We start from the raw sequence: 72,089 nt of genomic DNA, 5'->3' as shown, positions 1-72,089 counted from the left end.
GTTTTTTTCCAAACTTGCTTGCTCTTCCTTCTCCGCCGTTCTGGTTGCCGGTTCTTTACTGTTCTCTCCGTAGGCCGCTTCTTTGTCCAGCTTCGCTAGTGCTTCCTCGGTGGACTTCAGTCTTTCTCCCATTGCCCTCGTTTTCTCTTGCTCTGTCGCCAACGCAGTCTCGAGCTCATCGATTCTCACCAGCTGTTCACTTTAGGCAACCATCATTTTCTCCATTTTTCCCTCGACCTCACATTGCCTACACTTCGCGTCAGCCTCTTCTCCATCCGCTTCTACGCTTGGGTCCACTTTCAAACCCACTTCACAACCTGAACACTTTACAGTCTTTTTAGCCATGTCTTTCTGACACCAATTGTCCCTTTACTCGACTATCACTAAACTCAAGCCCTGCACTACGAAAAAAACAAAGTCTAAACTCTACCACAAAAATTTGCGTGTTCAATGTACGCGCACCTCCCCCACGGGGTGGTAAAAGAAAAAAACACGCGTGGTCATGCAGCGCCCTCCCGTGGCTATCTCGGTAACTTCATTTTTCGGTCACTTAGGCGCAGACAATTTTTCGCTCACAACCAATGGGGCCGACGCCAGTGGCTGGTTTTCTGCTACAGAGCTCTCTAACGCCATATCGCGTTATTATTGGCACTTATTATACACCTGGCACCGATCCTCTTTTGACACACGTAAACTAAAGTCGCAATTACGAGGCTGCGCTGCAGGATGCCGAAACTCAATTTCTACTAACACGGGTCTGGTAGGGCTCTTTCGCCAATGTGCACTTTCTGCGGCAAGCCAGAAACTATGGATCATTACTTTTGGACATGTAGGCGATTCACTACAACTCGTAGATCCAAGTTAGAAAATCTTTTACGTGCTATTTAACTGAATTTTTTCATGCCCGGGGTTTTTTTCTTTGGTGCCTCTACTTCTGGGTCTGCCAGTGCGAAATTTTGCGATGCATGACGATAGTTATAGTGCGAGAACAAAACGATGACACAGAGACAAGAAGGACATGAAAGACACGGGTGATATCGTCATGCCATACCAACTAACCGAAGCTGCCACACTTTGCGACGCAGTGCGAACTTATCTTACTGCACAATATTAAGTTTGTAGAATCTTACTGTATAATAATAAGTACTGCTTCCCACTAATCACGGAAATACGAGCCCTGTCCTAAATTTGTTAAACATTTATCATTAGAGTACTTGTTTCTGTTTAACAGATATTACTTAACTCAGAACCTCTAACTTGTAGCTTTTTGTATTAAGTGACATATTAAAAAAGCCCCGGTAAAATCAACCAGCAATTGTAATTTACTTGCAGTGAAAATATGCATGATTGCATACTACAATAGGTGTTTTTAAAAAAATAAAACTGAGTCTGAGGTTAAGTTAGATGAATGCCATGAGAAGCTATCAAACAAGCGACGCTGACGGAGCCATTGTTCCGGCAAAGAGACACCACTTGTGATTGCAAAAAAAAATGTGTTTGTTCCTATTCTGTGCAACGTAGCATGAGAAAGAATGTGACAGATATGCGAGAAAAGAATAACAAAAAGTTTATTTTTTACACAACCGGTGAGCCAAAGTAGTAATTAATACACTGAATTCAGTGTCGAACTTCACAAGGCATGCAAACGTGATTCACGGTCCACAGAAACGATGGCAACAAGGACTGGTTACAGAAGCTCACAAAAGTTCAAAGTCCCTAGAGTTCTGAAATACTCATAACATTATATGACAGTTTTGCCTAACGGCTCCTCATCTTGCTTGTCATTGCTTGGTGTCGTTCGGGAGATTAGCAAGGACAGATGTTCCACGGTTGCTGTGGCAATACCTGGTGTGGCACCTGCCATGTGTGGCACCTGACCATTGGTAGCACACTGAGCATGGCGCAGCAGTGAATGTCCGTAGCTCATGACAACTGTGGCCCAAGCATGACCCATTTAGACAACTCCGCTAAGATCTATGCTCCAGAAAGTGCACTTTGACGGGACGTGCTCATCAGGCATCGCCCTTGGTTCCAGAACAGGCTTCTATAGATCTGATTTGTGTTTGCATGTGGTGGTCCAACAGCTGCATCAGGAATCATGGCAGAAGCTCTTCATCCCAAGTAGATCATTCGTTTTACTGCTCCCAGTATCACTGATCAAGCTTCTCTATGCGTTATTTAAAATGAACTTCTGTTTTCATTCCCTTTTTGAGTTAATTTTTTTGTCAATTTTGGTACCACTTGCTCCAGGCTGATGTTTGCTTTCGGTTTTATTGCTTGTCACTTTCAAGTCCTCTGAATCGAATGGTTATTATAGCAACCCTGTCATGTTCTTTCCTCACGCCAGTTTTCGACGTTTGTTGCTCCCAACTCTTCATCCTCTCTCTACTTTCATTACCAGAAGCTTGCTAATTTGTGATTTTATAGAAGATGGGAGAAAGTTAGCAATGAGAACACTAGAACTCGGCCGAAAGCTGCATTTGTTGTACAGACAAAGACCAGTCTTCTTGGCGGCACACTGTTTTCAGTGGCATTCTTTGTTTAACAATTTCTGTTACTGCGATATTCTAAAAAGTGAGATCTTATCCGGTCAATTGATGCCAGCTGTAATACATACTTGATATATAAAGTTCTGTTCTATATAGATGTGCATGTGCAATTACGGCCACCTATTATTAGAAGGTCTGTACATGTTGATATTTTCCGTGTATACTGCTTTGTTGCATAGTGATAAATGCAAACTTGTGGAAGGGTGAATGTGCGTTTGTTTTGTCATATAATGCAGTGTTTTATTCCTGCGTTCCTCAAGCTGACTGAATATCGCTGCACAGCTCTGTCAGCACTGGTGAGAATGAGACGACACAACACTGAGTGCAAACCGTAACTGCAAAAGCATGATCGCTGAGAAATGTGAGAAGTATCGGTATATAAATTTATTTTTCATGTCTTTTAAAGGGTGCCATTTTGTTGGTACGTCTTCCATGGAGTAGTTAGAAAAGACAGCACTTTTTCTTATTCAGCACAGTTAGCTACGATCGGCTGTTTAGTTCATTCAATGAGTGCAACCAAAAAACTAAGAAAAGAAATGGGGCCATTTTTTGTACGCCATGATAGTGCAGTAATATTTGAAATATGTTCACAAAGTTGGTTCCTTCATTGAGTTCCCAGACGGGGCACTTGTTTTGTGGTTTCTGCTTTATTCCTGCAGCTTGGCTGATCTCACGATTTTCGAACCCTGTGATTAAGCATTTGTGTAGCAAGCAGCATTATTCGAGTTCAATTCCTCCAACCCTAAAATTATTTCCTGTACTTATGGTGCGGGCGTATATTACATGCACACGTCAACACATAATCACACGATGCAACTGCTGTTATACTCTGCTCCTACCCACTGCCTTTTAGATATTATCCGATTAGGCTTCTGGAGCTTAGTGACTGCACGTATATAGCGAAATGCCACATTGAAAATTGTACTTAAGAAAAATAATGATTGATTGATTTGTGGGATTTAACGTCCCAAAACCACCATATGATTATGAGAGACGCCGTAGTGGAGGGCTCCGGAAATTTCGACCACCTGGGGTTCTTTAACGTGCGCCCAAATGTGAGCACACGGACCTACAACATTTCCGCCTCCATCGGAAATGCAGCCGCCGCAGCCGGGAATCGAACCCGCGACCTGCGGGTCAGCAGCCGAGTACCTTAGCCACTAGACCACCGCGGCGGGGCTACTTAAGAAAAATAGGAGCCGAGAGTGAAAGAAAGCATGAGAAAGACTAGCCATGTAGATGTTCGTGTCTTTTAACCTCTCTAGGGCCCTTTTGCTAATCATGATTTTTGCATCTTGTAAAACTGAATCAACACGAGATTCAAATCGCGCAAATGTATGTAGTCGACTTATCTACGCGAAAACCATAGCACACAAGCAAAAAAATCTTTCCTCATCGAGATTTCAAATTTCGCTTGGCCATTAGTTCTGTACTGTTCTCTTCACCAGCAGTCTATGGACTGCTCACTGTCCTCACAGTATAATTGAAAAAGTGTATCAATTCAAGGTTTGTCAAGTTGTGAACACTGTTACTCTTAAAATGAAGCAGTGGTATTTTATGCACTATTATTTGCACATTACCAGATAGAAATTACCGGTGAATATGTCACCACACAGAATGGCACGGTATCGAAAATGTGCATCGCCTTTTGCTATTGATTAAAACTCTAATTATTCCTGTGAATAAGTGGATAATCCATAGGACCGCACAGTTCACGGTAAAAAAGACTCACTGTTGTTTTTTCCTACATCAGGTCGGTGAAAAACCACACCAATTATTCGGAGTAAACCCTCGCGATTCCACACTACTCTACTATATCGAACCATATTGATTGGTTAACTTTATGGCACACTGAATGATATTAGAAACACTGCGAATGCTTCACAGCAATCGCATGCAGGGTTCAGATAAGTAAGCGCTAACAAAAAAAAAGAAGAAATAACAAAGACTACAACGAAGGAGAGGATAACGTGCTCGACTAACTACCGAAAAAAGTGTTTGCGAGGCATTGCTACGTACAAAAGAATGTAAGTATGTGGTTTCATGAGAGGCTGGTCAAAACACACATGCTATTTGTCAGTACTATTACTACAGCCATTTTTCAGGTCCCCACACTTTGATTGTTGATCCGGTCGAGCGAAAAATCACATGAATTCGGAGAGCCCAAGACAGCGAGTTCACTCACGTTGCTCCATTGAGGTTATTGAAAAGTTATTAGAATGAGAGGTGACGGGCGCACTTGAAAATAGGCTCCACCTCGCTGTTACGAAATTAGTGATTGTCAGTTTTTTCGAGTTCTGATTTTCCGTGTATACAACTAGATTGGTAGAGACATGCAAACTCTTCATGGAGATCATAAGATCATATTGTCGAAGAGTCCTAATAGAGAGGATCGTTAACGCGTATGTTTATAGAAAAACATGCACGGGGTAAGTCAAGGCTGCTTGGAAGGGTTTACACATACTTTTTTTCTTAGAGTAAGCAATGCTGGCACGAGAAAGTTTGAGTTTTCTGTCTCGCTGGAATAGTGGCTTCCGTGCTCCACTGCTGACCCAAACGTAGCAAGTTAGATTGCGGCCATGGCGGGCACAATTAGATGCAGCTGAAAGGGTTGATTAATTATTATGCTGGGTTTAACGCCGCAAAAACCACAATATGATTATAAGAGACGCCGTAGTGGAGCGCTCCAGGAAGTTTGACCACCTGGGCTTCCTTAATGTGCACTCAAATCTGAGTGCATGGGCCTACACATGGGCTACAACACGGGCCTACAACAGAGGCTCATGTAATGTGCAATGCCATTGCAATTTAGAGGCCCAGGTGGTAGAAATTTCTCGAATTCTCTACTACTGCGTCTCTCATAATCATATCAGGGTTTTCAGAAGTTGGACCCACCTATTATTATTATTACTATTATTATTATTATTGCTATTATTATTATTATTTATATTAGAGTTGAGTTACGCGAAAATGAAATGAGAGCGCAAGCTGCCTGAACATATACGATTGTCGTGTAGGATTCTTTGTGTTCTGTTCTTTTTTCCTGTGGAGAGGTCGAGATCCACATTTACTCGGCTTCTTCATATGAATGAGTTCTGTAGCGCAAAAAATAAAAAAGAATAATACTGAATGGTTTCCATAAATGAACAATTAGGAAAAAGCACAATAGCAATGTGAAACTAGTTGAAATACTATGCCAATATATAGTTTGTTTGCAGCATTTCACACTGTCATACAATGTTCACACGGACACATTTTTATTTCTACTTTCAGTATGTGTACGAAAACACCATTTCATATATGTCAGCCCCTCACTGTATATCACAAGCGCTTATCCAGCCTGGTTCGTACTAAGAAATCTGTCAGGAAGACGACCACCTTTTTCTAAGGACGTATCTGAGGCTATAGTCGGAGTAATTTCTTAGTGTGAGCGGTCATCTGTCCAAACTTGCTAGTTTGTTCCTTATATTTTTCTCTTTCATTTGCGTACTTTACGCACTTCAAAAGAATAAGGCAAATATTTTCTTTTGCATGACCACAATGACATACCGGGGAGTTTGATCGATGTATTAGACAGTTATAGTATACCGGGCTTACCGTGATACAGGGCATACCGTGATACCGGAATCGAAGTGCGCATGCGCAGATACGTACGTTACGCGTGCCGCTTACCGTACGCGCGATATTTTTCAGATTTAAGGTAGCGTAGGTGCACGTGTTGCACGTAAACATAGCGGTGCTCTCAGATTCCCGCTACTAAGTGATTTTGGCGTAGTTGGTGAAAGATTCACCTTGTTTGCAACAAATGACTCTTTGAAGTGGCTTGGCTTTTCTTTAGTTAGCTTCGACCACCAAGTATTACGGATAAGTTTGCTTAGTATATGAGATAGCTTCCCACTTTGGACGTGTCTAGGCCTAACTGGAGGATCGATGTAAACAAATCTGCAAGGTAAGACTTTCCCTTTTTGGAGCGCGGTTCATATTTATTTATAGCAATTTTTAAATAGAAAGAATATTGTTGCATACGTGAATAGAAGTGGACACTTTGTATTTTTCTCGTCTTTTTCGTTTCCGAGTGCATTCTTATTTCGCTAGGTGACGCCGGCACCGGCGTACGTTAGAAAAGCAGCTGCATATCGCTGCACTGGTAGTAGAGGAAGTTGAAGCAAACAAAAAGGAAAAACGTGCTGTGAACATGAGTGTGGCAAAACAGAAAAACCCGCGCGCGAAATTCACTGTGTATCCCGGCGGCTGCATTTCCGATGGAGGTGGAAATGTTGTAGGCCCGTGTGCTAAGATTTGGGTGCACGTTAAAGAACCCCAGGTGGTCGAAATTTCCGGAGCCCTCCACTACGGTGTCTCTCATAATCATATGGTGGTTTTGGGACGTTAAACCCCGCATATCTATCCAACTATCTATCTATCTATCTATCTATCTATCTATCTATCTATCTATCTATCTATCTATCTATCTATCTATCTATCTATCTATCTATCTATCTATCTATCTATCTATCTATCTATCTATCTATCTATCTATCTATCTATCTATCTATCTATCGAGATTCACTGTGTGTGACGACCTAAATATATTAAGAAAAGTCAGCCATTTGAGCCCGTTTCGCGATCCACTACAGTAGAGCGCAGTTGCTAACAATTTGCTCGCGTGCAAGGGAAAGCAGGTCACCGTACGCGCCGTCAAAGAGCGCTGCGAGAGACTCATGACACAGCACATCGGCGAGCGCCACTCAGTAGTACATATATATATATATATATATATATATATATATATATATATATATATATATATATATATATATATATATATATATTTGTGTGTGTGTGTGTAGTTTTGTCAGATCGGTAACCGAGGAGAACTATAGGACGAGAAGGCCCAACTGCTTGATGAGCTGGTTCAGCAGGCTAAGGATTTTCATTATAGAATAAGGCCAGTGCCGAGGCGATTCCGTGCAGATTCATCTGCACGATCACCGGCGATGCAGCGTGCTGCGGCTGAAGTACGCGACGCCACTCTTGCTTCCCAAGAGCTGTCACTGGCTTCACTGGCGGCAACACAAGACAGCCGTAAGTGTCTAGTTTTTCGCTCCAGCGATGCCTTAACCCAATTAACAGCGCTTTGTGTGCTGTTATCATAGGTTAAGCACCATTCGAAAAGAGTCGACGTGCCAGTGTCTCCTAACAGAAGTTACTTTTTGTGCTTACCTATATATTCAGCGCATACAGTAACCTTACCCCAAACAAGGTGCACCAAGAAGCAATTACGAACCCTGGCTCGCATATGTGTGCCTTTTGTATACTCCAGTCGGGGCAGTACGCCCCATCGACTTTGCAATGTATCACCAGTCATACATTCACCATATTCTGAGAAGTCGACTGAACTCCTGAACAATTCTCTTTAGCTCATAACGTCATAAGTGACCACATATATCACATTATATTTTTCAGCGAGCCAAACAGCTGTGTTACTGGAGGGGCAAGTTTCTGCCAGCTTCATGCAAGATGACGATGTGCCACCACTGTCATCCAGCCCTGCAGCTAGGCAGGACAACCATGAAGAGCCAGAGGGACACACCTAGGCCACGCCGCATACTCGTGTCACAACAATAACAGAGCCGCTCAGAGGTACATATTTTTTGCAACCTCAATATAGTGACGATAGTTATAGCGGGAGAACAGAATGACGACAAAAAAGCAAGAAGGACACCAGTGTTCGCATCCTTCTTGCCACTTTGTCGTCATTCTGTTCTCGCGCTATAACTATAATCATGTCATACCAACTAGCCCAAACTGCCACACCTAATATAGTATTCTCGAAAAATGTCCAGTGTGAACGAGACGGACCACAAAGAAGAAGACACAAACAAGGGCTGTCTAGCTAACAACTGAAGTTTATTGAGGAAAATTTCAACCACATTGAAAACCAAAACCGCATGCACCGAAATTACCTGTTCTCAAAGAACTTGTATAACTTACTTAGTTCACAATCCAAAAGCCAGACTCACGAAAACATACTTCATTCAAGATGCGGGAAATTGCTTATCAGAGCTGTCTGTTTGTCTTTAAGATTGTGAACTAAATAAGTTGTATGATTTCTTTGATAACAGGTAAGTTATGTGCATGCATTTTCGGTTTTATTGATGGTTAAAATGTCCTTCAATGAACTTCAGTTGTTAGTAGGACAGTGCTTAATTGTGTCCTCTTCTTTGTGCTTCGTCTCATTCGCATTGAAAAGTTGTCAAGAATGCATCAATTCTAACTCGGCCACCTCTATATTGTACTAATAACGTATATTCATAATGTATAGTGCCATGAACAAGACAGAGAAGAAAAGACAGCACCCTTTTGTCGGGCAAGCTGTTCCTGTCCTGTTGTTTCCTTTCTCTGCCTCGCCCAAGCTCGTACGCCGGAAGCCCGGTCCCGTCCTTCGTCATCACAATAGAGTAATAGGCTTGGTAGAGAATTCTAGTGCGGCATTGACGTCCTGTGCTCATGGTTGCTTGGTAGGACCACTACGTAGCATTCAGATCAGTATTAAACATGAAGAGTCAGTACTTGTTGGTGGTTTGATTGATTGATATCAGGAGTTTTACGTCCCAAAATCACAAATGATTATGAGAGACGCCGTAGTGGAGGGCTTCGGAAATTTCGACCACCTGGGGTTCTTTAACGTGCACCCAAATCTGAGCACACGGGCCTACAACATTCTCGCCTCCATCGTACATGTTGGTGTGTGTATAGGTTTACGTACATGAAAATTGGAAAGGATAGTCCTTGCAGGAGGGAGGTAGCTTAGGCACTGATAAATATTCCTGCATACTGTTTCACAGCTGTGTACATTAAGCAGTAAGGCGGTAGGTCTCCTATGTGTTCCAACAGACGAAACCTGCTGCATCCATCTGCATTTTTGAGAAAAATTCGATAAATCCCATGTGTGCGAGCCAAGACAATCTGCTTGCCGTCTTTTGGTGAAAAACACTGAATGTGTTTGCAAAATGCATTAATGCTAACACTGTGTTTTGGAATGGTTCTTTTAGCATACATGGCAATGGCAAGTGTTATGTAATTGGTATGTAGTGGCTTCTGTAGTCCCTGTATCAGAGTTTCATAAAAGCTTCGTGAGTTGTAAATGTATTCAAACACTGCAGTACAACTGCTGCAACTTAGAAACAAATACTTGTGTTTCGAACTGTTTTCTTAGTAATTGCTCCAAGAGGTTTCTATGCTGCTCGAATTCAAGGTTTTACCTGCTCCAGCAGCTGCGCTGAAGTACCTTTGGTCAATCTCATTAATGTTTGCTGTCAAGGCAGTAGCACGGACCAAATACATAGGCTTGCGAAAACACCACAGTAATTATATGGCTTTCACATGTGTTATCGTGCCACTGTACTGAAATCATGTTCAACTAATAAGGCAGTGTCACTCTCAGCCTTTGCGGGCTGATACTTAGTACGCAGAGTCAAAGTTTTATTGATGTGTGCAATGACGCAAAGTATGAAATAATATGCACTGTATCTGTAACTTATCCACAGTGTGACGCAGCATTGCTGGTATACTTGATTACATGTGGTATAAGCTTGAATAAAAACATCCTAGCAAAGTCACTGCAATGTAAAGAAAAAGAAGGGGAGATTTCGAGTGGTACTATCTTGGAATAAATTTTCACTGGTCTTGGATCAAATGTATTATTAGTTGATTGCCAGGTGAAAGAATTCAGTGTAATTTGGCATGCAGTTACAAACGTCGAATACAGCTACAGAATAATTCCTCCAAGACAGAGATTAGAATATGTTCCAAGCTTTGTGTGTGTTTGCAATCACTGAGGCAAAATTCATGATCAATGATTTTCGTAGTTTACACTGTGCTACACTAGGGTAAAGCAGCTAAATCTCAGCTTGAAAATACACTCAATGCTATAATTGTAAGAAGCCTTGACTGGGTATATGTAGTGAATACATTTTCATGAACATTTCCCTTAACTGTAAAACGTGGCACCCATCACGCCATCTGCATAATAGGTACACATGGCAGTGGGGCAGCCTAACTTTTTTAGTTGCCTTCTTCGAGGAAGTATGGGTGCGGCTCGCACTCATAGTTCATCACTCTTATCTCGCACTGCGACGTTTTGATCAACCACTAGAAATAAATTGCTGTTGTGTTTACAGAAATATTTCGGAATCATACCGAAAGGTAACTTGTCAAAGTGCAGTGCGATTTTTTTCCTTCCAAATAAAATTCTAAATATAATGTTTATTCTATACTATCACCCTGTCACTCGAGTGCTGACCGTAACATTAAATACAAAATCAGTCTTTTTTGCAAAATAAATTTGGCAGTACATTTGAACTACTTTATATGTAATGTGCACTGGGGTGCAATATTCGTCTTTTATATGATGTGGCTTTTATTCCCATTTGTCTGGTACATGAGTGTCGCTTATAAAGGGGTTTGTTTGTATTTTTTGCAATGATTTTCCATTGAAGCCGCCAGCTTTTTCGTGCACAGTCTAGCTGGACTGCCAAATTAAAAAAAAACTGTGATTGCATGAGCTAAATCCTCAGCAGAGCAGAATATTGAGCAACCCCTTTTTTTTTCATTCCAGCAAAGCGAAAGCAAGATGCTACAGACATGGAGTTCCTGAAAAAAAAAACGAGACATGATGAAAATGAAACATAATGAAAGAAAGAGAGTTGGAGCTGGCGCGCCGCCTGCAGCTTGAAGAAAACGGGCTACGGCTTGAATGAGAAAAGCTGCTAAAGGAAAAGGCTGAGAAAGAAAGCCAGCACAAGCAGCAAGAAAGCTTCTTGAATTTTATGGAAGCCATTGTAAATAAAATCACAAACTAAAACTTTTTTACGAGCTTTGAGTGTGGTGGCAGTGGTTTCTTTTTGTTACATAGCCAACCAGGGGCACATGCAGCCACCACTCATTATAGAGGGGCGGGGGTGACTTGAGGTGCAACTGAAGAGTAAAACCAAAGAAGGGGGATCCTGAACCTTCTTTTTATTAGTTACTATCATAATCTTTCCTATCAAGACTAGACAGGGGCCATGAAACTCGTCAAGTGTTGCTGGCTTTTGTTCATAGTCCTCACCATTGATTGTGCAAATGTTGAGATAAAATTTGGTTTGATCATGAGAACGACATCGTAGCATAAATAGTTTAAATTTGTGCTCAGAGTGGTCCTATAATTTGTCATAATGAGTGGTTAGGGGTGAACAGGTACTGAAGGGAGTATACAGGCTTTAGGGAAAGAGATTTCTCCAATTGCTCCCTTTTGTATCCGCCGCTGGTGCCAACACATGCCAAGTTGCACTTATAAAAGTAACCAGCAGAAAGGATGCAGTATGAAAAAATGAAATCAAGTATTCATGAAGTAGCAGTGCGAAAAATTGCAGATAAACACAGGCAAACGAATGATGCTTGTCTTTGTGTGGTAATATAGAGACAAATAACCGAATTCACTGATGTACCTTAAAATGAAGGGCCTCTCTATTTATGTTATCGAGTTTCATTTTTCTTTTAGTATAATTTCAGCTGGAGACCTCTTCATGCAGCGCTTTAACAACTGCTATGGGAAAGCTAGAAATATGTGCCACACATTAGTTCAGAACCTGGTGATATATGTCTTAAATGCATCATTACTAAGATTATCCACTTGATTGATACAGCCAAGATTGCTATAATGTGGCAAGCATCGTTAGCTCATATACAATAAAGCAATGATCTGCTCCATGATAAGCATGCACTGAACGGGATGGAAATGTAGAGAACAAAAAATGGCTCAGCCCTTCATGATAACAAACCATACTGGCAGCACACCAGAGAAATTGACAAACAGACAAGGCTACTCAAACCATATTTTAATAAGACAATGAACTGCCTCATGCCTAACAGCTCATCTGAACATGGGGTTCCCACGTGTCTGGGTTTAGACTCCTCAGCTTGTTTTTAAAACAGCGGCCCGGTTGGCGGTCGGCACCTGCCGTAGTGATCTGTTTTTTTTTTCTTTTTCAGAGCCATAAACGAAGCATATTTCTAATCATGGGTATTTTTATGCAATCAATTAGACTAATAGGTCAGCTAACTAAAACTAAAAAAATGACCTTCTTATTAACATTCAGACGACAGTCAGGCCACAAGGTAATCTTGCCTCTTCAACAAAGGTAATAAAACAGACCAAACATTCTGAAGAGCAATATAAAAAAGATCAGAAACATTTAAGGCAAATAGAAGCATTTTGGCAATGTATGTTAGAAGCAAAGTTCACTTATACAGTACAGTGAGTGCAGCACAAAAAACATGCTAAGGGGTAAACATTCAAGAATAATGCTGATACAATGCCAGAATAGCCCCTTCAGTGGCAGTGGCTACTTTGGGCATGCAACTTGTTTAGGCTGGTTGTGTGAACTTGTTGCCTAAAGAGATAAATTGCTTGTTAGATGACTCGAACCCTCTACATAGTCAATATGTCAGATACACATGTCAGTATGGTGTGTATGACTGAAGCCTATTGTTTTGGTGAAAGCACTGCAATGTTGGAATAGTTGTGCAATGTTCAAAGACCAACGCCAGATGTACTGATTTTTTTTTTCCAAAACTGAATGCCACCAAAAACTAATTGCATACACATTTGGAGCCTACAATCTCACTCTTTTTATGCTAGTATTAAACATGTCTGACTGCATAATAACAAAAAATTTCTTTACATGCGCATTAGAATTACTGAAATTTATACAAAACAACACATTACTATATTTTCTCTCTTGGATCTACTACTGAATGCCTTGGAGTTATGGTTTGTTCATTTGACAAATTTGTAGACAGTACAATAGAACTCAATCCCGAATGGAAAAACTACAAAAATAACTAAATAAAAAGGTATAAATGTTCCAAGTTCATCATGCTGCCAAGCTTTTAAGCTGACACATAGCTTAGAAAAGAAGCTGCACATTGGCTAATGACAAATAACTTGAGACTTGGCTGCCATACAGGCAAGTGTGGCAGTTGCTCAAAACAGCCGCCGTTTTATACATTTGAGAAACCTGCTACCGCAGCAGCTTCTGTTATTTTTTTTTTAAATCTAAGAAGGCAAACATTGATGCAACTTTTCCAAAACCCCATTCAACCATTTGCCGTACTGAGCTCATCGATGAATGGAAGGCCTGCCGAGTAGGCGTCATATTGGCTCCTCCATATGGCTTCATCAGCAAAGGCAGCAAAGGGTACGCAGGATCTCCATAAATAACGCAATTTTTTCAATTTTCCCTCCATCACTTTTTCAAGCTTTACATAGGCACCACTGTCTTGCAGTATGCCTGAAAAAAATTCTGAATGGCAACAACAGGTCATTGCAATGGAACAGTATGTAGCGCACATAAAACAGAACCATACCACCTATGTTGTATTCAGTATGTAGTGCCGTGATTGTACCTTCTTTTCAGAGTACCTGTACGCAATGTCCAGTGTAACTAACAAACAGTTGTTGCCTTAAGAATCGAGATTGTTTAGGATAGTTATGAAAATTAGCAATGGTACATGAATCACAATAGCCACATGAAATACAAGTGACGCAATTAAAAAAGCCTCAACCATGATTTCTGCAACCAATAACTCCGTGAAATGCGTCAAAATATAACTACACAAGCACACTCACTATCTCTTTTTTTTTGTCCTGTGATTCTTCAAGTGCATAGTAAGTCTATAATTGCCAACAGATTCATCTGGCTTCTCGTGGAGCATCGCAATATAAGTTTCTTGGAATAAAGGGAGCACAAACATGCACGCTTTTTTTTATTCATGCCACTGTCATAGTTAAAACATTGTGGGCTTCTACCGTTACACAGTATAAGAAACAGATGCACAATAGGTCAGCTGAAACTTCTGCGTAGAAGCAACACATTGAGGAAATTAAAAGCATGTTGCACATCTGGAAGCACAGCAAGGCATAAGTTCAATTCAGCGCAAGCAGCCGCCACCGTCAATATGCCAAAAGTGTACCCGTATTTGGGGACATTGTTTTCAGCTTGTTTTTTGATGAGCAATTAGGAATCATCAGCACAAGCGCTTGGGTTCTATGAACGACCATGCTTTAATAAACGTGAGTAGATTAATCGCGACACCCAGGTTCCCGCGAAGAAAAAGTGCTGTAGTCAACTAGAGGGCCGACCTTTAGCTACTAAAGATTGGTTTTTAGGCGCTGAAATATGCAGGTAGCACTTAGTTTTATGTCCCCAAAAGCGTAAAAATAGGCACTAAAATTTTTTCAAAAATTTAAATGTTTGAATAAAGACGTTTGCGATCTTTGTGTTCAACAGTGGGAAAAATGCATCAGTTTACGATGGTACAAAAGCACCAATGGTTTAACATGACTATGCAATTGTGTTTTTCCCCCATTATCTGCAGAACATGGTCTCTCTTCTTACGGTTCATATGGTGACGTGGTGAAGCGCCATCTAAAAATTAAATTGCAAATTAAACAAAAGCCATGAGACATCAGACTTTTTTTTTACCTACAGTGTACTTTTTTTCTGTTAGCACTTCACTTCCCATTCGCCCTTCCTATTCGTTCTCCATCGTACTGTGCCTGCACAAAAGCAGCTCCTGTTCTCTACGTGTGTGAGCAGACGCCAGGGATGTGCTGAACGGACATAACGACGTAGATGAATACACGTTGAAGGGCTACTGGCGTTCCTATTGGCTAAGGGGTCTTGTACTCTTGACAGTAATGAAAGGAACTTCTGAGGTGGAGTATAGGGGGCACTTAATTGAGTTCCGAAAGCTTCATTTTGGGCGGTAACATGAATAACGGTTTCCAACTCTCAAAGCGTCTCAAAGACTGTAACCTGTGTCTAATGTACCTTGTGCATTGGCACAAACCTGAATCATGGTGCCTTCTAGGATATGGACTATCAAGTTGCAAATTATCATATTAGGGCACATAATTGACTGATACGTGCATGCGCTTATGGCCGTAGAAGTAGGCATTCTGGTTGCCCTTGGGCCCACATATAAGTCTTGCCGTTTCGTCTATGAATGCCCAACAATTGTCCAGAGCAGCCCCCCGTTCACTTACTGCCTGAAATGACAAGTGCACAGTACTGTCATCGCAAAGCCTATAATTTTAATAGCAGGGTACAATGCATATTACACAGACAAAGGGAACAAAGAGAGCATAAATGCGCATTTGCTAGTAACCACTAATGCACTGTATAATGTGCTAAGAGACATATTTTTCCAATACCTCATTTATTACACTGTAAGGCCTGGAAGCACTTTATAAAGAAGGTATACAAATAATTTCAAATTAGTACAACAAAGTGTCACAGGCAACAAATTTATTTAAATAAATATAACAGTATAAAAATTGCATGGAGTAGTACAAATGCAGCTCGTCAACTCATTACGAAGGGTGTGTATTATTGGAGTGGATGAAAGGTGAATTGTTGCATGGTTTGTATGTAGCTGACAGAGGAAAGAATGAAGCAGGCAAAAAAGCACACAATTATGCAAAGGGCAGCATCCATTGTAAAGCAGTTATGGCAATGTGCCGTGAATATTACTGGAAAATAAAGCATGCAGCACAGTTTTTAACTGCTTCTATATCAGTGGCAAGATGTCGTTGTGATGAATGACAATTCTTGCCCAAGCTTCAGTCGCACATGCGGAAGCCTCTTGACGTCAGTGTATTAAAGATTTAATAAGGAGGTAGCCAAATGTACAGTGTTAATTTTTATGAAAGGGAACGCGTGGCTTGCGCGCGTCAGCGGCTGGTAGCAGTGCGTTTAAGCGGAAGCGAGAGCAAACACAGTCTCTTTTTGCGTCATCTCGCGGCGAAGAAAACAACCATTCGTAGCTAATATGAAACCAGCGGCAAGATTTAGACTCCAAGGCGATTAGGCGAGAGCCGGTAATCACATTGAAGGGTGAGGAGTTGCAATCTTGCCGTGCTATATCAGCAACGAATGATTGTTTTGCTCGCGGTGAGATGATGCGAAAACTTACGGTGGTTGCTCTCGCTCCCGCTTGAACGCGCTGCCAGCAGCCGCCGGAGCACGCAGGCCGTGCGTCGCCGTGTTCCCTTTCATAAAAATTGACGCCATGCATGATGCTTCAAGACAATTCTTTGAATACGTATTGCCAATGAAAGTTGTGGCATTAAGTGCACTCGTAGGTACTTGTAGATTTATGTAAAGACAATTGTTCGTATACGCAATAGCCACAATAGTTGTGGCATTAGGTGCGTTCGCACGTTCTTGTACATTTCATGTTGCATTGATTACGAAACATATTATTGCTAGGGCAGGGTTAAGTTCAGGCTTGCTATACATTACCTTTTCTAATATGCTGAAACGAATGGAAAATCAGTTAGTACACAGACAAGTGTCTATATGTGTGTGTGTTGTACCTGTGTCACAACATACATGCAGGCCAGTATGGTCAGTCCACACTTTCCTTTCATGTGTGGATTTCCGCAGCAGCCTAAATGTTGTAGAACAAAAAATAATAAGTTCCCTTGCACGGATCACACTCATGGTTACCACGTGTTTTACAGCAAACAATGCAAGTCATGAATGCCTCAAAAGCTTGTCTCGCTGCCTCTAAGTCGGTTACAACCTATAGTTATAATATGCGCTCCAACCCGTGCAACAGAGCAATGAATCTGACATAGGTAGTAATTAGGTAGTAATTAGGAAGTAAAGATAGTAAATAAAGTGACATAGGTAGTAAATCTGACATAGTAGTAGGTAGTAAACGACATAGGTAGTAATTCACTGGACTTGAAAAGCAAGAGGGCTTCCCTACTTCATGTCTATCCACTCATAAAGAGTTGCCACTATCCTTTTCAAGAATGCTAGCTGCCAATATTAGGCATCAACACAATTTATTGACTGATATGTGGGGTTTAACGTCCAAAAACCACCATATGATCTTAAGAGGCACCGTAGTGGAAAACTCTGAAAATTTCGACCACCTGGGGTTCTTTACGATGCACCCGAATCTGAGAACGTGGGCCGACAACATTTCCGCCTTCATCAGAAAAGGCATCAACATGAGGACCAGTAACATGAGGTATAAAGTGTGCGCACATCAAATCTCGTGTGTTTCCAGCGCACCTTCACTCAAGCGATCATTCACACATCAGTCAACCCGGCAAATATAAAATAGAGCCCATGTCTAGCATGACAGCGTCCACTATACCTTTCGAAGACTTAAAGGGGTACTGACTTTGTCTTTGAAGCGGAGTGTACTGTAGTCTACCATACGAATCTCCTGTATACAGAGTGTACTCTAAGCAAGTGTGACGCTCAGAAAATGCTGACAAAATACTTTATTTTAATAGTAAAATCCATTTTCTTCAGCACTCCTACCGGCATCAACATTAATTTGACGTCAGGCTACAGTACTACTTCTGATCACGTCACGCGGCAGTCTGGCAAGTTCTGATGACGTCCAGCACCAGAACACAAAAAATGGCAGCTTACGCATTCCCTTCTCGACCATCTGTTGGCGCCATAGGGTTGTGCACTGAGAGTTATTCAGTGTACCTTGGAAGCGAATAAATGGTGTCTAAAATTGTGTGACTGCATGAGCATACAAACTTACGCAACTCACAGGGCAAATGAATTGTTGATTTCAATTTCGTCGTAATGGTACTGATATTTTGCCCTGTGATATCTTCTACCAGTGAAACGGGCAACAAATACTTGGGGAACCCTTAAAGTTCACTTTTAGGAGTTGAACGCGATAGTGAAATCCAGCCCTTAATGCACTTTTCAGCCACTAAGTGCGTACTTACTAATATGTTTTGTTATATATATATATATATATATATATATATATATATATACACGCATACGCACACGCACACAGTAGATTGTACCAGCGCATGCTATCGCCTAATGGTCTTGTTTTCATCGTGACACCTGTCGAACGAAATGCGTTAAAGGTGCTCTGAAGCACTTTTTGAAGTAACCATGAAATAAATTCACTAGAAGAGCACATTGCCTCATGAATTCAACGCCGCAAAAATTTCTAGAATACATCCAGTGCGAGTGGAGTAGCAAAGGTTCGTCGCATGCTGCAATTGCATTATCTCTTGTCTGATCCAAACGAAAGCACCGAAAGCTAAGCAGGGAGGGGTGGCAGGGCACAAAAACTACCGCATCACGTGACATTGAGCACTTCTTTTTTCTTCGAATGTGCGGGTTTTTCAGTGTGAACGCGCGCGCGTGGATGGATGGATGGATATGCCCGTACCCTTTAGATCGGGCGATGGCTAGCGCCACCAAGCCGTAATACATAATGAACCAAAAATTACAAATTTCCCCCCCTCAAATTGCGAGGTTGAGGATTCGTACTTTGCAGCGAAGGGTTCAATTTACACTCGTACCTTGACTTTAGCCACCAATCAGATAACCTCTTTCTAGTTAATTCTACTCGCTTAAAGTCTATTTTGCCTTCACTGTCCCTAAACCCCAGTGCTCTGAAAAACTCTGCGCCATCAACCTGAACTACAGGGTGAAGCCCGTTACAGAACATAATCAAGTGCTCGGCAGTTTCTTCTTCCTCTCCTCACGCACTGCATACCGTGTCTACCCCTTCGTAATTTGCCCGATATGTCTTGGTTCGCAAAACTCCCGACCTGGCCTCAAACAGTATAGAACTTCTTGGAGTGTTATCATAGATCCATTCCTTGGCAATTTCCTGCTTAAAAGTTCAATAGACCTGTAGTGCAGACCTCTTAATCATGCCAATTCTTCACATATGGGTCTCAGCTTCCTTTACCTTCTTCTTAACCAATACTTCTTTTTGGTTTAGCCCCCTGCTCTTTTCTAAGTATTTACCAGTCAATTTTCTGGTTTGCTTCCTCCATTTTGTATCGACATTCTTCATGCACAAGTACCTAAAGACCTTCCTAGCCCAACGCTTCCCTCCCATTTCTCTCAATCGCTTCTCAATTTTGATCTTGCTGCTAGTTTCCCTTCCCTCAAATGATGTCTATACCATATCACCTTGTATTCCCTGATTTGGTGTATTCCCGTGAGCTCCTAAGGCAAGCTTAGCTATTCCACGTTGCTTAATTTCTAATCTTGCTTGAACTTCTGATCTAATGCACAAGACCGCATTGCCAAAGGTCCGACCAGGAACTATGACCCCTTTTTATATTCCTCTCACAACATCATACCTATTTCGATTCCACAGTGCCCTGTTTTTCATTACCGCTGCATTCCTGTTACCTTTAGTCGACTAGTATATCTCGTGTTCCCTTAGGTACTCGGCCCCATTGTTTATCCATACGCCCAGATATATGTATATATGTGTTATCTTTAGCGTGACTTCCTGTATTCTATGCTCACTACCTTCATTGTCATTAAAAATCATGACTGCTGAGTTTTTCCTTAGTGAATCTGAAATCTAACCTATCTCCCTCATTACCTCAGATGTCCACAAATCTCTGAAAATCTTCCTTGTTGTCGGCCATTAGCACTATATCATCTGCGTTCGTCAATGCTGGTAGTACCTGTTCAACGAGTTCTCCTTATTTGACGAAAGAGAGGTTGAATCCAAGTCTATTTCCCTCTAATTTGGCATCTAATCCTTGTAGGTGCATCATGAATAACAAGGGTGACAGAGGACACCCCTGCCTAAGGCCCCGTTTCACCTCTGTGGGCTTAGATACCTGTTTTTCCCACTTTATAACTACCTTGTTACTTTTACAGATCTTTTTTAAAAATTTAGTGACTACGTCTTCCACACGTAGTGTGTCCAGTATTCCCCACAATTCCTCTCGAACCACGCCATCGCACGCTCCCTTGATATCCAAAAATTCTAGCCACAGGGACGTGTGTTTCTTTCCTGCTATTTCGATGCACTGCGTCAGTGAGAACAGATTGTCTTTCAAACTCCTGTGTTTCCGAAACCCATTCTGCAGTTCCCCCAGCACCCCCTCATCCTCTATCCATGCCTGCAGTCTTTCCTTTATAATTTGCATCGCCAGCCTGTAGGCCACTGGTGTCACTGTTATAGGACGGTAAATGTTTATGCCAGCTTTGTCCCCCTTTCCTTTATAGATCATGCTCATCCTGCTAAGTTTCCATCCATCGGGAACTTCTTCATCGATTAATATTTTGCTCACAGCCTCTCTCAAAGCCTGTTTAGACTTTGGACCCAATGTCTTTATCAGCACAATTGGAATGCCATCTAGGCCTGTTGATGTACTACTTGCAACCCTCTTCTCAGCCCTTTCCCACTCTCGTTGTGAAAATGGAGCCATTGTGCCACTTGATCCATCCCTGTCTATTGTAGTGCATAAGGCACTTTTTGTTGAAACTTTTCTGTCACCCTTGTTCTTATATATTCAATAGCTTCGTCCCCTTCTATCCTAGCACCTTGAGCTGTAGTTATGAACCTCTGCTCTAGGCACGTCTCATTTCTTAGGGAGTTTATATGGTTCCAAAATTTCGCAGCTGCCTTTCTATCTTCTTTTATGTACTTCTGCCATCCACTGGGCTCCCTTTCTTGTAATCTTTTCATTGATCTGAAGGGGTGCATCCCTTCTACAGCTTAGAAAGATGACCCTGTTTTTTCAACATCATCTGTCGGTTCACCCCGCTGCTTAGCATGTCTGTGTTTCCTAGAGGCTTCTTGACGTTTTGCTATGGCTCTTTTAACTTCCTCATCACACCAACTTTTGGGTTTGTGTCTTCTTTTCCGGGGTGACGGATGGATGAATCGACATGGCTGTACCCTTTAGATCAGATGGTGGCTAGCGCCACCAAGCCGTAATACTTAATGAACCCAAAATTATATTTATTTTTTTCCTTAAAAAGTGAGTTTGAGGATTCGCACTTTGCAGTGAAGAGTTTAATTTTCACTCGTGCCTTGACTTTAGCCACCAATCAGATAACCTCCTTCTAGTTAAGTCTACTTGCTTAAAGTCTATTTTGCCCTCCCGGTCCCTAAACCCCAGTGCTTTGAAAAACTCTGCGCCATCATCCTTAACTATAGGGTAAAGCCCTTTACAAAACATTATCAAGTGTTCGGCAGTTTCTTCTTCCTCTCCACACGCACTGCATACTGTGTCTACCTCCTCGTATTTGGCCCGATATGTCTTGGTTCGCAGTACTCCCGTCCTTGCCTCAAACAGTAGAGAACTACCCCGAGTATTATCACAGATCCTTTCCTTGGCAATTTCCTGCTTAAAAGTTCGATAGATCTCTAGTGCGGACTTCTTAATCATGCCCATTTTCCACATGTCAGTCCCCATTTCCTTCACTTTCTTCTTAACCGATAGTTCTTTTTAGTTTGGCCACCTGCTGTTTTCTAAGTATTTACCAGTCAACTTTCTTGTTCGCTTCCTACATTTTGTATCGACATTCTTCATGTACAAGTAGCTGAAAACCTTCCTAGCCCAACGCTCCTCCTTCATTTCTCTCAATCGCTTCTCAAATTTTTTCTTGCTGCTAGCTTCCCTGCCCTAAAATGATGTCCATCCCATATCACCTTGTACTCCCTGATTTGGTGTACTTTTGTGAGCTCCTAAAACAAGCCTACCTGTTCCACGTTGCCTAATTTCTAATCTTGCTTAAACTTCTGATCTCATGCACAAGACCGCATTGCCGAACGTCAGCCCAGGAACCATGACCCCTTTCCATATTCCTGTCACAACATCATACCTATTGTAATTCCACAGTGCCCTATTTTTCATCACTGCTGCATTCCTGTTACCTTTAGTCGTCACGTATATTTCGTGTTCCCTCAGGTACTCGGTCCCATAGCTTATCCATACGCCCAGATATTTCTATTTATCTGTTATCTGTAGCGTTACCTCTTGTATCCTAAGCTCACTACCTTCGTTGTCATTGAAAATCATGACTGCTGATTTTTCCTTACTGAATCTAAAATCTAACCGATCTCCCTCATTACCGCAGATGTCCATCAATCTCTGCAAATCTTCCTTGTTGTTGGCCATTAGCACTATATCATGTGCGTACAGTAATGCTGGTAGTGCCTGATCAATAAGTTTTCCTTGTTAGACTAAAGAGACGTTGAAGCCCAGCCCACTTTCTTCTAAATTTGCCTCTAATCCTTGTAGGTACATAATGAATAATAAGGGTGACAGGGGGCACCCCTGCCTAAGCCCCCGTTTTACCTCTGCAGGCTTGGATACCTGTTTTTACCACTTTATAACTACCTTGTTACCTTTATAGATACCCTTTAAAAGATTAGTGACTACATGTTCCACGCCTAGTGTGTCCAGTATTCCCCACAATTCCTCCTGAACCACGCTATCGTACGCTCCCTTGATATCCAAGAATGCTAGCCCCAGGGGCCTGTGTTCCTTTTCTGCTATTTCGATGCACTGCGTCAGAGAGAAGAGATTGTCTTCCAACCTCCTTTGTTTCCGAAACCCATTCTGCAGTTCCCCCAGCACCCCCTCATCTTCTATCCATGCCTGCAGTCTTTCCTTTATAATCTGCATCGCCAGCCTGTAGACCACTGATGTCACTGTTATAAGACGGTAGTTGTTTATGTCATCTTTGTCCCCTTTCCCTTTCTAGATCATGCTCATCCTGCTAAGTTTCCATCTATCGGGAACTTCACCATCGATTATTATTTTACTCACTGCCTCTCTCAAAGCTTGCTTAGACTTCGGACCTAATGTCTTTATCAGCCTAATTGGAATGCCATTTGGGCCTGTTAATGTACTACTAGGAACCCTTTTCTCAGTTCTTTCCCACTGTCGTTGTGAAAATTGAGCCATTGCACCACTTGATTCGTCCTTGTCTATTGTGGTGCATAAAGTACTTCTTTGTTGAAATTTTTCTGTCACTCTTGTTCTTATATATTCAATAGCTTCGTCCCCATCTAGCCTGGCACCTTTGGCTGTAGTTATAAAACTGCTCTAGACTAGTCTCATTTCTTAGTGAGTTTACATGGTTCCAAAGTTTCGCAGCTGCCTTTCTATCTTTTTATGTACTTCTGCCAGCCACTGAGCTCCCTTTCTTCTAATCTTTTCATTGATCTCAAGGGATGCAGCCCTTGTACAGCTTAGAAAGGTTCCCCATTTTCTTTCAACATCATCTGTCGGTTCACCCCGCTGCTTAGCATGTCTGTGTTCCCTAGAGGCTTCCTGACGTTTTGCTATGGCTCTCTTTACTTCCTCATCCCACCAACTTTTGGGTTTGTGTCTTCTTTTCCGGGGTGACTTGTTACGCGTCTTAGCAAGCTCTAGCTCAAAGAGTCTATTTAGATTCGTGTGTGTCTACACTGTCTTATTATGCTCCGTGATTACTTTCCCAATTTGTTTAGTGGCTATTTCAATTTGCCTTTCTGAATAAAAATTTCCCTGTAGTTTCTCATCTTGTCTCCTTCCCACTTTCACTGCTCTTCCAAAACTTAGCTTGATACGTTTGTGATCACTACCCAGACTTCTGGAGCCACCTTCATCTATGTGCATTCCCCTGAGCTTATCATACATCCTATGTGACATCAGTGCATAATCTATCGTCGACTGCAGCCTTCCTACCTCCCATGTTATTTGCCCTTCACACTTCTCGGTACTGTTGCAAATGATCAAATCAAGCCTTTCACACATATCCATGATCCTTTTGCCTGTCGGGTTGGTATACCCATCTATATCTTCTATGTGCGCATTCATGTCTCCTAGTATAATTATCTCGCACTCTCTTCCTAACTCCTGAATGTCCTTTGATGTACACTCTACCGTTGCCTGGTTTTCCTCTCTGGCCTTTGCTCCCGTCCACAAGTACACGAAACCGAGGAGTGTCATTTGACCTGCCACTTTCGCTTTTAGCCATAAATGTTCCTTGCACTCCTGCTTGACCCTTTGCCAGTCTGTACTTTTATCAATGAATGCCCCAATACCACCCCCCTTTCTGCTGCCTTCTGTTCTATTGAAATATTCCCACGCGTAGTCCGGATTGTTCGGAGGTTGTCCCATGTCCCTGAGATGTGTTTCTACAAAACCGTATACCATCGGCCTCTCTTCCCTTAGCTGTTCTTCTATCTCTTCCCACTTCAGCCTGTTCCTACCACCCTGCATGTTAATATACTCTATGTCAGAATGGTGTCGGCGCTTGTGGCTATGCCTATTTATGCCCCGGTCTCTACCTATCTTAGACATTGGTGCCACTTTGGAATCGTATCTGTCCATAACACCTGTCGAACAGTCTCCCTGGTTGTTTTCCTCGTTACTAGCTATCCTGCACCCCGAAGGGCTCGCTTGCCCCCCAAAAAAGCTTCAGCGCGTCCTGCAAGTTGCCAACCCACCTCATGACCTAGCCGCCCATCGAAGTGAATTCTGTCTCATTGAAAACCACCCCACCTATGCACCTCTCTGTTTATTTCCACCACCTCAAAACCTTTCTCTCGACTCATCCGCCATATCTCTTGGTTTGCGTTGACAACCACTCTTTGCAGGTTGCTATCACGCACCGGTACCTCCGGTATCGTGCATATCACTACCTGTACATTAGGAGAAGTGGCGCGCATGCCATCGACGCATTTCGCCAGTGTGGTTCCTAGTCCTGCTGTACCTTCATTCAAGACATCGTTTAAACCACGTGAAACAATCACGTGGTTTCGTCTATCAGCTGTAGTTTTGAGTTTTGCGCTCGCTTGCCTCATGACTGCTTCCAGCTTGCGTCCTGGGAACGCCCCTACTGCAACCCTCTTGTCACCTCTTACCCTCTCTTTGATGGCTTCTGTGCATCGGTTTCAATTCGAGTCGCCGGCGATTATCACATGCTGTGACTTTTCAGCTGGAGCGTCCTGCACCTGGGGGCTACTTTCACCTGTGACGCTGGCTGCTTTCTCCCCTCCCAGCCCCACCACTACCTCGCTGAAGCTGGGCCTTGCGACAGTTGAACCGGCTAAACCTGTTTTTTCCAAACTTGCTTGCTCTTCCTTCTCCACCGTTCTAGTTGCCGGTTCTCTACTGTTCTCTCCGTAGGCCGCTTCTTTGTCCAGCTTCGCTAGTGCTTCCTCGGTGGACTTCAGTCTTTCTCCCATTGCCCTCGTTTTCTCTTGCTCTGTCGCCAACGCAGTCTCGAGCTCATCGATTCTCACCAGCAGTTCACTTTGGGCAACCATCATTTTCTCCATTTTTTTCCTCGACCTCACATTGCCTACACTTCGCGTCAGCCTCTTCTCCATCCGCTTCTACGCTTGGGTCCACTTTCAAACCCACTCCACATCCTGAACACTTTACAGTCTTTTTAGCCATGTCTTTCTGACACCAATGGTCCCTATACTCGATAATTACTAAAGTCGAGCCCTGCACTACGAAAAAAACAAAGTCTAAACTCTACCACAAAAAATTGCGTGTTCAATGTACGCGCACCTCCCCCACGGAGCGGCAAAAGAAAAAACACACGTGGTCATGCAGCGCCCTCCCGTGGCTATCTTGGTAACTTCATTTTTTGGTCACATAGGCGCAGGCAATTTTTCGCTCACAACCAATGGGGCTGACGCCGGTGGCTTGTTTTCTGCTACAGAGCTCTCTAACGTCATATCGCGTTATTATTGGCACTTATTATATACCTGGCACCGATCCTCTATTGACACACGTAAACTAAAGTCGCAATTACGAGGCTGCGCTGCAGGATGCCGAAACTCAATTTCTACTAACACGGGTCTGGTAGGGCTCTTTCGCCAATGTGCACTTTCTGCGGCAAGCCAGAAACTATGGATCATTACTTTTGGACATGTAGGCGATTCACTACAACTCGTAGATCCAAGTTAGAAAATCTTTTACGTGCTATTTAACTGAATTTTTTCATGCCCGGGGTTTTTTTCTTTGGTGCCTCTACTTCTGGGTCTGCCAGTGCGAAATTTTGCGATGCATGACGATAGTTATAGTGCGAGAACAAAACGATGACACAGAGACAAGAAGGACATGAAAGACACGGGTGATATCGTCATGCCATACCAACTAACCGAAGCTGCCACACTTTGCGACGCAGTGCGAACTTATCTTACTGCACAATAATAAGTTTGTAGAAACTTACTGTACAATAATAAGTACTGTTTTCCACTAATCAAGGAAATATGAGCCCTGTCTTTAAGTTGTTAAACATTTATCATTAGAGTACTCGTTTCTGTTTAACAGATATTACTTAACTCAGAACCTCTAATTTGTAGCTTTTTGTATTAAGTGACAGATTAAAAAAGCCCCGGTAAAATCAACCGGCAATTGTAATTTACTTGCTGTGAAAATATGCCTAATTGCATACTACAATAAGTGTTTTTTTAAAATAAAACTGAGTCTGAGGTTTAGCTCGATGAATGCCATGAGAAGCTATCAAACAAGCGACGCTGACGGAGCCATTGTTCCGGCAAAGAGACACCACTTGTGATTGCAAAAAAAGTGTGTGTTCCTATTCTGTGCAACGTAGCATGAGAAAGAATGTGACAGATATGCGAAAAAAGAATAACAAAAAGTTTATTTTTTACACAACCAGTGAGCCAAAGTAGTAATAAATACACTGAGATCAGGGTCGAACTTCACAAGGCATGCAAACGTGATTCACGGTCCACATAAACGATGGCAACAAGGACTGGTTACAGTAGCTCACAAAAGTTCCATGTCCCTAGAGTTCTGAAATACTCCTAACATTATATGACAGTTTTGCCTAACGGCTCCTCATCTTGCTTGTCATTGCTTGGTGTCGTTCGGAAGATGAGCAAGGACAGAGGTTCCACGGTTGCTGTGGCAATACCTGGTACATAGCTGCGCTGCCATGTGTGGCACCTGACCATTGGTAGCACATTGAGCATGGCGCAGCAGTGAATGTCCGTAGCTCATGACAACTGTGGCCCAAGCATGACTTATTTAGACAACTCCGCTAAGATCTAGGCTCCAGAAAGTGCACTTTGACGGGACGTGCTCACCAGGCATCGCCCTTGGTTCCAGAACAGGCTTCTATAGATCTGATTTGTGTTCGCATGTGGTGGTCCAACAGCTGCATCAGGAATCATGGCAGAAACTCTTCATCCCAAGTAGATCATTCGTTTTACTGCTCCCGGTATCACTGATCAAGTTTTTCTATGCGTTATTTACAATGAACTTCAGTTTTCATTCCCTTTTTCAGTTAATTTTTTTGTCACTTCCGGTACTACTTGCTCCAGGCTCATGTTTGCTTTCGGTTTTATTTCTTGTCACTTTCAAGTCCTCTGAATGTAAGTGTTATTATAGCAAGCCTGTCATGTTCTTCCCTCACGCCAGTTTTCGACGTTTGTTGCTCCCAACTCTTCATCCTCCCTCTACTTTCATTACCAGAAGCTTGCCGATTTGTGATCTTATAGAAGATGGCAGAAAGTGAGCAATGAGAACACTAGAACTAGAAATTTGTTGTACTGACAAAGAACACTAGAAATTTGTTGTACTGACAAAGACCAGCCTTCTTGGCGGCACGCTGTTTCCAGTGACATTCTTTGTTTAACAATTTCTGTTACTGCGATATTATAAAAAGTGAGATTTTATCCTCCCAATTGATGCCAGCTGTAATACATACTTGATATAAAAAGTTCTGTTATACATAGATTTGCATGTGCATTTCCGGCCACCTATTATTACAGGGTCTGTACATGTTGGTATTTTCCCAATAGTGTTTTGGTTGTATACTGCTTTGTTGCATAGTTATTGATAAATGCAAACTTGTGGAAGGGTGAATGCGCGTTTGTTTTGTCATATGATGCAGTGTTTTACTCCTGCGTTCCTCGAGCTGACTGAATATTGCTGCACAGCTCTGTCAGCACTGGTGAGAATGAGACGACACAACACTGAGTGCAAACCATAACTGCAAATACATGATCGCTGAGAAATGTGAGAAGTATCGGTATATAAATTTATTTTTCATGTCTTTCAAAGGGTGCCATTTTGTTGGGACGTCTTCCATGGAGTAGTTAGAAAAGACGGCACTTTTTTTCTTATTCAGCACAGTTAGCTACGATCGGCTCTTTAGTTCATTCAATGAGTGCAACCAGAAAACTAAGAAAAGAAATGGGGCCATTTTTTGTACGTGATGATAATGCAGTAATATTTGAAATACGTTCAAAAAGTTGGTTCATTCATTGAGTTCATCAGACGGGGCACTTGTTTTGTGGTCTCTGCTTTATTCCTGCAGCTTGGCTAATCTCACAATTTTCGAACTCTGTGATTAAGCATTTGTGTAGCCAGCAGCATTATTCGAGTTCAATCCCTCCAACCCTAAAATAATTTCCTGCACTTATGGTGCGGGCATTAGTTACATGCACACGTCAGCGCATAATCACACGATGCAACTGCTGTTATACTCTGCTCCTACCCACTGCCTTTTAGATTTTATTCCGATTAGGCCTCTGGAGCTTAGTGACTGCACGTATATAACGAAATGCCACTTTGAAAATTGTACTTAAGAAAAATAAGAGCCGAGAGTGAAAGAAAGCATGAGAAAGACTAGCCATGTAGATGTTCGTGTCTTGTAACCTTCCTAGGGCCCTTTTGCAATTCAAGATTTTTGCACCTTGTAAAACTGAATCAACACGAGATTCAAATAGCAAAAAAGTATGTAGTCGACTTATCCACACGAAAACCATAGTACACAAGCAAAAAATCTTTCCTCATCGAGATTTCAAATTTCTCTTGGCCATTAGTTCTATACACTTCTCTTCCCCAGCAGTCTGTGAACTGCTCACTGTCCTCACAGTATAATTGAAAAAGTGTATCAATTCAAGGTTTGTCAAGTTGTGAATACTGTTACCCGTAAAATGAAGGAGTGGTATTTTATGCACTATTATTTGCACATCACCAGATAGAAAAAACAGGTGCATATGTGACCGCACTGAATGGCACGGTATCGAAAATGTGCGTCGCCATTTGCTATTGATGAAAGCTCTAATTATTCCTGTGAATAAGTGGATAATCCACAAAGCCACACAGTTCACGGTAAAAAAGACTCACTGTTGTTTTTCTATTGTACACAACATAAAGTGTTGCTCGGCCTGCTTATCATGTCCTGCGGCAACATATTGCTTTGTTGTGGTGTGCATATAGAAACATTTAAAAAAGCAAGTATTACATGTAACGGTGACAAGAACTTAATACTATTTAAGTTACACAGCATCAGTGTGTGTGATATGTTGTGACTAACTGAAAACAAAACACGTATGCTCTCATTGGCTAAAGTTTAGTTTACAAGTTTAGTTTACTTTATCCAACAATGACAACATAACATTTAATTGATAGGCCAGTTTCAGATGAAGAGCCACTTTCAAGGTTCGCCAAACGAAAATTCGCCATATATGAGGACCAGCGCCTTGAGCTTGTGAGGCTGTGCAGGACCTGTCAACACCAAGCGACATCATCACTGAAGGTTTGTAACGAATAAAGCCATACCTTCAAAGAGCTGTCTGGTCTTGGTGGTAAAAGTGTCATATTTCAGCAAGGCAGTATGAGAGGCTAGTTGATGTGTCATATTGTTGAACTGCATCATTTACAAAGAAAATGAGAGTGAACAAGGAGGATGCTTATGCAAGGAAGGCTAACTGTAAATTCAAATGTGTTTAGAATGAATTTTTTAACTTGACGACTGTGTCACTTTTCTTCTAGCAAAAGATAGGCAATCAATTCCGCCTTTGGCGTTAATGAAATGTTTTACATCTCCGTTTGGCTGATGATCGCATGTATTCTTGAAAACAACTCTCTGCTATTGCTACCATTGAGCAGTTATCAAATGCATTGCCCAAGTGTAACAATTCATTAAGCCCACGAACCTAAGGTTTCTTTGATATGCACTAAAACGGCTATGCACCAAGCGTGGTAATGTATCGTAAAAATTTGATGTGGCTGTGTAATACGTTGAGAGACTACGGATAATCATCAGGAGTAACGGAACGTACTCAAAGAATGACAGCGAAATAGCCAACAGCACAATTCTTTGCAATGCTCGGTAGCTTTCAATGTTCATTTGGTAGCCAAGATTAACGTTGATTACCCTTAAATGCCAAAACATTTTGCTCCAAATTCAGTCTTGCGTAATCTATGCTTCTCGCAATACCCTTGAAGGTACATGAAATACTGCACATATCCATTTTACTCACAGCTGATAGGCTCTTCAGTCACCTTAACAGCAACGCGTGCTGACGGCAATACAGTCACTTGGCAGAGCCAGCCAAAAAGCGGCAACAATGCTCTCGGCAGTATTTCACTTGCTGCGAGCATCCTCTTCACCGGCTGTAGCCCCACGCAGACGCCGCGCTTTTTGCGAAATACTGGCTGTCACAAAACCAGCGCTCAAAATGGGCGCGCCGCCAAATTCTTGCGATAACGCGCCGGAGTGACGCCGCGAGGTCAACGGAAAAAAAAGAGAAGAAAACAAACATCTAAAGGCTCCCCGGGCACGCGACGCTCTCCCCTCGGAAGCGTGGCTTCGCCGATGAACCTCCTCACCCCTCAGCGGCGGCCGGGCAAGCACTGGAAAGTTCTAGAAGGAAAGGGGCGTGTTCGGCCGGGTTGAGTCATCGGTCAGGGACGGCCCTCGTACAGTCTCGCGCCCCTCCCCAACCTTCGCTGCGTATCGCGCCGACGAAATGACGAGAACCTTCTGGAATCTTGCGCGGAAGGTATTTAATTGAGCAGCGGAGACGGGAGAGCAGGAGAAGACGGAAGTTAGCGCCAGAGCGCGTAGGGTATACCGCCGTGTAGTCGGCGAAGGTTTTTGTCCGTAGAGACAAAGCGGGAGAAGAAGATGATTTCCACCTGAGAGGTGACGACTCGAGCTACAGGCAAGAGCGTGTGTTTACCGCTATTGAGCGAAGACGCGTGGCAACAGCTGCGTGTGGGAAGCCGACGTGTTTCCGGCGAAGAAGTTTGAAGCTTGGAGAGTGGCCTATTGAAGACGTGAGGTTTCCTGGAAGAGAAACTTCGGCGAGGCTTCCTGGAAGAGAAACTTCGAGGGCTGCGGAACGACAACAACGCTGGACTTTGAGTGAGTGATTCTCGGAAGAGTATCATCTAGACTTTGGTTCCAAGAACTTTGGACTGAATAGGTTTTCTATCTCTTTAGTCTTTAAGTGTCTTGGTTGTTCAATGCATGCGACTGCATTGTAGTGCGTATTGTTGTCTGTGTCCGTTGGTTCAAGTGTGGCTGATTGTACTGTGTAGTACGTTGTTTGTTTGGTGACATATTGTATGCAACTATTGTGGACTGTGCATTCTTGTGTGTTGTTTTCGATCTGCCATTATTGAGAATATAATTTTGTTTGTTTATCAACTCTCGGGTTTGACTTGTTCTTTGGACCACAGCCGGCGTCTGCTGGCGCGCCAAAAAGAACCACTTCTAAATTGTCCACGCTTTCGTGGTGCGGTTCGGGGACCGATATTTCGGCCCTTGGAATTAGCCCGGCGATAGCCTCCCTAATTAACGGGACCGGTGTGACACTGGCATAGGAAGCTTTGTCGGGAGAACGTGCTACAGCCAGCAGCATTATCTCTTGCTTCCAGCCGTCAACAAGGTTATCGCATTTCCTTTTTAATAGGCACTGTTTTTTATACAAACTTTAGCTATTATATTTTATACTCATGATTTGGTTTTTACGTGCACTGCTTGGCGATGCGCATTCACCAGGAATACTTAGTGACCAATAAGTTATTCTGCAATACTTGGCATCACAATGACTTCCACAGCCGAGTTTTCAGGCTTGCATTGAAATTTTACTACAAGATAAAACCAGAACAAAAAGATAGACAGAAAATAGGATATATATGCTGGTGTTTTCTTGAAGTTAAATTTAAAAATTATTATAGTATAGAAATATATCTCACCTTTATTGCCGTATGCAACACTTTGTCTGAACACGAAGAAAAATTCAGTGCCCCCTTCACTGCAGTAAACAAGTAGTAATTGCCTCAGGATAACGCAGTGCCGGTTCTGCTACGCCTCACTGAAAATATTTCTATACATTCTGCATATGCACACATCATTTTTACATGTACAAGAGAAAATGTTCATATCTGAATTCCACGTGGAGATTCATACGCTATTATTCATATTTGCATGAAGAAAAGCCCACCTGATGTCTTGATAACTATATCACCTAGTCATGTTTCTAAAGCTAACAGTTGAAGTGATATGTGAACAAACAAGATATCTTGAAAAATTGAACTTCTATATTTCGATGGCTTACGAACCGGTCGCGTGTGAACTGCTAGCGCTTGTGCAGAGAATGTCTGCAGAACTAGAGCACTCAGAACATATTTTTCTAATATACAAGTAACTCAATTGATGGAGGTAAGCACAGCTTGTATAGACTTTGCAGGGTGTTCTTTCTCCACGTTTGGCAAGAAGAGAGCACGGCACTGCATCAAAAGCTCAAGAAAACAGGAGTGCAAGTTTCAAGCGACAGCCGTGCCGACAGCACTAAATACCACACATATTTGTTGTTGGAGACGGCAATCAACAAAATAATTGATGTTAAGCTTGTTCAGGTAACAAGACCTTGCTTTTAATTGGACAGTTGGTATTCAGAAAAGCTACATTGCATTCTAACTTTTTTCTTTCTGCAGTGAAACAAGGTAGCCTCTCGTTGACGTATTCCCACCTGTTTTTAGTAGGGGCTTGTATGCCAAGACGAAGGCTCACACCACTAAAGAAAGGAGTGCACGGGTACCCTAGCTCTGGCAAGCAAGCCCAACTGACGCGCTTGGTATGAGCCCTGTTGCTGGAAGACGCACAACAAGCCGACTGCAAGTCAAGACTCCTGTTTATTGGGCCAGCCGCAGGATCAGGGGACAATCACCTGAAGATGACGTCACAGATCACACCAGTATGACAAGCACGTCCATTCAAACCACTTCAACGGGCACGGAAAGCCCCACGGCGAGTCGATACACTCTCGAAGGTACACAGGTTCCGACACCGTTTGATAGCACCGAGCTCGAAGACGTCGAGGACTAGTTGGTAAACGTTGAGCGTATGGCTTCCTCGAACAAATGAAACAACGCGGCCAGACTATGGCATGTGTACTTCTACTTTGAGGACGGAGCCCGTACGTGGTATCTGAACCATGATACCACGTACGGTTCAGCAGCCGCAGCTTTTCAGCGAATAATGGACACTGTGCTTACTGGTCGGAAGTGACAGACTTGTCTCTTATACCTGTAATGTAGTCGTTTTTGCTAATAAAACCCAGCAAACTTCTTCATCGCCTCAGGATTGTGCTAGAGGCTATTAGATCGACAGATCTTACACTCACATCAGAGAAGTGTCCCTTTTGCTATGAAGAGCTCAAATTACTAGGCCATGTGAACACTAGAGGAGTCCAACCCGATTTCGACAAGCTCACCGCTGCAGCCAAGGTTCCACCTCCTAAAGACAAAAAGCTGCCCGTCGCTTTCTGGGCTTGTGCCCGAACTGCGGACGATTTATTAGAAGGTTTGGAAGATCGCGGAATCTTTGACCTGCTTTACACGAGACGAGACACCGTTTGTATGGGCTACCGAGCAACAGGCTGCTTTTGACGTACTACGTCAGCGAATGCAATAAAATTTCATTCTTGCGCATTTTGACGATGATGCTGGCACAGAGATGCACACTGACGCCTAACATCGGCCTCGGCGCAGTGCTCGCCTATCATCAACGCAGAAAATAACGAGTCATAGCCTATGGCAGCCGCTCACTGTCCCATTCCGAGGTGAAATATAGGACCACAGAGAGTATCTCGCTGTAGTAAGTTTTGCTCCTACCTCTATGGTCATCTATTCAAAGTGGTGATGGAACACCATGCCCTCTGCTGGTTGGGGAACATGCGTGATCTCTCAGGACGTTTAGCCCGGTGGAGCATCCGTCTACAGAAATTTCGTGTAACCATCGTGTGTAAGTCTGATTGATTGATTGATTGATATGTGGGGTTTAACAAACCACCAAATCATTATGAGAGACGCAGTAGTGGAGGGCTTCGAAAATTTCGATTGCCGCGGATTCTTTAACGTGCATCCAAATCTGAGCACACAGGCCTAGAACATCTCCGCCTCCATCAGAAATGCAGCCGCCGCCGCCGGGATTCAATCCCGCGACCTATGGGTCAGCAGACGAGTATCTTAGCCACTGGACCACAGCGGCGGGGCAGAGCTGCTTGCTTGTGGCAGTGAATATGGAACTGATGCTACCCCAAAGCCACCACACTTGTCAACTGCCTTTGGATCAGTCGACATTGAGGTCATCAGTCGACATTGAGATCAATGTCGACTGATGACCTCAATGTCGACTTTGAGATCAGTCGACATTGAGGTCATCATTGGAAATATTGGATCAGTCGACATTGAGATCAGTCGACATTGAAGTCCAGAAGTCACGCTTCGTGGACATCTGAAAGCAAGCTTTAATCTTATGTCTCTGGTCCTGCATGACGCATTTTTTTTACTGTTTGCACCTAGTGACGTAGTGATTGAGTGTGTCTTCCATTCTGGGCCTGTAGAAGTGTGACCAATTTCTACTTAACGTTATGCTGAACCTTAGGAGGTGAGCCATCAGATCATCATCCATAAAACTAAGTATGTCTGATTGCAAACTACTAGTGATGAAAAGCTTAGCGATGAAGTTTCTATAGACGCATCCCAATATGATTGACTGTTCCGCTGGTACTTTCTGCTTGTAGCTTTCACTTCTGCCTGGCACTAGCACCGAACTCAAGAACAACCTGTGGGTCATACGCTATCTGCATGCCACCGAAATCTTTAAGATACGTCGAATCAGTAACGACTTCATCTGTGTTTGGGGGAACACGTTGTCATGGCTATGGGCGACGTCCTTGTGCATGACATCACTGTACCCCACTGCGTTTACCTTAGCCACTAACCTAATATACGTCCCTGTTGTAAATTTTGGCTTCACGAAGAAAGTGCTACCGCAATCCACCTCAATGTCCATGGTACAATCTTTATCAGCGATCACGTCACCATTTTTGCATGAAACATGTGCTGAGTTGTCACTGGCTTCCTTGAGATACTACATGCCTCGACCTAGCATTACGTATCATGATCACCTCTGACATCAAACCTAAGCAAGAAGCCACTCTAAGCCGCCTTTAGGCGTCCTACCACGAGCTCTTCATTGTCGACAATCGACCACTTGGCAAGACTTCTCTTCTAAAACACTGCATCAACACTAAATTTCCTTTGTATTGATCGACAACCATATTGGGTATCTGTTGTTGAGAGAGATAGATAGAATAAAACATTCATTGGTAATAAATAAGTCGCTGTAGTGCTTTGACCTCCTACTCAGAAAGACCATTGGCTCTTGCCGACATCCGGGCTTGGTCGACCAGGGCTTTTTGCTGCCCTGGGTCAGAGCTGAACAGGGTTGCCTCCAACTCGACTAATATAAAGTAATGATTGTCAGATATACTGTGATTATTTCGGCACTCCCAGACAATGTGAAATAACGAGGCCGTCTGGATACAGAATTTACACTGTGAATTGTACATCGAAACGTCTCTATTGGATAATACATAAGGTTTTCAAAATGCTGACGATTGTAGTCGTCTCCACGTGACCTGCGATGCTTTATCTAATTTAGGGTCAGGTTGGGGTAGAGCGCGTCTACTCAGCCTGATGTGTTACAGAGTTTCAGTATACCAAAGGAGAGCTGGAGATCATCCTGGTCAGCAGGAAGGTGCGTTATGGATGAAGAAATGGAAGCCCGGTGTAAGAGATCGCGGGCGGAGGCATGAGCGCGTTCATTGTCTTTGATTCCTGTGCACTATGGTACCCACAGCAGTTGTATTCGCTGACCCTCTTGTATTCCTCTTGTATATAGTTGACCCTCTTGTATATAGTTGTATCCGCTTACCCGCTGACGGGCCGCAGCCTGTTTCAGAATTGAATGCACTAACCGGCCTACTTGAGCTCTGAAGAAATCGTGATACGCCGCCTGGGAATCCGTGAGGACAAAGGTGGCTTTTACGTTACACATGGCTAAAGCTATACTGGCCTCTTCCATGTATTTGATGTCTCCTCCGCTAGCTGAGATGCAGTCCGTGACCTGTCCCTTATTTACTACGGCTGCCGTGGCGCGGTTGTGCAGGGGTCCGGCGGCATCCACAAAGAAGGCGTCTTCGCAATCTGAATATATGTCATATACTGTAGTCCTCGCAGGTCGTCTCTTTTTGTGGTAAACGGTGTGCATATTGCGTGGCAAAGGCCGAATATGGATTTCTTTGATAGTTTCTCGGCGACCTGCATTGGTGGATTTATGCTGAGAGCGTTTTGTGTGGCGTGATCTGCCTGGGTACGTGCGAACCGAATTACTTGGTTTGTGTGATGAACTTCGAAAAGCCCTGACGTTTTATTATATACGCCCATCGCAAGCAATCTGTCATTCATGGCCCATGGGTGTAGAATGAGGGCTTTCCGATATGAAAGTCGTAGAAAATGTTTTATATTGCTTTGATCTTTTTTAAGTTGTTCAGGTACGGAAACCTGTAAGTGACGCCATTGATCACAAAAGCTTGTATAGGACGTAGCATGTCCGCTTTCTTAATGCCTCGGTGTCCATTGGCAATTCTAGGTATCCTTCGCGAGATACTTGTTTAGGTATAGCGTAACTTTTCGATCGCTACCTTGTTGTTGCCCTGGTTATTATGTATTGAGCGTAAGGACATTCAACACGTAGTCAACAAAACGCTGGTTAGAGGCATTATTTAACTCTCTTGGAGCCCTTAGGCGTCGCTCGTCATGCTTGTTAAAAAGAAAGACGGCGCGCGCTGCTGCGCTATTAATGCCACCTTGATCGACCTACATAAAAGCTTGTTTACCCATGCCCTGAATACACGACGCCTTTGATAGCCCATGCGGTGCACAAAATTTTTCTTCAGTTGACGTACGCACTGGCTATTGGCATATTTCTTTGAGTGAAAAGGACCAAGAGAAAAATACCTTTGTAACTCTGGATAGCGTATACCAATTCAAGATTATGCAACGCCTTAGCCATGGTTGAGTGCCTCTTGAACTATCTGCTCCAAGGATTCCAACAGACAACATGCTTTTGTTACCTCGACAATGTCCTTTTCCATTTGCTCACACTTTAGACCAATTTTCAGTGTTTGTCGACGCTATTGTCGACGCTTTCCGCAAAGGTGGCCTCCAACCAAACTCGTCGAAGTGCCACTTCGGACGCCAGAAAATTCCAGTATTGGGCCACCTCCCTCATCGAATCTTCAGGCGGGAAGTCCGATCCAGGAAAAAAACTCTGCAGTCACAAGTTTTCCTGTACCACAGTCAGCCAAAGATGTCCGTGTTTCATGGGACTATGTTCCTAGTTCAGTTCGAAAGGTTCGTAAAAGATTTTCTAGCAATTGCTCGTCCACCCACTGAACTTCTGAAGAAATACATGCCTTTTAGTGGGATTCCACTCAAACTGCCACCTTTTCTCACATCGTCCCACTTTGACCCATTCGCTCCGACAGAGGTTCGAACCCAATATTAGAGGTCACAGTATCGGTGCCATCCTAGCCCAACGGAAACAAGGACATGGCGGCGTTATTGCCTGTGCTTACTGCCTTCTTACAGCTGCCGAGCGCAACTATCCTATGACAGAGCGTAGATGCCTTGCTTTAGTCTGGGAAGTTTTGAAGTTCTACCCATATTTATATGTCATACAATTTCCTGTAATAACCAGCCATCATACGCTCTGTTGGCTTTTATTACTATAGGATCCGCTGGGCCGCTTGGTCGCTGTAATATGAGACCCCAATAATATACCCGTACAGTGACGTACAAGCCGGGACGTTTTTTCTCAGTCGATGAAACGAGGAACATTCCCTACCCTGACACTTGCGTGTTTTCTGCTTCCTCACTGTCACACATTGGCAACGAACAACGCTGTGATGCATCCTTGCGTATTATCATCAAACGTCTACAATCATCGTCTACCGAACGGTCCCATCAATCGTTCGTCCGGCAAGGTGGTGAATTCTACCGCAACTACTTCACACTAATATGGACGAGTTGTGCTGCTTGTTAATCGGAAACACCTTCGGTCAGCTGTTCGCTTCATGACTTTTCAATGGGTGGGCACCTCTGTCTTCCTCTCACAACACGTGAATAGCTGTGGCCACCAACTACGCCATTGACTAGGCGATCACATAAGCTCGTCCAGAAATCTGCGCTTCCGATGTCACCGACTTTCTCGTACATGATGTCATTTTCCAACATGGAACACTACGTCAGCTGCTTATGGACCATGATCATTAGTTTTTGTTAAATGTCATAGCTGATATCCTGCAGACACATGAAACGAGACAACAGTTCACTACATCGTACAAATCTCACATATATGGCATGACAGAGAATCTGAATTCAACACCTACAGATGTGCTTGCAAAGTACGTTTATCAGACTACTCTGACCTTCCTTTGACGTACGTGATATTTGTTTACAGTTCTTCACGCAACGACACGACTGGATACTCTTCAAGTTTTTTTTTTGTTTTTAGGCTGACAACCAACACTGCCTCTTGACGCCTAAATCTCCTTTCCCGCAGTACCAATCAGCGAACATGCTCTTGGCGCTATCACCAGGGCTGCTCATGCACGTGAAACCACCCGGACGCGCATTGTGGTCTCTCAAGAAAATTTGCGGCATTTGAACAATCGGAAACACGAAGACATGCAGTTTTCGCCCGATTATTTGGTCCTCCTATGGCCTCCAACCTGTCACGTTAGGCTGTTTGAAAAAATGCTGTCTCAGTATACAGATCCATACCGAGTCCTTTGTGTGGTCACTCCTGTAACCTGTGCAATCACCCTGCCACGTTCATCTGGCTCGCAAGAGAGTGATATCGGACACCTTGCATGTTTGAAGCCCTACAGCTTTACCACTGACGCTGACCTCTAGAAGCGCTGAGACGACACTTCTGCCACCGGAGGTAATGCTGCATGCGTATTACCAGCATTTTGAACCATGTGCGTGTGCATCAGACAAAGAGAAGGAAGGTCTCTCTCTGCTTCGGCTCTGAGCTGAACCGGTCAACGCTGCAAACACTACCTTAAGTACATCGTGCCCAGGCTACAGTTTACCTACTCGTCATTAACGTAACAATATAATTTTCTTGCTCGGCCTTCAAAGTCGTCAATTTTGGAATCATAAAAGGACTCGGAGCAAAACGGTCCTCGAAGTTGTCTTCATCACCCTCCGTCCTTGTTATAGGAAGACAGGGGAGATGGTCTGCATCTGCGTGGTGACGGTCAGGCATGTACGATAAAACGAAGTCATGCTCTGGTAATCTGAAAGACCAAGGTGCTCATTGTCCACTTGGGCCATAAAAATTCGTGGGCCAGCGTAGAGCATGGTTGTCAGTTATTGTACTGAATGGGCATCCGTGAATATACGGCGTAGGTGTATGGACAGCGAAAACACTGTCCAAGCATTCCTATTTCGTTCCAGTAGAATTGCGAGTGCACATATGTTCAGCGTCATGTCATCTGGAAAGGAACATTGTTGTTGTAGTTGCAAGTCCCGAGACCAAAAAATGCCGAACATTGCTGATATTCAAGACACAGCTACAACAGATCTGTGAGATTGGTTAAAGGCACAACAAAGTTTTTCTACGTGGAATAATTTGATGCGTCAATCAAGCGTTTTGCGTTCAGTTTGCATGATGGTGACTGTGGGGTGATATTGGAAACTGTGCTGACCGCAACGCTTGCACCATTTGCAACACTCGCCAATATACAAAACTTCATTTTGATGTGCCATAGCTTCGATGTCTAGAGTGTGCAGAAGCATTTGATGACGATGATGAATAAGTCAAGACTCTCTGACAAGTTTTTTTACGTATACCTAGAAATAACTCTGAGAAAGTACAGAACGTTGGGATTCCAGTTTGATTTGCCCACGCGCATGTAATCGGCTAACCATTCATTCTTGTCCTCGATAGCTTTTCTTGAGAAAGGGCACGGCTCCATCTGATGCGACGACCCTACAGTTGTCCGTGATTTACCGACACGAGATGGCTGCTGAACGAGATTGCTGGTGGCAATTACAAGATAATGAGGGAAGCATCGGCTTCAGTGTGGATCTGGCAGACCAGCTGCGTTGTCTTGGTTGATTCACCACTGACCTCCAGGACTAAACTGTTACGGTAGTACAGATGAACCAATTTAGTTACAGGACAGAGTTGATGGTCATGTAGTTTTTATGTTAGTTAGCCACACGAGCTCACGTCTTCTTTCATTTCTCCAGGCCTGCTCCTGACCTTGCAAAAATTAAATATGAGACCACAGAATTAGTTGATTTCCTTTTACAACCATGCATTACTGCAATTTCTCTTTGGGAACTGTGGAGAAAGAGCTTGATTCTGCTCTGGTGGTTTAGGCTTTATTATTGACATGTTGAGTCGTTTGACCAGAAGTGCTTCGTTCTATCTGAAAACGAGCTAACTGAAAGATAATTTCAGTGAGCATGTTTACAAATTCATCGTTGTACTCAGCTGTCACATCAGGAAGAACGGCTTCTGCATAATTACTTTCACACGTGTCACCGAAATCAGTGTTGTTTTCGTGCATAGCTATGCCATGTATTTCAGTTGTTGAGATATGGCAAACATGCAATTCTGATAATAAATCGGCTAACTGTAGATATCATTGTACACCTGAGGATGTCGTGCTGCTTCCGTCTTTCATGTCGTTCTTTATTTCTTACCTATTCAATGAGGCCAAGATAACTAACTACCTACCGAAAACTTGGAGAACATATTCATTGCCATGTGGGGAGACTTAGCCGCTCTTTTTCTTTTATTGTCTCGTTAACAACCGCGTCCTTTGACTCATTACTTTCACTTGTGTCATCGAAGTCGGTGTTGTTTTCGTGCATAGCTACGCCGTGTACATGAGCCAAAGAGACATGGTACATGCAATTTCGTTAACTTATGGGCTCATCAGAGAGGACATTCTACACCTTGAAGGTCCCGCCTCCGCTCACGGCGGTTCATGAGCTGAACTTTGCATGACACAAGCTCGCAACGCCAGAAACAAGAACTGGTTTCAATTCTTGACTTCAAAAAATTTCAACAATCCTTACAGACCAGCACGACATGGCACAAATGCATACTAGATGACCAAGTGCCTGGAACGAACCATGCCCCGCAAACGGGCGAACAACGAAAAGTATGGTGCGAAACAGATTAGTTGTAAGCCAGACACGAAACAGAATGGCCGCAAACCAAGCGAACTCACAAGCAACTCGCAGTATAAGACGAGCCAGCGACTCGCCTTAGTGGACACCCGAAACTGACGTAGCGTCCAGTCTGTCGCACTCACGAACAAAAAGCATTGCGCCCAGCGCGACCTTCACCGTATTCTATCGCCATGCCACCCCCAAAGAGCCTCCGGGCTCGTTTTACCTCTATTTTTATCAGCCAGCCCTTTTCCGCCCCCTGTGGCTCTTGTGACGTTGATGCTCGCCACAAGCATGGGTAAAAAGCATGTGTTCTCTCGCTCTGCTTCCAACATGCGGGCTGCAGATAAGAGCCCATTGGCCCGGCAACCTACGCATGTCGATTCCGTCTTTTTTGTTCGTCTTTGCTTGTTACGTAGTCATTGAGGTCAAGACGAGTACATGCCAGAAATTCGGAGAACGTATTTACTGCCATGTGGGCCGTTCTTGTGAATTTGTTATCGTCATATTTCCAACCATGGCCTCTGCCTCATAACTTTCACACGTGTCATTAAGGTCAGTGTCTTCGTGCATAGCTTTCTCATGTATTTCAGTTGCATTTTATGTGCGTTAGCATAAATGTTGTGTTTCTTTTGTAGTGCTCGTCATATAGCATCCGTTTTGCACACAACCAGAAAAAAGGTGAGTGATATAGGCAGCTAAGCGTAAAAAAATAAGTCAAGTTGAGCATATTTTAGTTTATTATACTGCATATATGGCCCGCCACGGTGGTCTAGTGGCTAAGGTACTCGGCGGCTGACCCGCAGTTCGCGGGATAAAATCCCTGCTGTGGCGGCTGCATTTTCAATGAAGGGAGAAATGTTGTAGGCCCGTGTATTAAGATTTGGGTGCACGTTAAAGAACCCCAGGTGGTCGAAATATCTGAGCCTTCATTAGGGCGTCTCTCATCATAATGTGGTGGTTTTGGGACGATAAACCCCTGAAATCAATCAGTACTGCATTTATGCACATTATTATTCAGAATACAAAAAGCCGCAGTACTCTTGAGATGGAACAATTTGGCGCGCACCAGAGACGACGCAGCTTGGCGAGACTACTCGCTTTTTTTTTTCATAGGCGATTCCAGAGCTATCTGACAAACTGCCTAGAAGCAGTGTATTGATACCGCCTGAAATATTAATGCAGTACGATGTAAAATGCAGTGACGAGAAGAAAAGTAGATGTATCCTGCAAGTGAATCAAATGTGTGCACAGAGTTTTCTTCCAAACACAATTTCATTGAAGGGGCCTTTCCGAGCACAAAAAGTTACGAAATAAAGGTAATTTTCATGTAGCATGCAGCTTCTTTCTTCTCAATCTATGTATGCAGCAACACTTATTTTTATTGATCAATTACTTATTCTCCTAATGGGCCAAATGCACTACCAAGGACTGCGACTCATAGTGAAAAAAAAAAGAACAATGAAATACATAAGCCAACCACAAAGAATGAGAAAGGCGAGATTGAGTTACTTATTTCAGAAAAAAAGTATCCAACAGTGTAAGCAGCAGCTAATTTAAGCTTGCAGTTTTTATGCCACATATTTTGGTATCGAGTTCATGCATTTATTGCGCTTCCGACGGCTGGTGGTGTCCAAAGCCACTTATATGTGTATCTTTCTGTTTTCATTTTCCGTCAAATAGTTGGACACGTGATATAGAATACGGGCATGGCAATTTTTGCGCGTAATGTGCGCCGATGCACGTATTCCATGCATGCGTGGACGACTCGTCGTGCTTGCGAGAGACAACTTTCAGGAAGTATACCAAAGACATGCCTTTTGCATGCCAGAGAGTGCTTGCGAATTGGCCTACTTCAGCTTCAGAAGCAACTGCTAACTTAGATAAACCGTAGCCGTAATACCCACGAATTGCAGGTGCCTCAATGACGCCGTGTCAATCTATTATCAAGGCGTAATACGCTATTTCAAGTGCGTGAATGTCGAAGCACCGATGCTGCAACGTCGAGTGTGCGGTGACACAATCTGCCTCATCCGGTTCTAGGGCGCCGACTTTCTCGATTTCTCGGCAGCCCACTGAGTCCACCTCTGTCTCCATTGGGTCGCAACTCCCACAGAGACACTTACGCCGAAAACTATGTAATGTTCAGTATTTGCGAACAGCCAGAGGTTGGCATCCTGCGTGTGCAGTGCGGCTTAATAGCAAAGCGGAAATGACAAAGCATCCATGCATAAGGTGTCAACTTTGTGCCAACTACCAATAACTCCAAGCCACCCATACGATTAAAACCCCCACATACGCTACTGACTTCAGCATAGCCCCTGGAAGATACCCAAGCAAAAGAAAAAGAAACGGAATTCTTACCATTTCAACGTTCCTGATACGCAAGCCCTCCTTCTGCATGGCGCTATCGCTATCAGATGACTCTTCTGACGAACTCGCAGGGGGTCAAACGCGAAATAGCTAGCACGGTCTGCACGCTTGGCATTTTTATTTTCGACGTTGTCATTTCACTTGTCTGAATCGGTAGACAATTATTCGCCCATCAGTGATGGCGCAGCAGTCGCCACACGTGCGGCGTGCAGAAATCGACGATGAAACTACGCGCGCTCAAAGATACGTAACCAGAACGTGCGCATGCACATCCAACCGCTAGGTGGGGCTGCTGACAAGGCATATGTAAACTGGTAGTGCAATTTATATAACCCCATGTATTCTGTAGCTGGCGGCTCGTTCCCATCGTTGCCATCTACGCAGTAGCGGACAACTACCACGAAAAAAATAAAATATGATGACACATCTGGAAGTGGTAGTGACGTCGTGCACATCTCCTACATGGCGTGAAAAGTGGCAATTTTCTTAATTGCTGCCCTTTTACGTGCCATCAGAGGTACGTGATTTTGTGTCGCCTTATAGCTCGCTAATTTCATGTGCGACAGGAAAGGAAGACCAACAGGAAAGATTAAGGAAGCATGGTTGTTTTATTATCCAAATAGCGTGCTTGCAACATACACTGAAAACATTGCAGATTATTATTCTTTCATATCAAGAGCACGATAACACACCAATATCAATGGCACAAATTCTAATTCTCACGTTGTCCAATCACGGAAAATCACTGCGGAGAGACTGCAGCCTTAAGAATATAGCAATGGCAGCCGTACAGTACAGCTGATTGACGTGTAGTGTTTAATGTCCCAAAACCACCATATGATTATGAGCGACTCCGTAGTGGAGGACTGCGGAAATTTCCACCACCTGGGGTTCTTTAACCTGCACACAAATCTGACCACACGGGCCTACATTTCTGCCTCGCCGTACAGTACAGCGTCTTGTTGCTTAGCATCTCACATTCACCGTCACCAAAGGCGGTGCGCCAGCGAAGGTAGTCCACTCTTACAGGAGTGGTTATTTACACATTCTGTGAGAAATAGCTCAGTTCTGATTTCACGCTACTGAACAGCACATAATCAAAGCTACGCACAAAAGCACCACGCAAAAGGGAGTTATGCCTTGCTGACTCGGCATTACGACGGACTAAACACAAGCCCTGAGAGTAGATTGCCTGAACACGCCCCCTCATTTCAGGCACTAGACCAAAAAAAAAGAGGCAATCAGCCATTTAGCCAAGTGTCACATAAACCGTAAAGTCAATACATAGTTAACTTTGACATATATGAAATTGAGAGTATTTGAAAAGTAATTGTAACGTGTTTTTGGTTTTGATAGTTTGTACCTCCTCACCTAGTTGCGCTTCAAATATTGGCGGGCGTTAATGCCAGTGGCAATAGATTTTCGGCACTTTACTTTCCTAGTTTCGCGATCTATGTAATTTGAACATTCGGCTGACGCTATGTTGTGACGTCCGGGTACAATAGAAACCTAAACTAGCTTTTAATAACAAGCTGTAATTGTTTTTTCAGGGTGCACTCATGCTTGCCGGCACATTTTCTGGGCTACTAGGGGGCTGGCCTTTCATTTGACGTAAAAAATAAAACTGAAAAAAAATTCTCTCACTACCCCTTTAACTAAACGCTTCTGTTCCATTTGTAGGACCTATATTACTTCGGCAGCCTATTTCGCGTCGTTACGTCAGAAGGTTACTGGCACCGAAATTTACAGGCCACCAAGTTGGACGGTCAAGAAACTTATTTTGTGGCTTCTGAGGACGGCAACCACGTCTGTGTGAAGGCAACTAAGGCTGCTGCAGGATGCTTAAATGGTCTTACAAAACACACGAGAATACTAAGCATGAGCGCGTTATTCTCTCCGGTCGTTTCCACTCTTTTCGGGAACATTGGCGCCTCCAGCACCCTGTAAATGTAATGCCGTAAAGGTATAACCTCTTGATGGCTCCATATGCGAGAGAAGCTAGTTGCAATTTGTGTCTTACACTGTTTTACCACCTGCAGGGCCATTTCCTTTTGTTTTACATGACGCGCGTTACTACAGATTTCACTTCGTTGTCCGTATTCGACTGCGCATTCCAAGATAATAGCGTGTAGCGGGGAAGAGTGAAATCCTGACATACTGATAGCACAGTACTGCCATTTTTCCCGTGTGTTACAAAAAAGCAAATGGCGAGATGGGAAGAGCGCCTGTACGGATCGATGTGGAAGAAAGAATATAGACATGCTATTAGAGCTTGGTGTGACCGAGAGTTACATGCGAAGTGCTCCAGAGCTGTGGTGTATCTCACTGCGGGAAGAGGATCAATCCTTTGTAGAGTGTTAAATTTTAATTGGCATGCATCGTGCTCATTTTCTTTTTTTCCAAAAATGCTATACTGATAGAAAAGCGGAGACGTCTTTGAAAAAGAAATAACCGGGAGCGTTGCTTTAAAAAGTTACAGCTTAGCCACAAACGCAAAGAAATAAACATGATAGCGACAAATCGGAAGGTCACGCGCACAATGGCAAGCAGATCGATACGTGCCCCGCATTTATCACGCACAAAGGACGCACAAAACGTATTGACAGGTACCGACAAACTTGAATAGGCGTTTCAGTTGTTACTTCACTGCGTCTGAAAAGCGCACCCTTTTCGCAAATGGAGGCTTTGCAACGATTGCAGTGACTTTTGCGCGCCCAGTAACTACAACAGAATCGTTCCGACGAAACACAAAGGCAAGCCAAAACGTACGATTCTCCCCACTGCAAAGTTGCGCGATCGAGCGCACACGCCGTCATTCTCTAAGCGAGGCAAAGTACACGTGAGACACTAGAGCAGCTGCGCGCTCACTGCACCATCTTGCTGATAATTTTGAAAACACGTTAGTGCCTCTCGAGATGCCCGCCAACAGCGGTAAGTGATAGATATGAATAGATCGCCATTTCAACGCAGAAGTAGGTACCTCGCGGTGGCTCAGTGGCTAACGCCTCGCATTCATGACGTGGAAGTCCCCCGTTCAATTCCGTGCACTGGAGTATTTCTTCTGGGATTTTTTCTTTATTGCGTTGTCAAGTATAGAGATGCGTATACATATACTGTGCATGACTTCGACGGTGAAATCCAGACGAGAGGACCTATATATTTGCTATCGCAATAAGAAACGCCCTAGAAAACGCGCTTTAAGGAGGGAACCTCATTTAAGGTGCGCCGAACGTAAAGATGAGTGAGCGGATGTGTGAAAAAGAAAGACAAACGTGCACGTTTGCAGCACGCTTTGCTTTTGGTATAGTAGTACATAAATATCCACGACCTTTTGAGATGAGGGACTGCTTAGCCGCAATACAAGACCAGATATAAGACTGCCTTATAGAGCACACTGCAGGAATTATGGCACACCTTAAGAAGTCACTTTGTTGCGAAGTGGTAACAGCTAGCTGGCTCGCTCGAGTGTGTTTACTGTGCAAGTTAGCTCTGTGCACTTTCGCATCAACGATACGCAGTGATGGTCGCACGCTTAGCGTCCACCACCTTTAAGCAGCGAGCGTGTGATATAAAAACAAAAAATCGAAAACAAGGTACGAGATTGTTCTTGAATCAATGGGTAATTGTAAGAATGGAGCTTGTAGTGAAGCATAGCATGCGAGAAAACGAGTTCCACAACAGAGGAGATACAGTATGGCAGATGACTTTTATTCAATATATACAGAAATTGAAATTGGTGCAGGAACTACGCTGCTGCGTTTGTCATATTTAAAATTGGTGGCAGAAAAGTCCAGACATGTCTGGTTCGAAGCCGTGAAGCCACTTCACTTTAGGGCGTGTGGGTACAGCAGGCGTCCTCAAGTCGCAGGTAACCAAAATACCGAAACATTGCCCAGCACTCTCCATTAGCCTGTGGAAAAATATATTTACATATATGCCAGTTTCAAGTCTCACTTGGTTCATGTAATTAGGCATGCTTTCATTTCGAGCTTAGACACAACACTACAGTAGTAAAACAAAGTGCCTATTGATTTTTTTAAGAAGTCAAATAGATGTGCTCCCCTTAAGCACAGCTACTGCACACTTGGTTGGAAAGGAAGTTTGCTGACGTGGAAGACGGCACCTAAACAAAACGTCAGCTTATTGCAACCTTAGTAGTAGTCCTGCTGAAGCTACTAAAAAAATTGCTTGCATTAAGGAGCATTAAGTTTATAACGGAATACGAATGAGACATCGAAACAACAAGAATATCGACCAAGTTTAGCCCAAGTACATAGAAGTCAGTGCAACCTTGTGTTCTTCAACGTGCACTGACACAGTGCACGAGCCTCCACCGTTTTCCCTCCATGAAACTGCGACAGCTGGGGTCGAACCCGGGACCTTCGGGTCAGTAGCTAGCACCTTAGACACTGATCAACGATGTCAGGCGTGAAATCCAACTGAATGCTATATTATTCCATATATAATTTTAAATGATTTCATACATGGCGTTTGGTACTCGAGACAATCTGCTACACTCCGTAGTGTGGTTTCCAGAAAGCAATCGATAATGTGTGCATTTTGTTCTTTTAAAAGTTTCTTATTTGTGCGGTACTTTCAGTTCAATATCAGTGAATGCGTCCCGTGTTTCTCGTTTCTAATTAACAGGCTTGCAAAAGATGTACCCCGCTAAAGCTTAGTAAAGCTAACAAAGGAATGTCGTGCGTACAGTGACGCTTCTGCAGCGCAAGTGTCCACAGAGTTGTGTTACCGAAGATAGAAAGGATGCTTCTAACGTCTCACCTGAGTTCCGAGTGGTGGGCAATCTTTCTCGGAGTACGGCACTGTGTTGTTGCAGATGCTCTCTACAGTTGTGAACTGGACCTTGACTATAATACCATCAGAGAGCTGCGCAGAATCGAACGGAAAAAACACAAGGATTGTTCATATGATACGACTTATCGAATGTTTTCAGAAAAAAATCGAGAAACGATCTGTAACGTGCAACAACGGAATCATATCTTATAGAACAGCGATCAAGTAGACGTAATCTGTGCGAAATACATTGCAAGTTTCAGCCGCAATCAGGAAGGCTGGTTCCCGACAGCGCAGACATTTTGCAGGACAGACACGTGCACAGTCTAAGATATGAAAATGCGAAATCTGAAGGATAAGCCGATCCAACGCCTCGAATCTTCATAGGCTCAACTTTTACCAACATGAAGAATAATAAAATGATAGGGCAGTACTAGTAAAAATGAAAAAAAAGAATCAGCTAGCTACAGGTAGCTAAACACCAATGGAAGACCGAATATAATAGCTTACAAAGAAGCCTTCGCATCGCCACGTTTAATCTGGTTGAATGAATTGTGTTGATTAAGTGCAACTGGTGACGAGAGTAGATGTGGGCGTAGTGGCGAAAAGTGGGAGTAGTGGTTCCGATGTACGCTAGCCTCTCGACTATAAAGCCTCGAACAGACAGCTCTGTTGTCAAGCTTCACAAGTGAAACGGTTGCACTTGATTGCGTATTCTTGCTCTGGAGGTTGATGTGATTTGCGATGTTTACGTACCATATGATTATGAGAGACGCCGTAGTGGAAAGCCCCGAAAATTTAGACCACCTAAGTTCTTTAACGTGCACCCGAATCAGAGCACACGGGCCTTCAGTATTTTCGCCTTCACGGGAAATGCAGCCGCCGCAGCCGGGAGTCGACCCCGCGATCGGACGCTCCGGGGGGAGTAGCTTTATTGTGCTGAATGAAGTTATGTAACACGAATTTTTTTATAGCAAATCACTGACAGCGCTGTCGGCTCTCTAGGAATGAATGTGAATGCATTGAGGAAGATAGAAAAGACGAGCAAGAAACCGCTTCACAGCTGATTCCGCTAACCAAGGATGTGATGCATTAGAACCAAGACGAATGAAGCACTACAGTAGAAAAACATACGCAATATATGGAAGGAACAACAGTCACATTTTATGTTTCTTCAGTGTCCGTTTTCCATTTCTTGTGCTTTAGTCTGCCAGGAGTACATATCAACAAGCACAGCTTGCTACTGCAAACCAAACTTGACATATATTCTGGGTAATGTTTTACTTTTTGGCACTGCCAAACAATGAAGTACAGAATGCTAACGTTCTATCTCCAGGCCAGCTTGAACAGCAGTAGTATCTCCTTCACAACACTTCCCCCCAAAAAAGGTGCCGATGTGTCAGTACAGGTCACAATGCGTCTTAACGATTGCTCACATTTTTTCTCGGTAACGCTGTGTTGTGTACCCTTCAAACATGAAGAGACAATAGCCGAGTGTTTGTGTCGTGGGTGCACAGTAAATTTAGTAATACCTAGTCACGTAGGAATCACTTCGAGTTCATTATAATGCAAAGAAGGGCTAATTCAAAGAAGCACTTACCCGAGCCGCCCCACGAGTCACGTCAAGTAGGGTGTTGAGGTTGCCCTGATCTGGTTGAACCGTGGCGTTCTCCAGGGATTGGTGGGCGAAGTATCGGTAAGTGTTCGAACGGAGCCATTGCTCGGGAGCGATGATGCAGTCACCAGGCTTCTGTTCATCTTCGGGTTTTTCCACGCACCCGGTGAAAAAGTCGTCCATCTGGCAAGCGATGGCAACAGAGCAGAGCAAAGGGAACAAGACAAATTTCAACATTTTGTTTTGTTGCAACGGTTGTCGTTTCTTTCAAAGAGCGGCTTGCGAATTCGTGGTGAAGGGCCTGACACCGAAATAATGCTCGCGGTTGCAGCTGAATGAGCCGTCGCTGCTGGCTTGGTTGAGAAAGCGGTCGGGACTGCGATGCTGCTTTTAACCATGCTTAGAGGGTGCTATCAGAGCTCACGCTTGCTGATAACACGTGGTATTCGTCATGAGCGATAAATAGACATATCAGAGTGACGAACGAAAAACACATGAAAAAAATTACTTATGCATGTATTATAAAATACATGGTTTATGCGCTCTTGTAGGGCTAGACAACGCCTCCTTTATTTCTTTCAATGCCAGGGGAAACGAGCACTTCTCAGCGAGAGCTGTCGGTCTGCCTTAGTTCAAGGAGTGGTTGTGATGCGACGGTGCATGAGAGGTAGCTTTAGAGTTATTGTATATGCTACCTTCAGGTAGCAGAGTTGCGCCAAGGTATGCCATCTTGGGTACAAAAGTCTTGCGGGAAAGCCACTCACCACCCGCGCAGGAGTGGCACTCGTGCTTCGGAGTGCTAGCGTTGCTTTATTTTTTCTCGCTTTCTTATTTTTATGAAGGTACGAGCGAACTATCGGTTGCTCCTAGTACGCCTAGAAGCTGAGACGCTGAAAGAAGAGGGGGCACCACCACTACTGACACACGTCTCCGTGGGACGCGCCCAGTGTATGTGAAGGACGCACCCAGCGTCCGTGATGGACGCACTCGATGTCTGAGCGATGGGCACTAGCACGCTCATAACACAGTGAATCATCGGCGTTGCCTGCGTATTATTGGCTTTTCCGCAGTGCATTTGAACCACCTATGGCCACGTGATAGCGCGCGACCAATAGCGTTGCTGGAATCATCGAATGCGGGTGAGCGGTGCCCGTAAAACAGTGGCACAACTCTGGTAACTAAAGGTAGCACACTAGCGGCAAGAAATTCATATAGACCATATACTGTTGGCTGTCCGCAGATCACACCTATAGATGATTTTCTGCAGTGGTGCCGCGAACTGCCATGTTTGATCACGTGACCTTAAACTTGCCTTCTCTCAGCCAGTTGCCCAAGCGAGCGCATTCGGCCAGCGAAGGAGCCGTGGCCGTGAGCGGTGATAACTGGGTTTGGAATTCAACATGGCAGCACCCATGCAGACTGTGACCAGCCGCCTCAATCCAAACTCACGCTTGTTAAGCGAAGCATTGCAGTGAACTGTCTGCGATCAGCCCTGAATAAGTCGTGTGTACTTGTTATTTCATCTAGCTTTAATGCACAGGTTACCAGATTGAAGCAGGGGGGTTACCCTTCTGAATTAATTTCTGCGGTGTGTGAGACCCTGCTACGGAACATGAAACGCAATAAAAAAAACAAAAAGATGGTAGAAAAAGGAAGAAGCATGTGCAAGTTATCCAATATGTTCACAAATTCTCGCAAAATTTGAAGAGAATCGCATCGAAGCATGACGTGCAAGTTGTACCGTCCGCGCCCTACAAACTCTTGAGGTTATGTGACGTGGCCTACAGAGGAAAACACCCTGGGTGCACAACCAAACACAGGAAGAGGTTCACAGATTGTAGTTACAATGTAGTTTAGAGGTTTATTTTAAGTTGCGGACTTGAATACATTGGTCAAACTGGCAGGTGTTTTAATGAAAGGACGAAGGAGCATGAATATTGCCACGTTCCATTTCCCAAGTTTTCGTTATCGTCCCAAAACACCACACGATTCTCAGCGCAAACCGCGCCTGCAGTTTTCGAGAAGGTTCCGGACTGTAGTAGATCACTTCGATAAGATCACGCCCACTGTGCAAACGGTACAGATTGTTCTGGAACCTACGCCACCGCCAGCGATAACGCTAGAACATTCGATGGCAAGAGTATAAATGCCGACGCGCTTCGCCGCTTGTCAGTTGTTGTTGATCGAAGGCCGACGCTCCGTTCGCCGCTATCAGTCCGAGACTGCTATCTGTGCAAGACTGCTGCTGTAATTGGACTTTCCGTTTACCGGGCACAGGTTCGCCACAATAAACAGCTAAATCCCAACAAGAAGTCTCCTGTCTTCGGCCACGTCACGACTCCGTGACAATATATTGGGCGCAATCCGACGAGTGGTTTCCTGGCTGAATATTGCAGGCGTTGTGGCTGCTCTCCTGACTTTCGTTGTTCACGGTTTTTTTTTTAAATGGGGAGGGATAAGATAGAGCGCGAGATTGTTGAGGCTTTCTTCATTCTTGAAGCAGGTGACAAGTGCATGAGCAGTCCTTCCATATCCCCCCGCCGCGGTGGTCTAGTGGCTAAGGTACTCGGCTGCTGACCTGCAGGTCGCGGGTTCGATTCCCGGCTGCGGCGGCTGCATTTCCGATGGAGGCGGAAATGTTGTAGGCCCGTGTGCTCAGATTTGGGTGCACGTTAAAGAACCCCAGGTGGTCAAAATTTCCGGAGCCCTCCACTACGGCGTCTCTCATAATCAAATGGTGGTTTTGGGACGTTAAACCCCACAAATCGATCAATCAATCAAACAGGCCTTCCATATCCTTGTCTGACGCTGAAATTAGTTATCTTAGAGGCTTTCTTTGATTTTCCGTGTCATTTTCTTTATCATGACCTGATGCATTTCACTCATCACGCTTGCGCGAGTTCATTTGAAGGTTTTATCGTTTGCAGTTATTATCACTGGTTAAAACCAGCCTTCTTTTCTTGCTTCTAAACCTCCTTTCAAACCCATTTTAGACCCTTGTATATGCACAGGTGATGGCAATAAAATTTCAGTTGTTAGTCAGTGCTCTGTCTCTACTGTCCTTTTTTTCCCGAGTTTTTGCGCTGCCCTTTCTATGTGAGCACTATAAACCAACTAGCCCAAACCAAAGTACTTCTCACGCTTGTTACTTGCCCGCTGTCTTTAGAGCAATAAATAAATGGTAAAATCAGCTATCTCGCTTCGTGTCACCTAATGCTGGGGTCAAGACATCATGTGGGTACCATCTTCAATGAAAAGAAGTTTATTTGTGTTTGTTTAGTCATCCCTACTTAGCCTTGCCTCCTAAAACATCGGCATAAGTCTAGAAAACACCGCGAAAAAAGGACGGTTACATTGCTCTCGATGCTTCAGGACGTAAATATGAAGCAAATAAATACGGGCGTTACGAGCTTTCAAGCCACATAACGCAGGACGACGGCACGGTAACATCGAGCCGGAATGAAACTGCACGCACAAATGTCGCCATGTTGACTTTCCCTACCATGGCCGCCTTTCTACCGTGGCCTTGCGCAACACTGCTGAACATCCGCGTCGCGTAGTCTGCGCCTGCTTCGCTTTTACTAGCGAGCGTGCTTGCGCTACGGGAACGCCGAGTAGACGATGAGATGCAGTTGCTGAGCAGTGCTGCTGTTAGGCCATGGCAGAAAGACGGCCATGGTAAGGAGGCGTCCATGGTGCTGTGGTGATATCTAGATATGAGTTAACAAACAAGTGTCGGAAAATCGTCCATTTCAGCGCGTTCTTGTCATCACTAGCGATGGCGCGACTGGCGTGAAAGGGCGTGCTTTAAAGATGGTGCCGCCCCCCCCCCCCTTCCTGCGTTTCTAGGCGCGTGGCCTCTACTGGGAGCCGTTGCTTGAGCGCGCGGCCATAAGTTTGCAATGAAGGTGCATACTCAGTGACATTTCTTGGCGTTGGAGCGAACGATATACAGAGCCAAATCACAGGCATCCTCCCACCAGTGAATGTAGTTCCACAACAGCGCCCGTCTTTTCACCGTGAGATATAGAAGTTCCCCCTTTATTTTCTACGTGAAGCTATTTGCAGTGTTGCCCCACCAAGGTGGTCCAGTGCTCATGGCGTTCGATTGTTAACCCAAAAGTCACGGAATCGAGCTCTGGTGGCGGCGGCTCCATTTTCAAAGAAGGCGAAAATGTCAGAAGCACTTCTACATAGATTTAGGTGCACGTAAAGAACGCAATATGGTCAAAATTTTGGGATCTCTTCTCTACGGCGTCTCTCGTAATTACATTGTAGTTCTGAAACGTTAAAAACCAGATAATACTATTACTATATAGTATTATGTTATCATATGGCACGCTCATGTGGCCTTCACCGCTGTGATCTTAATATTACGTAACACCCCTGGACTTTCATTTAAGCGCACAAAAATTACCTGAGCAGTAAGTGTTGGTTCGTACATGTTTATTTGAAGTCGTTGTTTATCTAATAAAACTTTTATCTCTATACCACGCTTGCAATAAAGAGATCAAAATAGGTCATATGACTTCAGTAAATGAGGTACCCGTAGGGAAAGACAGAGGGCAGCTAAACGAATTTCACAATTTTTTGTTATTCTCACGCGTAAATGCTCTTTTCTTACCAGGCTACCAGGAATGACGCACTGGTTATTACACGAGTCCAATATTATACATAGGACAAATAATATACATCTTTACCATCCTTTTATTAATGATTTATATTTGGGATTTAACCTAACAAAACCACCGTATGATTATGAGAGACGCCGCAGCGGAGGACTGCGGAGATTTTGACTATCTCAGGTTCTTTGATTTACTAACAACCATATGTCACTTAACAATAATTTCATGGCTTGTACGAAATAAGGAGTAATCTCATATTGAAATGTCACAAACTGTCAAAGCTTGATGGTGTTGGGGGCAAGCTGTAATATGGATTGTCTAAATAATTTTAACAATTTAGAGTTTACGAACGTAAATATTGTCCAAATTGTTATTGTACTGTTTTATTGAGAATTCGAAGAATCTTGATGACGGTGGCTTTGAACACGACTTCTCATCTGGAAGACGGGACCAGTTTCGGTTCACATGGGTAATCAACACAAGAGTCATAACTATTTTGTATTGTTACAGAACACATAAAACGTGTGCATTTCATTGTGACATTTTCAAAGAAAACATTTATTCAACATGTTTATTTACGTTTGAAATTGGACTTAAATGCATACCCTGCGGAGTAATCAAGGCTTCTGTTATTTCCGAAAACTTTCTAAAGTATTTTTATTTTAGTGAATTACACTGGGCATATTCCATGGTCAGTTCACCAGCGTAACGAAACCTGGCTTGACATAGTCCGTTCACCTGTGAAATGAAAATAAAAAACCTTAGTTTTATCTCAGAACGCTGCTAACGAACACAACAATATTGTGTTTATTAGGTAATATGCAGCGATGCAGTTTTTGTCCAAATTTGAATTGTATTAAATTTCTTCATGCTATGTCATTGCTGCTCTTTTGGAGTACGGTTGAACACGTTTCGTAATAACACTGGATGTCAATGCTTTATTTGCATTGGCTAAACAAGTCTACGTAAACGCTCTAAACAGGAATGAAACGAGAAAAGTTCCACTAAAACTAAAGTCACAAAAACCAAAGCCAAGCATCGTAACTGAATTGCATAGCAACGGATAAAATGATCAGGCCTAAGCTGAATACCACACTCCAGATGATTGAATGAAGATAAAAAGCTATTTGGATCTGATAGCCTGCCAAACTCTGGTGTGATATTGGACACCATAGCTATCAATGCGGTCATAGACTTTTACCTCCTAGGGTCCTTCATTATGCCCTTAGGTCTATGCTCGAAGCTGTTTCTGCATTTTACCCTTATTGAAATGCAATCACAGAGGCAGGTACTTGCGTTCACATTTGAAACACTTTGATACACTTGGAAATTAACAAAGTTTTAGGCTTAAACCTATTCGTGCAGAATGTTGTCTCTGCCCTGTTTCTTTGCAGTATAAGCACTTGCCAAAAATTATAAATATAGAATAAAGAACAGAAAGCCTGCTTTTTGAAATAAAGTGGTCTTGTGTTCTTTTGATATTACTTTCGAGTTATGTGGCTCATTTTATCCCACAGCTCTCTGATAACGTATGGCCAAAAGCAATTTTGGGCGACCCACTGCATAAGTGGAATTAATGCACCTAGTAGACGGATGCTTACAGCAGCGTATAGTGTGTAAGAAAATTGACCATGTTTGAGCGGTGCCTTGAACAAAGCTGTGACTTCCCAAACTGGTACGCCTGTATTACTGTGCTTTTTTTTAATGCCCGGCGACTTGGCACTTCCTCGCGGTATTCTTTTAATTCTTACCGTACTACCTCGGGGTGAACACTGCTCCTTAGAATAGGCATGTGAGCTGGTGCAGGAGCTCTCGATGGTGGTGAACTCAATTCTTACCACGATGCCTTCAGACACCTGCATCAAATAACAAACAAAGAAAGTATGTAGTGACGGTAGACAGGCTCTACACTCTTAGTCAAACTCTGGCTACACTACACACCCGCAGGAAGAAAATAAGTCAAATTATCGCCGCTTCTACGCGGGTCTTTGGCTGTATCCCAGGGAAACCGGCCCAATTTCAAGTGGCTTTCAAAAAAGCCGGGACAAAGATCAGCCGGGATTTTAGGTCAAATTTTTCCTCGCAAGATACGGCCTGTGGTTAGGCGTGACATTCCGTAGGCGGCCCGGCCTTGATGCGGTGGCGAAAAAAAAGCATTATTTTACGCTTTTGAGAGCAGTTTCTCGCCGAGAATGCGGCGGATATAATGAATACAGGCAATTAGAAAACATTTACCGTCACAATTTCTTATATTTGCGAGATTACCATGCAAAGCACAGCCCAGAAATCGAACTCGGGATCGCTTGCACGTAAAGTGGATGTCTCACTCGTTGCAGCACAGCGCCACCGCATGAAGGCGAGTCTTCTTGCGGGGGTATATATCTAACAAGTGGATTTTTGCAAACCGTCTTCGGAACCTTCAACTGTTTTTGTGCCATGTGCATTCATTCATTCGATCACCGAATAGATTGTAGGGCTTCACGAACTCGAGACAACCAAAAAAAGCGCTTTCGCCTCCGGCTTCGGTTTATGGTGCGCCGTTCCGCAAGAACAAATAACGTGTGTTTGGGCGTCGTTTTAGTGCTTCCCTGTGAACTGTGGGTGTTACACTCACCGAAACTAGGGGACGAGGCTATGTTCGGCTGTCGAAACCTGCGTACGTTTCTCGCACGTACGTGTTCTGCAAGCAATTTCGCTTATTTGTGTCGGAAGGTACACGCCCGTCAGTGACAGCAGCCTATTCTCAGCTGTTTGAAGACAATGCGCTTTCGGACGTAAACATTGAATGAATATTTTAGCGTGCCTACTGTAACATTTGCATTTCATACGCACGAACTGCCGCGAGCTGCACGGTGGGGAAGCAGCGCCTTTTTATCATTTCAACAATTACTTATTTCTGCAATTAGAATTTATGCGCATAATTTTGCTATATAGAGTGGTTTTTACTCATTTTCAGTCTTTAACTGATCCTATTTATGGGGAGTGGCTACTCTTACTTTTATTCAGCATCACACCGCTGTTCAAGTGAATGCCGAAACGCACGCCAAGGTCAAGTATGACGAACACAAAATAGCGACGGACCGGTCGGTCTACCTCCAAATAAATAATGCCGTTGCACGTCTCTTTCGCGAACGTCGGCGTACAGTTTTGGTCAAGAAACGGTGCTGTACGAACCTCGAAATATTTATTGTTACTGTTAGCAGTTGCTCTTCAGAAAATGGGGATTTTTATAGCTTGTACATTATCTCCACAGCACTACATTGGTTTTCTTGGTCGCGGTTCATTGTTTCAAATCCATGCTGGAATATAAGAAATGTACTTATTAATCAAAAGAGTGAGCAAATGTCGGTGACGTACGCTCTGCTGCTGACTTCGATTGATTGATTGTTTAATTCATTGACATATGGGGCTTAACGTCCCAAAACCATTAATGATTAGGAGAGAGGCTGTAGTGAAGGGATCCGAAAATTTCGAGTCACCTGGGGTTCTTTCACGTGCACCCAATCTGAGCACACGGCCCTACAACAATTTTGCCTCCATCAGAAATGCAGCCACCACAGCTGGGATTCGAACCTGCAACCTGCGGCTCAGCAGCCGAGTACCTTAGTCACTATACGACCACGGCGGGCTCTCCTGCTGACTTTTGCACCTGACTTCTGACTTCTGTACTTGATGTTCATCATCAAGTTACGCAACCACTAATCAAACATCGACAAATAGATTTTAAATTTTGATCTTTTTCTGTCTCGCGTCGTTTGGTTTGTTTCTTTTTTGCCATGCTTTCCTAAAATCATCAGTTATTTGTTTCCTAAAACATGAGCATCAACATACATAGGCCAGTATTTCAGTAAGCTATCGCGCGTGCACTAGTACTCTTTTATTTAATGCATGACACAGCGTCATACCTGGACAACTGATGAACGGAAAGTTGTCTGTACTCTTATATTGAAGTCTAAAAAGTAACAATGAGACTGCATATCCCAGTGTATGCCCAAATGCAGAAAGATGTATGATATCTTGAACAAAGCGTGCCTTATAGCACTGGAAAATGTTTCCGTCCCAGACCATCGTCCGGATAAACGACCATCGCAAGACAGCGGGACGAAATGACGACGCACAAATGCGACGGCATGCAGGCGATGGTGAACGTGACGCCGGCGCCGGGCGCCCAGCTGGCGTGGCGATGGCAGGGAGGGGGGGGGGGGGGGGGCGTTTCTGTTTCTTTTTTAGGGGCGAAGCTCCTTAAAGCGGCACTTGTTCGTCCCTCGTAGTAGTGCGTAACATGTCTTACGCTTTGACCTGCAAGGTGATGCCGGTGGGAGATTTCTCCTGTGCGGTCTTGTACAATAAAAAAGTCGCAGCGAGCGGTTAAGAAAAAGCCGAATTATCCTGTCTCTCATTCCCCATTAGCAGCCACTGGCATGTACATTGAGCACTATCTGACAAGAAAGGATTGCTACGTTATACTCGCTGGCGTAATCTCCTTGGTTTTAGAGAGGTTTAGCGAGCGTTGGGCTGCAGTGCCATAAATACAGCGAACGAGTATATACCCTGAACTCGAGGTTTGTTAAAGGTGGGAAGTAGACACGAAGCGCCAGCAGTAAAAAAGTGCGCGTGCGCCACCTCTCGTTTAGTCCTTAGAATGTCCGCTGGATGGCGGTGCTTCTATATGCGGAATATATGATGAAAAGATGCGAGATGGTCGTACTTGGAGTGTTGACTTGATGGAAGAACGGACACAAAGACATATGCATGGATGGACACACGGATGGCTGCATGGACGGATGGATACATGGACGGCGCAGGGGCGGATGCATGGACGAACGCAGGGATGGACGCACGGATGAGCGTGTGGACGCACGAACAAACGCACGCACGGACGGGCGGATGGACGCACGGGCGGCCACACAGACGCACGCATGGACGGATGGAAGCAAGAACGAATGGACGGACGAATTCTTCGCCCCACTCTCCATCATTCACTCCATGGATATGCTGCAATTTTATTTTTTTATTTTTTTTCCTCCTTGCGCCTGCTCTTACCGGCTGTATGCGTGATCCCCGTGCCACACGAATGTCATGGTATTTTTATTTCTGGGCTCCCTATAGACAGGATTTTAGTCAGTATGCAGGAGCGCGCTGCCAATGTCTTCTTTGTTATCCGGCACCTTACTGAGAAAGTAGGGCCAACTATCTAATATCAAACATGTTTTGGAAAACACCGAGTATTCGTATGTGAATCGTGGAGCTCAAATGTGTACTTGCAAGAAAGTACGTCTTGTTTAATAAAGAATGGTTAAATTTTTGTGTAAAATTGTATCCGTTAGTTGCTGTCATGTGGTGCGCATCTAAATGGAAGAGCGGCAGGGCCACAATTTTGGAGCATCGTTTTTGGGACACCCCTGGCTTCTGCAGCTACGTCAACAATATTGTGCACGGCCTATCTTTCCGTTCCGTGTAGATATAAACTGTGGGCTGTATATAGCAGCATCAGGGTTTTCCGTCTGTGTATAAGGACAATTTTTCGTGCATTTGAAAAATCGGGCTATCTACTTGCATGCAACAGAGAACGCTTGCTCTTTGTCTTCATTTTAAAGTTTCGTTCCCGTGTGGCGAACTTCTATCGAAGATACTCCTCGCAGTCACACAATCGTAATTATGCACACTTTACACCCCCAGCGATAAATATTTACCATATTTAAAAAACACAAAAAAGGACAGTAAATCCTGCAGTGAACCAGCTGCGCTACTTACAAATACGCTGCACGTTTATTTAAAGCCATGTTCCTGTTTTATTTAGGCAGCAACTGAACTCATCTTTAATATTCTGTCTATTGTTGAAGAGGAACTATATACCCAGAAGTAGAAACATGATCACATGTAACAGTGAAAAGTAGGACGCACATATACCATATAGAGCTGTGCATAAATTCTGTTGGCGGGGTCTTTTTTGATTTTTATGCTGTTTAATATATTGAAATGAAATAACTAACCTAACAAGCTACCATCCTAGAGTATATACATTCTTTCTTTTACTAGGAAATCGGCAACTGCTGTCGCAGATTGCTTCAACCTATTGCAATTTGAGAGTAAAAAAAAAACAGAACAATGCAGATAAACTTGGCCTGCCTGCTGAAAATATTCAACAATTTCTAAATCCTGGCGGGACCCAAACATATTGAGTATTGAGATCTATTTGCAAGCAATAATGGGCCACATTTTCTGAGCACGATTCGCAATTAAAGTAGTTTATTGCTAAACTTGAACGTACGCATTGAAATAACATAGGCGCAGTTTCTGATAATGTGGCTAATAATGAACACATTGAAGGGATATCAATATTTTCATTCAACCTCCCTCATGACAAAACTTGAGAACAGACATGCAGACATCGAATGCGAATCACCAACAGGAACGGCTCGTCGTTACCGAGTAGGGAAGATAATTTCTGGAAATGAATGAATGACGGTGCACTATACAGAGGACCTCTGGAAGGAGGCGGTGTTAGTGCAAGGTACTACATGAGCGTCCGAGACTAATCATTCAGGAGTGGCCATCAGCTGAACCTCCGATGCTTAGTCCATGAGCACCATACACTTTCAATATCCCTGTTTCTAAGGCCCGAGATTGCAATGCAGGTGACTAAAGGGCTTATAAACTCTGCAAGCGTGCAGGTCCATTTATTTTAAGATAGCGTGGTTTACGCTCTACGCAGGACGCTCGGGTGCCAAAAACCAATGTATTTTTCACTGAGCTCTTCGGAATGTCAATAATGTGTTCAGTTTGAACAATTACACGAGGTGTATTAGCTGAAAACTCGTGCTAAATCAAGAGCAAGGGCATCATACAATGTAGCATTAACTAAGTTGTGGCTGACGTGTCTCCGCTATTACAGCAAGGGGATGTTAATGCATTGCATTGAACATGCGTGATGTATGATACACGAATGAAAAGCATAAAAATATTGGAGTGTGAAATATGCCTTCGCTATTTTTTTAGGTTCGAGTTATTTTTGCAGCTTCCCGTAGATTTATACGCAGAAAAGTTTTTTGGGCATGCATATGTTACACGGCATGAGTTGCAATCGATATTCCAATGCCGTCCAGCAGCGAGAAGTGGACTACAAGCGCCAAACTTTCAAATGCCACGCTACCACTTGCTACCTTATCATAGCGCAGCAAGTGCATAGTGCACGCCAGGTGAAGATGTCAGCGTAATCACTACGACTTGCGAAATAACGTGTGGGAAAATACCGCGATACTAGTGCGGACGATTATGCGACGTTCGTAAGCAGCAGAGCTGTATTTCAAGCTGTAAGGGATGACAAAGCTCCTGTGGTCAGCACTCAGTCTATCTGCTGATCCCCGATTGTCTTCTCAGCTGCATTCCAACCAATGTGCTTGCCTTAAGTTGCAGCCAAAAAGTAACTACGCTTTTGCGGCACGTTTCCACACTACCAAAAGTTAAAATCCAGACATTCAGAATGAAGCCGTCAATATCTGATAGGTGTGATAATGATCAGGAAAAAAAAAACAACGAAAGCCCGGACTTGAATATCTACTGAACACAAAATCACGCAGTTTTCTACGGTGGCTATAACCTAATACACTCCACGTTCGAAAAGAAAACAAGCTTCGTGGGTGTGAGTAAATGCATTGCACTGCAGAAGGAAAAGGCTTAACTGATATACTTGGGAGATGTTTGCTAAAGGGCTCATAGTAGCAAATTAACAACAAGTAATACAATCGTACAACTTACGTGCGTCGCTGCTCGCGTAACATCAAGAAGCGTGTTGAGATTGCCAGCAGCAGGTTGAAGTGTAGCATTTGACAATACACGGTGGGCGAGTTTTCGGTACGTACTTGAGCCAAGCCATCCAGATGGTACGAATACGCATTGCCCAGGATATTGCCTTTGTTCTACTTCATCTACGCAATCACTGAAAAATTCAAGCTCTTCTGAAGAGGCATAAACCAAGCACAGAAGTGCTAGAACAGGAAGCTTGAACATTGCGTCTGACATTGTTTGTGAAACTAAAAGCCTTGCACGGAAGTTGCGGGAGACGACGAGGGCAATGCTCCTGGCGGCAGATAAGTGACCAAACATTGAACAGCTGTACTTGACCGTGATACGGTCTAGCACGCGACAATAAAAAGATAGTTGTGGCCACAGGAGACACTGATAACGTGGCACGACAGAATAACTTATCTGATAAGTTGACGAAACGTTACTCAAGACGGAATCTTGTAGTGATAGGCACAACTGGTAGGCCTCGGGAACAGGGCCATTTAAAAATGCACGTAACCTGAATGAACACAGTGATCATGCCGATGTAATTACTCGTGTTTCATGTCGACCATGTTGTATCGAGTGAGCTTTTATTTCTCATCTTGCCGAATCTTCAATGAATAACCTCAGCATTATTGAAAGATAATACACTTTTTAATAAAGAAAGAAATGTTTTACAGGACATGCGCATCCCTGAACTAGGAATCATGTTATCCAAAACTTCCCAAATATTATTTCCACTTTTCACCCAAGTGAGGAGTTGTGATTTATGTGCATAAAGAGGCCATTGAGAGGCAACCGCCCACAAGGCACTGTGGTTATAAAGGCTCCGCATTGAAAAATTGAAAATATGAGCAGCAAAGCGTAGGCTTCAAGATTCTATAGCATGTTATGCCAGTGTGTACATGCCTCACGCCCTTGCGTGTAATATCATTTTACAGCTTTAAACCCCTAAAATTATATCATGCCAGGTCAACACAGACAGTGCAAAATAACTGTAAGGCACTACACAACAAAATGCGAAAGGGTGCACACACAGATCACAGCAAGCTTTCCTTTCAAAGTGTTTCACCCTCTGGTCTTTTACTGCTATGCGAGTGTTAGGCAAGGGCATTCCTCATAGCTGCACGACATGGTTCCACTTTTCTTGTTGTACAGACTCACTGCGGTCGTCGTCTGTCCTCATTTACGACAGCATCCACCCAATCGGTATCATAGAGATTATTCTGTTGCTCAAAAATGTTGTGTAGAACGCAACAGGCCCGAATGACGCTGTTGACGTTGTCAATGTCACACTTGAGGTCATACAGTATGCGAAAGCGTGCCTTCGGTCAACAAAATGCATTTTCAACTACCTGCCTGGCACTCGACAGGCGGTAGTTGACCATGTGTGTGGAAGAACCACGCGGACCAGGGTGTGAAGAAGGCTTCAATATGATAGCCTGCAATAGGAAAGCGTGGTCGGCAAGCAGCACAGGGTGAAGGCACACGTCCTTTAACAACCTTTTGTCTTTTGTGAATCAGTTCCCAGTGAACACTTTCGGAAGCCATCACCTTCGGAAAACGTTGGAATCGTGAATTCACCTAGGAGATCCCACATTTGTGAGGAGAAACTTGCAACTGTGGTGCACAACCACTAACAATATGACACTGTACCTTACCTTATACTTAATAAAGTGCATTCTATTTTGGGAAACAACTTTTGGTATGTCACCTATCTGAGGCACCCACTCCTTGGGGAAAGTCTGTCAGTGCCTCCAATCTTCAAATATGCTTGGCGACTTCATATACCCTGGGAAATTTCAAGAAGCGCGATTCCAGACAGTGAAAGACAGTAGTGCGGAACTCGCGCAAAACATGGTTGACCGTGGAACGGTGAAAACCAAATATATTGGCCAGACTTCAATCTCCAACGGACGTACAAAAGCGGTACAGTGCTATAACGATGGCTTTCCTCACTGGAATCACCATACGCATATTTGTCTTCAGGCGCCTCATGGATTCATAAAAGCGGACTATATGTAATCGAACGTGGAGAGGTTCGCACAAAAGTTTCCTTTGAAAACCTTGTCGAGGAAGTGTGGAAGCATCGTCTCGTATCATGACACTTCTAGAGGGTATGCTCAAACGGAGCATTCTGTGAAATAATGTGCTGCAGCTGCCACTAAATGTTCTCTGGTCCTGCGTTATGCAAGTTTTCAGTCTGCATGCAGGTCCTCTATTTCGGCGATGACAGACAGCTGCTGTCCGCTCCACTGCTGCACGAATGATTGCAAAACGGCAGTTGCTGCCCAAATTCTTTGTTCCCGGTCATCACCAATGGCCTTCTTGTCCTCGCGTATACGACACTAACAGGCGCGCAAACCTCTTGATCACAAACAAAACAATAACACATACACGCGTGTGCGCGCAGGACTCGATGCGAATTCTCAGCACGTCCAAGCCTCTCAAGTGGCACAATCACAAACGTATACTTACGCAGACTGGATCACAAAACAACGAACAAACACACCCAACTTCTAGTGAAGAAATCTCAGTGCAACGAAAGCATATTGAGTCCTTCCTCCTACACACGGACCTACACGCGCACTAATTTACCGAATACACGAGCAACGAAAATTGAACTCGGAATATAACTCATCACTCACACACTAAAAAAAGCTGAATAAATCATTTACAACACAACACGACAGGATCAATTGTGAGCCATTAGCCAGCAGCAATGTTCCTACGACAAGAATTTTTTATTGCAATAGCAATTATATGGACACTCTCCTCTGGATTTTGCCACCAGCGTCGGTGTCGGTGTTAACGTGGCCGTCGGCGTCGATGTCATGCACCGTATATGTATACGTATCTATATATATGAAAACGCAAGAAATAAAAAAAAATTAGAAAAAACACTCCGGCGCGCGGAATCGAAGGTGGGACCCCTACGTCGTGAAAGCGAGGCGTTAACTACTGAGCCACCCCGGAGCACATCCTTCACCAGTCGATTGGCAAGCTACTTATATCGACCACTTACCACTGCTCACGAGCATCTCGGGGGGCAATTATGTTTACACATAAAACATTACACAAAAAATTGCTTATGAACAAAACAACACGAATTTTTGCCTCGATTTCGACAACGTAGTCAGTGGTGGACCGAGCCTCTTGAAACCCACACTGGTTTGGTTCAAGTAGGCAATTAGTTTCAAGGAAGTGCATCAGGCGCCTGTTTATTATTTTCTCAAAGACATTGAAAAAACAGCAGGTTAATGCTATTGGCAGGTAGCTTGAAACTGACGACCACTCCTTGCATTATTTTAGAACTGGGATGACGATAGCTTCCGTCCAGGCAGAGGGTAGCTCGACGAAAGCCGTTTCGCATTATACAGCGTGAGGAGAGCTTGTAGAATTTCAGTGGGCATGCGTTTCAGCATTTCAGATGCCACACAGTCCGGGCTTGGGGTAGATTTATTGTAGCAGGTAAGTGAGGCTTGTAGGTCAGCCAAACACAAATGTTCATTGTTTGCCTCGTGGGTTGTGGGTTTGTGCTGCAATCTTTGTTGTTCTATGGGGTTTTTTTATCAGTCAAACGCTTCACTATAGCTTGATGAGCTGCAGACCTGTTTCAAGTGGACCCCGAGAGTGTTCGCCTGGTCTTCCAAACTCTCCCCTTGTGTGTTGACTAGAGAAACTGAGTGTGCTTGTCGTTCTGTCACCTTACCAATCATGTTGCAGACTCTCACTCATGTGTGTATGAAAAAATGCCTGATAAAAATTTATGCCAACTTTCCCTTCTCGCCTGTCGGGGCATACTCCTTCCACGCGACTTCTTGTTCTTAAAGTTTAGAAGATTCTCGACTGTGGGCGAGTCTCTAAGCAACTTCGATGCTTTATTTTGTTTTTTTTTTTCGCGCATCACGACACTCACTATTCCCCCATTGGACTCGTCGTTTGATTTACGGTCCATATGTTTTGGGGATACATATCGTTGCTGCATCAACCAAGAAAGCTGTAAAGTAGCACACATCATCCTCTATGTTAAACGCCGCCATTTCAGTCTAAGTTAATTGAGCCATTTTTTGGAACTTCTCCCAATCGGCCTTGTCGGTGAGCCATTTGGGAACCTGTGCATGACACGCATTTGTTATTTATGTGCTGATATCTATGGGAAAATGGTCACTACCATATGGAATAATAATGACTTTTCATTTGATCGAGTAGAGGCAGAAGCGAAGGATATGTTATGCTGAGGTCTGTTCTTGAGTAGGTATTGTTAGCGATGCTGTAATATGTTTGATCTTTGCAATTCAGGAGGCACGTGCCGGAAGAAAAAGAAAACTGTTTAATCAGGCAGCCTCTTGCATCGCAGCTAGAGTCACCCAAGAAGCTACTATGCGCATCATTGTCCCCTAGGACAAGCTAGTGTCTGGAAATTTGTCTATGAAAGACTGAAATTCATATCTATCTATCTATCTATCAATCTATCTATCTATCTATCTATCTATCTATCTATCTATCTATCTATCTATCTATCTATCTATCTATCTATCTATCTATCTATCTATCTATCTATCTATCTATCTATCTATCTATCTATCTATCTATCTATCTATCTATCTATATATCTATCTAGCCGCCTTTGTACGGGTGCTCTAATGATCATCCCTTCAACATGGCATACAACAAAATTAGAAGAATGTATGAGAGATTTAGAAATTCCGCTTTTTAGTATTCACATGACGTTTCAATCCTGCGCCGTATGTCGTCATATCCTTTCCTTCAATCACGTGCAGTACTTACCGGTATACGACGTGCCGCAGCATGTGGACCAGCGCCAGGCGATGGATCGTTTGTTTACTTCTAGTAATGGCGAAAATAGACACTGGTTATTTAAATTACACATAGTTAAGTAAACCCAACATCGGTAGCGTTTATGCGAAGAATCAAGAATAATCAACAACTAAAGAATGATCAGGATACCACCAGGGATCCATTGCAAGCGCACTTCGTGGTGATAAGGCATTCTACCACATAGCAACTTCAGGTCACGAAACTGCTATTGACACAGATTTTGTACCGCTGTGGTATTGGAGCAGCGTAAGCTATAGTTGTAATTTATTTATTTATTTATTTATTAGAATACCCTCAGGGCCCGTAGGGCATTACAGAGGGGGTGGGTACAACATATATAACACACAAGAAAAAAAGACAAAATAAAGAAACAAGTATCAGATGCGCAAATCAGGAAGGCAACATAAGTCAACTAAAAATGTATAAGAATTCAAGCACATACAAGACAAAGATACATAATGGAAACTGCGTATATTTACAAGCATTGCTGAGAAATTGCAGTCTTAAATACCACCAGATTTCGGATAGCTATATGTAATGATAGCTATCCGATTGTATGAACGGAATAAATGTCTCGAAAGTAACGGCAAGAACGGGAAGATGATTGATTTTTGGGGTTTAACGTGCCAAAATCACCATATGATTATGAGAGACGCCATAGTGAAGGTCTCCGGAAATTTCGACAACCTGGGATTCTAAAGAACGGGAAGATGGAAGCTTGCGCTGAGAAATTTTAAAACAGGGGTTAGATGCTGGAGCCGACGTGTTGACCAACGCACGTCTTTTTACCGCAACACCGTTAGACAGCTCGTTTAGAATAAATTACGTTGTCCACGTCGGCGTTGTTGCTAGAGAACGAAAATTTATCGAGTAGTGCGTGACCGAAAAATCAAGAAACTGGCAAATGAACATGAATTAATAAATTTTGGGTATACGAAAAGAGTCTACGATAAGAGGTCTACGATAAGAGATGCTACGGTAAAATTTTTGTTAAACGTCTATATGCAGCTGTCCATAACTATGCAACTCATACTTGCAACTTTGCAACTCATAAAAAGCGAAAGTTGCCAAATGTATTATTCTCCCTGCCGATGCTATGTCTTCATAACAGTCGTCCCGCCTTTTTATACAAGAACCATCCAGCAGGCTACAACACTTCAAGAAAACGATCTCAAGAATACAGCATTTCAGCCAACACAAAACTGCAAGTTTTATGGCGCTCGGTAGGATGAAAGTCTTCTGTTACTTGTCGTAAACCAATACGAAATTTCACGCATCAACGGCCCTAAACTGTGAGTGAAAGGAACAATTTATATTAGGGTCACAATTGGTGCGACTTTTGAGGAAAACCAGTTTAGCGAAATTACCCCCTCCAAGCATTCTACATTGAAAACTGTGTTTGCACAGTGCTACAATTATAAGTTTTGAAGCTCCCAAGAATTAAGCTCCACCGCGGCGATTCAATGGCTAAGGTACTAGGTACCTGACCCGCAGATTGTGGAATCGAAACCCGGCAGTGGAGGCTGCATTTTAAATATAGGTGAAAATGCTGTAGGCCAGTCTGCGCAGATTTGAGTGCACGTTAAAATACCCCAGGAGGTCTAAAATTCTGGAGCTCTTTACTATGGTGTCTCTTATATTAATATGGTGGTTTTTCGACGTTAAACTCCACATATCCTAATGAACTCGTGCATTAACTTTTTAAAAACCATCAACGTAATAATTTCATTATTATCACTTTTCGGTAGCTTTCAGAGGTTACGGTGATTCGGCAGAAAAGTATTTGGCCATTATTTAAGAAAGTTCGTATTCTGGTCAAACCAAGCAGGCATATTTGGAATATAATATGCCAAAATAAGCACACGATGAGTGTATTCATTGTTATGGCTCCGAATTATACTCAATTGATGTTGTCAATAAATCTTCAAGGTTGAAAGTTGCTGCAAAGAAAAAAAACGATAATCAAGTACCCGCGAATCACACGGGTGGTTTTATTAGATATTTAAATTTCGGTATATATCAACCTGTCATGATTAACATTACTTCACAACATTTATAAAATACGTTATTAAAAAGGTGTAATGTCTCTTTCATGACTAAAGCTTTGATCTAGTTATGGGGTGCACAATTTGAAGATTAGGGACACATTGCACTAGAAACTCACAACAATCAAGTGAGCCTTGCTTTTTAGGTGATATTACCGTGAGGGTGGCAGACTGCACTCGAAGCAGCAATGCCTTATTTTGATCGCTTACCGAGGCAACCTCAATTGTTCTGTGCCCTTTGTGGGAAACAACACAGCAATGTAGACAATAATATTGCTATCACCTTTAGCGAATGATGAAGCGCTGAATGCTGCAAGAACGCCACACAGAAAAAAAAAACAGCCGAGTGTTCTTGCTGTCAACTCCTTGTTTAACTAGGATATGTCGCGTAGTCAGAGACACGCAGGTTCCTATTATTTTTTTCATATGTAAGGAGATGTTGGCGCACAAGTGCCGCCTACTCCTTAGCCTTTGAGTGAATATTGAGCACACATCTGAACGTCACTTGCGTGGTTTGAGATTAAAAACACGTGACTCGTGCTTCAGTATAAATTCTTTCTCTAGCATACTTATGTTCTGGGGGAGTAATTTTGTGACAAATCACATGACAGCACCTTATGCCCGTGACGTCAAGCAACTTAATAATTGTGTTGTGCCACTCAAGTGCGCACATTAGTATCGCCTGAAAGTGACACGATTACTCTCAACTCGGAGAGATTAAAGTCTGGTATTCACTTTTTGTGGCAGCCATAAGGTGAGGCGATCAGTGGTTAGAGAGTTTGGTTATAACGCTAGATAAATAATAATAAATATATTAGTATGTGGTAAGTTAGCCTGCGTTCATGGTAAAAACTATCAGCGCGAAGCACAGTTGTGTGGAAGTGCAGCAAAGCTCGTTTTTGCTAATGGTGACGAGGAAGAACGAGAAGCACAGAATACTTAAGCGACAGATACGCAAGGCTAAAAAAGCAAAGCAGTGGTGAACACGAGCGCTGCTAAAAACATTGGCTCCGTATATGCATGTTTCACTGCAAATGACGTCGAAAGACGATATTCTTGCGTGTGGTGAGAGTGAACAAAACATCTATTGGATGTTCTGCGCGAGAAAATCGGTGAATTATATTCTGGAAGCGCTGCGTTAGAAAGTCTCGATTCGTGCAGCGAAGGCTAGTGAGCGCATCGAGGCACGTTAGACACGAGCGCCATCTGGCAGTTGTCTTCAAAAACAAAGCAAGGCATGCGCGCCCGCGGAGAAAGGTGGGTGCTTGTCTCGGAGGCGACAAAGAGTAGAACGCAAAGCGATGGGCAGGTGCCACCACCATGTCGTCTTAGCAAAGCATTGGAAACACTTCCTTTTTGAGCATCGCGTAGCACTGCCAGCGCAGCGTGATTGACGCTATAGGGTCCGGAAAATTACTTGTGCGTGCCTTGTCTAGTATAAAAGCACACATACGAAACATCGACACGTTGCTAAGGTTCCTCAGATATGCGCAATAATTGATTTTAATAGTCAATCGCACAAGTATGAACGCTGAAACATGAGCAATATAGGTGGGCGTGCGGATGGGGTTGGCCATTGGAGGTATCGTTTGGTCATTTTGATGCCATAGTAAAAATTGTCACCGCAGACAAACAGACAAATGTATAGAAAGACAGAAAGTCTTACATACAGAGAGAAAGACAGACAGACACACCAAACTTTTGGCATCGAAGGTCCCCAAGAAATACTACCGTGTTTAAAAAGCGGTGTGGACAAAAAGGCTCCTATATTCATGATGAAGTGTATAATGAACGTGAAGCACCAGAGTACGGAGGTAATGAGCAAAAAGGACTGAGGAAGCGAAAGGGTGGCTTACACGGGTGCTCATGCCTTTTACCATTTCAATGCCTCAGTGCTTCCTTTCCTTCAGTTCCGCACTTATGTCTTTCACGCAGCTTACAATCATTATTCGTAAGATACGCCTTCATGATTGCCCTTGTCACCAATATTTTCACTAGGTCTTTTCCTGCTTCCATTCAAAGAATTAGGTGCCACTACTTGAAAACATATTAGTGGAGCTGGAAAGCCATTTCTTATATGGATTCAGGGTCGCTGTGAAACATTTTATAGCAAAGACATTTGTCCCTTCCAATAGCTTTACACTTAAAATGCTATCACGGCTAGCTGAGGCGCAATGCATGGTTCCACTTGTACCAGGGTAGGGCGGAGAAATAATAATAATAATAATAATAATAATAATAATAATAATAATAATAATA

The 72,089-nt window shown here is 43.5% G+C and overlaps 2 protein-coding genes across 2 annotated transcripts; both read right to left on the bottom strand.

Annotated features, from left to right (window-relative positions):
- Window positions 1-47,808: 47,808 nt before the first annotated feature.
- Window positions 47,809-50,908, bottom strand: LOC119168018 (uncharacterized). The gene is made up of 3 exons (XM_037419469.2): window positions 50,516-50,908; window positions 48,904-49,008; window positions 47,809-48,031 (listed from the first exon to the last, which is right to left on the bottom strand). Exons 1-3 carry the CDS (start codon window positions 50,765-50,767, stop codon window positions 47,951-47,953), a joined length of 438 nt encoding a protein of 145 aa, XP_037275366.2. The 5' UTR covers window positions 50,768-50,908; the 3' UTR covers window positions 47,809-47,950.
- Window positions 50,909-55,511: 4,603 nt separating this feature from the next.
- LOC119168019 (uncharacterized) lies at window positions 55,512-63,246 on the bottom strand. The gene is made up of 3 exons (XM_037419471.2): window positions 62,914-63,246; window positions 56,907-57,011; window positions 55,512-55,893 (listed from the first exon to the last, which is right to left on the bottom strand). Exons 1-3 carry the CDS (start codon window positions 63,175-63,177, stop codon window positions 55,813-55,815), a joined length of 450 nt encoding a protein of 149 aa, XP_037275368.2. The 5' UTR covers window positions 63,178-63,246; the 3' UTR covers window positions 55,512-55,812.
- Window positions 63,247-72,089: the final 8,843 nt, after the last annotated feature.

This window comes from Rhipicephalus microplus, chromosome 6, assembly GCF_043290135.1.
Source record: "Rhipicephalus microplus isolate Deutch F79 chromosome 6, USDA_Rmic, whole genome shotgun sequence".
NCBI classification, from domain to species: Eukaryota; Metazoa; Arthropoda; class Arachnida; order Ixodida; family Ixodidae; genus Rhipicephalus; species Rhipicephalus microplus.
Note: the sequence above shows the minus strand (reverse complement) of the source record. Positions and strands in the feature narration are given on the sequence as shown.

Bases quoted from the DNA above. Each gene is read 5' to 3' on its own strand.
- LOC119168018 (XM_037419469.2), bottom strand. From the start codon at position 50,767: ATGTTGAAATTTGTCTTGTTCCCTTTGCTCTGCTCTGTTGCCATCGCT. The intron at 49,009-50,515 runs GTAAGTGCTTCT...GATTCTGCGCAG, and splicing joins TGACTCGTGGGGCGGCTCGG to CTCTCTGATGGTATTATAGT. The intron at 48,032-48,903 runs GTGAGACGTTAG...ATTTTTCCACAG, and splicing joins GCCCACCACTCGGAACTCAG to GCTAATGGAGAGTGCTGGGC.
- LOC119168019 (XM_037419471.2), bottom strand. From the start codon at position 63,177: ATGTCAGACGCAATGTTCAAGCTTCCTGTTCTAGCACTTCTGTGCTTG. The intron at 57,012-62,913 runs GTAAGTTGTACG...TATTTGATGCAG, and splicing joins TTACGCGAGCAGCGACGCAC to GTGTCTGAAGGCATCGTGGT. The intron at 55,894-56,906 runs GTAAGAATTAAA...TTCATTTCACAG, and splicing joins GTTCACCCCGAGGTAGTACG to GTGAACGGACTATGTCAAGC.